Genomic DNA, 72,089 nt, shown 5'->3' on the forward strand with positions numbered 1-72,089 from the left:
CTTTGAAACTTGTAAAGGGAATTCCCCGAAATTTACGCGAGAAATCCTTCAGAATATTCACTGGTGAAGTCCCTGATTTCGGAAATTCTTTATAGTTTTCGCGAGGAAATCTTTGCAAATATAAGAAAAATTATTTTAAATGCCCGTGGAAAATTCTCCTTCGTAAATTTCTTCGGCAGTTCTAATGCAAATTCTTTGGAATTATCGATGGAAAATTTTGGGAATTTCTAAATAAATTGTTGAAAACTTCCACGAGAAATTATTTGAATTTCTCACCAAAAACAGATCGAGTTTCCACTAAAAAAATATTTGCAATTTTTGTAAAAAAGCCCTTCTAATTTTCATGAAAATTTATTCTAATTTTTACGAGCAGTTCACAAAAAGTTCAGCTAAAAATTCTCCATAATTTCCACCGAAAATTATTCAGAAAATATTTTTTGGAATGCCCATAAGATTTATTTAAATTTCCTCAAGAAATTGCTCCAATTTTGCAAGAGAAATCAAGAAATATCGTAGGAAACCATTCTAAATTTCCACGGGAAATATTTTAGAATGTCCGTTTAAACTAAAAATTACCTCGGGAAATAATTCAGGAAATTTACTAGGGTTTTTTAACGGGGAAACTTTTAGAATTTAGAAGAATAGTCTTGGTAATTCAACAGATGCTTATTCAGCGGGATATTGCATGGAATTTTCAAAAAAGCATCGGAATTATCACGGAGAGTTCTTGGAGTATTTCAAGGTTATCAATTGGGAAATTCTACGAAATTTCCACGCAAAATTTATTGGAATGTAGACTTGACATTCTCAAAATTTCAACTCGAATTTTTTCTAAATTCTGAAAATTCACGATTTTCACAATTATGAACCGACGTTGAGAATTATAGGTCAGATGCGTGACAGATTTTATCAGTGGCGCGCCGATGCAAAAATGTGGACGATGCTGCACACCTCTAGGAGGAATTGAATTCAACAGTATTTAAATTAATTGGCTTTGAGATTTGATTTCAGGAGTTATGGACAGAGGATTAAATTTGATTTCGTTTCAATTTGATGTTTGTTTTATTAGATTTTGTTCAGTGTTATTTTGTTAAGTTTGAAACTCGAATTTTGTTGTAATGTTTACATGGAAATGTAATTGAATAGCTTGCATGGAAATGGAATTAAAACGTGGTTGATTTCCATATTTTTCCAATCACATATGATGATTTGTAATATTTGGTAAAGTCTACGTAGACATCAGGGGGGGAGGGAGGGGTTTTGAAAAAGTCTACGAAAGTCCACTAGGGGGACAGGGGTTCGAAAAGTGAAATTTCGGTCTACGTGGTTTGTGGACAGCCCCTGTATTGAAAATTGGCCCAATCGGACTATGGGTTTCAAAGTTATGGCCAAAATACATTTTCAAAATCTCACTCATTTTAGTCACATATGTACCCTCAGCCGATTTGCTCGCAACAAATTGCATTCGATGCAGAATCCGGTCCCATTGTTTCCTGTTGAAAATTGGCCGGATCGGACTATAGGCTCAGAAGTTATGGTCAAAATACTTTTTTGTCACCAAAAGTGCGTAGAAATTACTCACTCGAAAGAAACGAGAAAGGCACCATCACCGCTAGGTGGATTAATCTGGGTTTTTCAATTTGTGGTAGCTTTGATCAATCATTTATCTATAAAGATAGCGTCTTTGAAAGCCTTGAGGTAGGCAATTATAGTTGGAATCTCTTACGCTGAGCCGATGTGCATCGAATTTTTCGAGAAAGGAAGATATCTACTAGTGGAATTATTTAGGTTTTCAGAAACAAAAATCAAAATTTTGTTGCAAAAAATATGGATCAGCCAAGAAAATAAGATTGCTTATTACACAATTATAGGTACAAGCTTAATTTTTACCTTTCTCGTACACCAAGGTGCAACGAAAAGGCTATATATTGACTTCAAAGACAATTTTGTGATAGAAGGCCCGCGGTGACCCATAGTGATATATACCAATCGACTCAGCTCGACGAATTGAGATGATATCTGTGTGTATGTATGTGCGTAAAATAAAACTCTTTCATCTTTTAGGCACTTACATTGATCTGTTTTTGTTTGCAATAAGTTGCATTCGACGAGGAATCCGGTCCCATTGTTTCCTATTGAAAATTGACAAGATCGGACTATGGGATCAAAAGTTATGGCCATAAAACGATTTCCATACGAAAAAAACACGCTAAGAAAATCTCACTCGAGTCTTTTTAGTACATATAATGCACGAGAAAGACACACACACCGCTAGGTGGATGAATCAGGGTTTGACGTGCTCAGAATAACTACGTTCACTATAAATAAGAAAAGAAGAAAATTATTATTAATAGACGGTAACGTCAGCTTCTTTACTCGGTGACAGATGTGATGACGATTATGGAAATAAATAGAAAAGAAGCACTAGCACTGCATTAGAAGATTGGATACTTTAGTGATACTCATATTATTTTTTTGAAATGCTTTTCCAGACTGCTATCAGAAATCTAGGGGGATTTATTCCTAGGCAATCCAGTCAACAGACAAATTCAAAGAAAAAAATCCTTTAATCTTTGATTATAATCTAAGAAAACTTAATTCACCGAGTAGTGATACTGCCTTTCTCGCATTTAGCCAAGACACCAACCTTATGTGGCGCTCATATGATTAGATGTATTATTTTCTTTATAACTTTTAAACGCAACGGTCGATCGTTAACAAATTCAATAGTGATCAACTAGGCTTTGCCCCCTGTCGAATGAAACTTGTTGCGAGAAATTGGTTGAGGATTACTATATGAAAAGTTGTCTTCTTAGCTTTTGTGCACACACATACGCACACACATACACACTTACACACACACACACATACACACGGACAGACAGACACTTGCTCAGCTCGTCAAGCTGAGTCGATTGGTATATATAACACTATGTGTCTCCGAGGCTTCTATAAAAAGTTCGTTTTCGTAGTGAAATGATAGCCTTTCGGTACAACTTTGTTGTACGAGAAAGGCAAAAACATTATAGGAGGATGAGTGTAGGCTTGGTGTAGTACTTAGTGACTAACCGACAACTGCATATGCACTATAGAATTGGAAATTGGGGAAGGTTTTCGTTTGGTCAGGATTTGCCTGTAGCTGGCAATGTGACCATGTTAGATCTTACCCCGTAACACACCACGCAAAGCATACCCACGTACCCAGCATTCTAGAATAGTATTGGATTGAGGCCCGCCGCGCCAGAAATTCTTATATCCAATGCAAATCAAAGATGAAAAGCTTGTTTCTCCATTATGCTCACATAGCTAAAAGAAATAAAAGTAATCTAGATACCTTGCTATAAAAGCCCTGGTCGGGTAAGTGCCTTCGCTTCAGCTTACGAGCTTTTGACGAAGAAGCTCGAAAGAGATGTAAAATGGCCCGAATCATTTGACGATAAGTTAGCTTTTGCGCAGTTGGTTGGTTGCTTTTTCAAACCACAAAAAGGAAGCTGATTGCGGGAGCTGGAACGATATGATGTGCATAGTGCAATTTTGGAACCGATGATCGGTTTTAGAATGCTCCTTTCCTTGCTCTAGAATCCAATGAAGCTAAGGAAGTTGAACTTGTTTCGCTACATGTTATGAAATATGTTTACCCGGCGAATCTGGGATCCTATTGGAATTTCCCGTCATCAATTTTGCACGGGAACTCAAAACTTTTTTGTGTGAAGGGCATTCCCAGAAATTTGATTTATGATTGCCCCCATAATTGGCACATTTAAATTATTGGAATCTTCTCTCACAGGACAGGCGTCCTTGGCGTGGGATGTTCCACCACAAATCATGCATTTAGCATCCATGTGACAATGTTTATTCCATGACCCCACTTTTTGGCACTTACGGCACTGAGTGGGGTTTTGGAATTTCCCCAGGCTCTGGAAATGTTCCCATGTAACACGGACATGGGACATAATACAGGCCTTTTCCAAACTTTTCATATTATTTAGTTCATTTTCGTTAAAGTGAACTAGATAAAATTCTTGAGAAATACCCTTCTGGGAAGTACCAGAGCGAGATTTCTTTTTCATCTTAATTACTTGGACTGGTGAAAATCCAAGGAATTCAGACATTTCAATTTTAATCTCATCCAGTGATTTGTCGTCACTAGGGAGACCTTTCAAAACGACTTTGAACAATCGCTCAGTTTTATCGTCGTATGTGAAGAATTTATGGTGCTTCTCAGTTAAATACTGAAGAATACGTTTGCGATCGTCAAAGGATCCCGGCACAACGCGGCAGTCACCCTTCCTAGCAATCTGAAATGAAACCTTGATCCCCTGAAGGTTACTTAAAATTTCATTCCTAAAGCCAGAAAACTCGGCAACAGATACCACAAATGGCGGAATCCTTTGCTTTTTCGCATGAATCGAATCACCTGGGCTTGAGGTATATTCGATTTGCTTAATATTAACAACAAATACAAGAACACACAGAGGACGCTCAATGTTCAGGGCGACTGGAAGCGATTGGCCCAGGATCGAGTCCAGTGGAGAACGATACTCCATTCGGCGTAGGTTCATCGAAGAGCTGTAGCCCATCAAGTATCAAGTACCTAAGTACAAGAATTACACTATTAGAAATTTCATTGAAATTTATTCGTTAAGGTACCAATTGAGAACAAACCGACTACAGATTTGAGCAAACTGAAGCAATCAAAGATATTATATATGTTTATATGTTCATCAAATCAAATAAGAGAAATTCTTATTTTTATTATAATTATTAGGTTTGACACCCACATTGTAAGATCGGTTAGATTCATTTTAGCCACTATTGCGTTACCAAGTGACTTGTGGAATAGCAGTACTGACAATTTACTCTCAAATCATCGGTTTGAAATAATTCAGCTTTTCCAGTGGATTATTTTAGGGAATACTTCCATCTAGAGGCCTTCATAAGAGAAACGCGGATTGGCATGTGCCGCCAATCGAACCGTCAAAAAATAGCAGCCAATCGAGCAAGAGACCTGTCAAGCAGCCAAAACATCGGCACAAATACTGAAAATGGCTCAATTCGAGTTAATACCGTTTATGAATGAACAAATTATGAATGCATTTTACATTTGTTATGCAAATCAATGATAGATTATGAAATGCAATTGCTTTGTTTATTCGACTGTATTGTCATGTGATATGGACACATTAAATAGTGACATGTAAAATTTTACCTAGATAAACCGTTTCTTCCTTTTCATGTATTGTTCTTTAATGAAGAAGATTGGCTGCAGTGTTGGCAGAGTTATATTTTCTATCCGCGTTTCTCTTATCGAGGTCTTTACTTCCATCCATCCATCCAAATGGTGCTATGGTTGAAGTGCAATTTCCGATTCCCGGAAATCAGTAGAACTGTGATTAAAGAACACAGTTCTGCTGTCCAAAATATGCTGAGTACAGAAACTATGTAGATTTTGCAATGACATTCAGCAAAAGATGTTCCGGACAGCGACAACAACGACAACCCTTTGCAATCTTTCTCTGTAGTTTATAATCTTTTGTAGCTATCTGACGATTTTGATAGACAGGAGCAAGTGCATAGTGGGATTTTGGCAACTAAATATTTAGTATCAGCCCAGAGTTTTATTTTCTTCTTGGTCCTCTTGCTTCCTATGGCAATTAGGAGGACCAATTTTAAAGTTAAAATATTTTGACCCAACTATGTGCAGGAGTGTCTGCAAACCACCGACCGAGCCATACTAGAGTAACATTTTTCTTGACCAGAATAGGTCTGATGGCGATTTCTGTCACCAACCAACCCACTATAGCATGTATAGTAGGGTGGCTCAAAAAACACTTTTTCAATTTTTCTGATGGGCCGCCCTCTTATTCGGTTCTATTTGATGCCCTGATGCTCTGGACAAAATTTCAGCCAAATCGGTCAACGTTTGGGCGGTGCTAAACTCGTTGGAAGTTTATATGCACAAATGTATGCAGAAACATCCAAAAACAGTGATTTGCAGTTGGACGGCACAATTTACAATCTAGAATCATGATACTCATTCAGTTCTTGTAGAATTGAATACAGAATGTTATGCTGAAAACCGCGAGAAGATTAGAGTTTATTAGACAAAGATATTAGCATTTTACTGGAGTGTTGTAGGGATGAATTTATTTCTTTTCAAAGGTAAAAGAAACGAAATTTGCTCAAACCCCACTGTAGGTATTGAATGTGCATAGAGTTAAAATTCGTAAGAGAGTAATAATTAAGTCAAATATACTCTTCTCCACTTAGTGTGGAAGGAATGATAGCAGCGGTGTAAACGTATAAAGAAACTTCTGCATTGGCTCGTATTCGAGAGGAGAGAGACTCTCCACTGAATAGTTGTATGGAGAGATTTCTCTGAGAAAACAGGATCCGAAGTACAGTTCCGGCAGAGTTGAAAAGAAAAATTCACCAGTGAAGTCAGTTTCGAGATAGATGTTGAAATGATAAGTGGTTTATAAGATTGTGTGTACCGTGAAAGAAAAATGGCTACATCCGACAATGACGCAGTAAAGGATGCGAAAAACGCTCCCACCAAAAAGTAAGTGAACATTTTTATCGGCATAGAAAGAAGCGCATATTTGTGGTTGAAAATGGTAATAAATATGATTGGAAGTTTCTGAGTTACGAAAATGGCGTCTCCAGCGAGTCCTTCAGTATATTTCAAGATGGCGACTTAAATATTCAAGCATATATAAAATTCGATTAATTTGGCAGAATACCCCAAAGCCTAATAAGCTTATAAATGGAGTATACTGTCAAATTATTATGAAAACAAGAGGAATATTAAACAAAATCTGGATTGGTGACAATTGACAACAAGTGCTAATTATTCCAAGTAACATTTACTTACAGAAGACAGTAAATTGTTTTAAATGAATTATTTAGCGTTAATTTTGAAACCAAAATTTAACTTTCCAAGTGGATCAACTTAAAACAAAGACAATCCCTGTGTGGGTTCTCGAGTGTCTGGATGTAGAAGGACACTTAGTTGAAGTGAATCAGTTTAAAACAAAGTCAACCTCCGAGTGGGTTGAAGTGTCTGGATGAAGAAGGACACTTAATCCGTGTGATCATTTAAGAGTTTAAATACAACCTCCGAGTGGGTTGCAGTGTCTGGATGCAGAAGGACACTTGATCAATGTAGATCGACTTAAAACAAAGCCAACCTATGAGTGGGTTGAAGTGTCTGGATGAAGAAGGACACTTGGTCCGTGTGACCATCTAAGAGTTTAACTACAACCTCTAAATGGGTTGGAATGTCGGGAAGCAGACCAAGTGGATCAGCTTAATACGAAACCAATTTCCTTGTTGGTTGATGTTCCTGGATGAATGAGCACTATTAATCCGTGTGATCATCCTAAAGTTCAAATACATCTTTCCAGTGGGTTGGAGTGTCTAGATGCAGAAGTACACTTGATCCGTGAAGCTCAACTTGAAAACATATTTATTCGAAGTATCCAGATGTAGGATGAGCATTGGCCCAAGTGTAATTTCTTAACGTACCTCCGATCAGCTACAAACACTTGATCTGATTGAGCATACTGGAATGTAGTAGCTTAGAACACATAATTGAAATCATCAGTGCATCCGGATTGAAAATTTCCAGTTTGCCATTTTAAAAACCATAGAAATCCTAAAAAAAAAAAAACAATTAATAAATATATATATTATTGGTCGATAATAGTACTCTGTTAACTAAAAAATTATATATACATATATAAATTGTATTGGTTCGACGTGTTTGGACAAAGGAAGACACTAGATCTATTTTTGTCCGCTTGAAATCATTGGATTGATTGATTTTGACAGAAGACTCTAGAGCCTGATAAGCTCAATAGACGTGTTCTGTCAAGAATTAATCTGTAAAAAAGGTCTGTTTATTAAAAAAGAGTGCAACCATTGCTAATTAAGATAAGTGCTAATTGAGATACTTGATCTCAAATGTAATAAGATTAAGCTTCAAACCTAACATTCATTATGAATTAAAAAATGCTTATGGACAGCATTGATTTGGATTAACAGAATAATCTAGAGCCTTATAAGCTCAATAAGCGTGCTCTGTCAAAGATTATTCTATAAAATATAAAATGTTATGTTTAACATGACAAGCGGTTTTGAAAATAATATTTATTTAATAATGGAAATCAAAAAATATATACAAATTAATTATTTATTTGCTCAAATAGCGTGTGCACGTGGATAAATGGGGGAATGAAAATCAACTTGAAATCTAACAGTGATTTTAAATAAACAAATATTGTTAAGAAAAGTATTGATGCCTTCATTCTATGAAGGAATCGAAATGTTTGAATATAAAGGACACTAGATTTAACTAAAATGCCAGCCGTAACTAGTTTGTGAATGTAAATAGTTCATGAAAAATAAGATATTTGATATTGTATCAGCCAGCGAATATTAAGTAACTAAAAGGTACTCTCCTCAAATTTATTTGGTAGGAAACTTACAAGACAAGCGACCAAGGATTCTACAATGCTGGAAAAGGAACTAGAGGAAGAGAGAAAACGGAATGCTTCGTTAATGATTAAATTGAAAAAAGCGAAGGCGAACAAACGAATTGAGAAGGCCATGGGAGATGACAGTTTGGTTGGCCTGCACTCAACAATGCGCGAAAACGATTCAGTCACTGCGCAAAATTCGATCCTCATGACATCTATGAGTAATTTGTCTTTCGCGTCTCTACAGGTCCCAGAGTGCAAACCTGTTGAGGGTGAAGAAGATGTTGACAAAAAATCGTACGAGCAGTGGAGGCAACTGTTAGAAGCATCGATGCAGCTAGCTGGAGTTGTCGACGAAGCGACAAAAATGAACATTTTTCGAATCAAGGCAGGACATAAATTATTGGATGTTCTCGATGGCACAGTATCAAGCGCAGACTCTCCTGATATCACAACATTTCCATACTCAAATGCTACACATCGTTTGGGTAGTTTCTTTAACTCTCGGGACTACGCATTCATGCAACGACAAAAGTTAAGATCATTGATCCAACAATCTGGTGAAACGGATATGAAATATGTGAAACGAGTAATTGCAGTTGCCAAACTCTGCGATTACGCTGATGCAAATTTAGCAGAACAAGTCGCAGATACGATTCAGACTCATGCCATGAATCGTAAAGTTCGTGAAATCGGAAGGAAAATTTTAAGAAAGGGCGGTTCTCTCTCCGATCTTCTGGAAAAAGTTCGCGCCGCCGAAATGGAACAACTAAATGAGGACATGTTTGCTGCAACTCATGGAACTCCGAGAGCGGAGATCGCTGCTGTTACACATGGTCAACCAAGAGGCCAATCACCAAACCAGAACACAAACGCACTGAAATATCATTTCAATACGCAGCCAAGGTACTTCGGAAACTTCAGAAGCAGCCGAGGAGGTAGAGGGTTTGACCGACGCGAGTTCACCAAGAACATTGTTCAATGTTGGCGGTGTTTGAGCAAGCAGCATCATCCATCACAGTGCCACGCTATGGACAAAATCTGCCACAATTGTGGACAAAAGGGCCATCTTGTGAGAGTCTGCCGCCTGTGTCGCGCCCAATGAAGCGTCGTACCAGTAATGATGACAGGAACGTTGCCCACGCGAAGAAGGTTGCACTTGTTGCTAAGGAGGAGGAAGTTTCAACAGAAGAACCTGTAAGTGCATCTTCTTCGGTATAACTCGTTAATCTGCAACGCAATATAGAATTGCGATCTATATATTTCATCTGATTTTAATCTTTACTTTTGAACTTGTAACATTTTCTACTAACCCATGCTACATAGGAGATACTTCAATCCAACTCGATTATAAGGGTTCTTGCGAATGAAAATGTACCATCATTTGATGATAGTCGAGAAAGGCAGCCTCTATTGATAGATGAAACTGAAATAAACGAGAATAATAACATTAAACCTGAAATAGCTTTGGTTGGTCAATTTATTTTAAACAGCATTATGGAATTTTTATTATATTTTAAATGTTTTAGGCAACGGCCAAGTTTGTTCGAAGATTTCGAGAGAGCTCTAGTAACGAAAAAGGCAAAGGACTTATTGTTGGTAAAATAGCAGGTGTAGACGTCACGTTTCTGATTGATTCCGGAGCAGATGTTAATACCATCGGGGCAGATACATTTGACATTCTAATGAACAACAACGAATCTAGACAAAAGTTATGCTGCATTAGAGAAGGAAGTGACATTCCTCTGAAGGCCTACGCTACATCAGAAGAAATTAACGTAGTAGCAACTTTTGAGACTGAACTTGCCATTAGTGAAGATCGTCCCCAATTTATGGAGAAGTTTTACGCAATTCAAAACGCGCGTGCGCTTCTCGGCAGAAATACCGCGATTCGATACAGTGTACTGCAACTAGGACTGGATGTTCCGATACGTTATGAAGCGGACTGCTTTTTTCCAGGAGAAATCTTCGCATTGAGTACGAACAAAGAGTTTCCAAAATTCAATATCACTCCGGTTGTCCTTCGTTACGATGAAAGCATGGCGCCATCAAGAAAAATTTTCACTAACATTCCACCAGCATTTCGCTCTGAAGCTGAACGTCGTTTGAATGATCTGTTGGAAACCGGAATCATTGAACGTGTCGATGATAATATGGACAAATCATACTGTTCGTCGCTTTCAGTCGCTCCGAAAGGAAAACACGACATACGGCTGGTTGTGGATTTGAGAGGCCCAAACAAAGCAATTATCCGAAGTCCTTTCAAGATGCCAACATTGGAATCTATCATTGCTGATCTTCCTGGTTGTTCATGGTTTTCAACAATTGGTTTAACAAGCACGTTTTTCCATGTAGTACTGGACAAAAATTCTCGTCATTTGACATTTTTTTTCGCAGGAGACGGGATGTACCGTTTCAAGAGACTGCCTTTTGGACTCACAAACGCTCCCGATATTTTTCAAGAAATATTGCAGACCGTGGTTCTAGCCGGTTGCAAGGGAGTCCGGAATTATCTAGACGATATTTTTGTATTCGGTAAATCGAAGGCTGAACACGATGAGAATCTGGAGTCGGTAATGAAGAAACTACGCGAACACAATGTGTCTATAAACGAAAACAAATGCGTTTTGGCCAGAAATCCGTTAAATTCATCGGATTCATGATTGGTCATGATGGCTTGAGGGTGGAAGACGAAAAACTCATGGCTATTCGTGACTTCAGAAGGCCTGAAACACAGCAAGAAGTAAAAAGTTTTCTCGGTTTAATGAACTTCGCTGAAAGATTCATACTGTGCAGGGCCGAACGAACAGAGAAATTGAGAGAACTTGCTAGATCAGAACATTATTACTGGAACGCAGAGCTGGAAGAAGAGTTCTTGTATATGAAACAAGAGGCATTGAAGAGGATTTCAAAGCTTGGGTTCTTTGACATTCATGATGAAACAGAACTATTCGTTGACGCATCTCCGACAGGTCTGGGAGCAGTACTTGTCCAGTACAACAACCAAGCTGTGCCCAGAATAATTTCATGCGCATCGAAGGCTTTAACCGACACGGAACGGAGGTACCCCCAAACACAGAGGGAAGCCCTTGCGATTGTTTGGGGGGTAGAAAGGTTTACATTCTACCTAACGGCCAAAAAGTTTGTGATTCGTATGGATTCCGAGGCGAATGAATTTATTTTTGGAGAAGGGTTCAAGACGACAAAACGATCAGTTTCAAGAGCTCATGGGCGAATCATGGGCGTTGCAACTTCAGCAATACGACTTTTCAATAAAGAGGATCCCTGGATACCTTAACGTGGCGGATGCGTTGTCTCGGCTTATTTCCAAGTCCCAAATAGATTAACCGTTTGATGATCACGATGAAAAACATTTGCTGTACTCACTGGATATTGAAGGAATGAAAATAACATGGCAGGATATCCAGACAGAGTCTGAGATGGACGAAGAAATAATCAATGTTCGTAAATCCATGGAATCAGGAGTATGGGCAAAAGGGTACACAAGATACAAAGTGCAATCCAAAGATTTCCGTATATTGGACCCCATCGTGTTCAAAAATGATAAAGTCATACTTCCATTCAAGCTTCGGAATAAAGCGCTGCAAGAATCACACCAAGGGCATATAGGTGGTCCAGCTATGATTCGTATTATTGGTGACTACTTTTGGTGGCCGGGGCTTAGTCAAAAGATGTTGACAATTTTGTAAAGAGTTGCATTACTTGCCTAACTATTTCCAGGAGGAACCCCCCAGTTCCCCTATCTAGTCGTCAGATAGTCCAGACCGTGGGAAATCCTGCAAGTGGATTTTCTCTCAATCAAAGGTGTGGATATGAGGAATTCATGTTTTTAGTCGATACTTATTCCCGTTTTATCTCGGTGGTGGAAATGCGGTCGATCGATGCCAAAACCACGAACGATGCTTTACTAAAGATATTTTTTATTTGGGGACTCCCACTCGTCATCCAAAGTGACAACGGTCCACCCTTTCAAAGCGTCGAGTTTATTAATTGCTGGGAAATGCGAGGTGTGAAAATCAGGAAGTCTATACCACTTTGCCCCCAGACAAATGGAGCAGTTGAGCGCCAAAACCAGGGCATTATAAAAGCGATCTCGGCTGCCAAGGTCGATGGGATAAACTGGAGGAAGGCGTTGGATGAGTACGTGCATGTACATAACAAGATTAAACCCCATGCAAGGCTTGGCGTGACTCCCTTTGAGTTGCTTGTGGGGTGGAAATATAGAGGAAGCTTCCCCGCCTTGTGGGATTCTAAACTGGAAAAGATTGATCGAGAAACCATTCGAGAAAAGGATGCCGAAACTAAATTTCATAGCAAAATATATGCCGACTCTCGTCGAGGAGCAAAACCATCTAATATCGTTGTTGGAGATGTTGTATTGATGGCTGTTCCCCAGAACAGTAAAACAGACCCAGTTTTTTCAACGGAACACTACACTGTTTTATTCAGGGATGGACCTAAAGCAGTTGTGTTGAGCAGTCGAGGTGTCAAATACAGCCGCAACGTCAATGATCTAAAAAAGGTACCGATAACTGATAGTGATCCAGATCTGGAGGATGTACTAGTTGCATCTGGTACTGAGGAACTGGCAGATATGGAGGAAATAACTGTGCCTCCACTTTCTAGTCATTTACATCCCGGATCCGAAATAGCGAAGAAAGATGAAACATCTGAACCGCTAACTTCAAGACCTCAGCGATCGATCCGTAAACCAGAAAAGTTCAAGGACATGTTTATGTACCACATTTTTAGCGACAGTTTTATCGGGTACGTAAAATAGTCAAGTTTACTAATTTCTTGAACTCACCCATCATGTATAACTTGCTGATTAACTATATTGCAGGTAGTTCTACCGTTTCATTTAGACGTCAGCAAAGAACATCCGGAAGAGAGTATTCCACACATTAGTTTCAACATTGCCATCAGAAAACCAAGTGCGAGAGTAATTTTACTCTATTTATAGTCTATAAGCCCAATACGTATGCTAATTTGATTTCTGTAAAAAAAAAAAGGAAAAAAAAAGAAAAGGCGTTGAAATGAATTATTGGAACTAAAGGAAACCAGAGTAAATCATACCTACCAAACCAGCTATTTTAAAAAAAATGTTTAGCTTGTAAAAAAGACAAATACAACCGTGGCACAATGCTGTAAATAGTTTTTCAAATTTGACTTCTTCTACTTTTCATAGGCTTCAAGGCTTCTTCTGGTCACAAAATCTTGATTCGCCCCCTCTTTCCATTTTTTTCTGTACTGGAAGACTCGTTGGAAAAGAGGCCTCGAATAGTCGAATACCAAGAATTTTAAATAACAGACACATTATTTTCATGCTGCTGTCGTTCACGGCTACGGAAATGACACTGTGCGGTGAACAGAGATTTTTTTCTGGTGGCCAACAGGGACTCTGTGACAACCATGAGGGTAATGTTTTTACAGCTACATAAAAACCCACGTTTAGAAACGGATTTCGTTAGGGCAATGTTTATTTTGTTTTCTCTCGTCGCGGTTTACTGTCATTTGAAAATAAATTGATAACGTTGACAATGTTTTAGGGATGCACACGATATTGTCATTATCGACAAGTTATTTGCTCGAAAAGGCCTTTTGTATTTTGAGATGCTCGACATGTAAATACGAGAATTGATTTTCAATTAAACGTTATTTACATGAACTGAAACAGTAATGCATTTGTCTGAAATAATAGTTAATTTTATTGAAAACTCATATACTATAGTAGTGTTATAAACAGGATGTAGTCTGCAAAACAGTATTTTTTTTGTGTGTGGGTATATTTGTTTTGAACTTATATATAATGCAATTAGATTGATCACAACTGAGATTGGCAAAAATGAGTAAATTATGTCTGTACCAAAACCATATTAGAATAAAAATTTAATAAATGTTCTAAGATTTCAGACAAACGAGTAGAGGTGAAGGAGAATGTAGGTATTGAATGTGCATAGAGTTAAAATTCGTAAGAGAGTAATAATTAAGTCAAATATACTCTTCTCCACTTAGTGTGGAAGGAATGATAGCAGCGGTGTAAACGTATAAAGAAACTTCTGCATTGGCTCGTATTCGAGAGGAGAGAGACTCTCCACTGAATAGTTGTATGGAGAGATTTCTCTGAGAAAACAGGATCCGAAGTACAGTTCCGGCAGAGTTGAAAAGAAAAATTCACCAGTGAAGTCAGTTTCGAGATAGATGTTGAAATGATAAGTGGTTTATAAGATTGTGTGTACCGTGAAAGAAAAATGGCTACATCCGACACCCACTTCAGATAAATGCTAATAACTTAGCCGGGCAAACTCTAATCTTCTCGCGGTTTTCTGCATAACATTCTGTATTAAATTCTACAAGAACTGAATGAGTATCATGGTTCTTGATCGTAAATTGTGCCGTCCAACTGCAAATCACTGTTTTTGGATGTTTCTGCATACATTTGTGCATATAAACTTCCAACGAGTTTAGCACCGCCCAAACGTTGATCGATTTGGCTGAAATTTTGTCCAGAGCATCAGGGCATCAAATAGAATCGAATAAGAGGGCGGCCCATCAGAAAAATTGAAAAAAGTTTTTCCCATACTAATTTGAGCCACCCTAATGTATAGTGATTCCGACCATCAACAGACTCATTCCACAGTTGGATTTTATCAACCGAATAAGTCGAATAGCGATTCCGAACATCGATCACACCACACGGTAATATCGAAATACTCATTTTAGGAGTACTTTTTAATCACTTTTGAGAATATTGCTTATACGTCAAATAATGCTTACTTTTAGGGAGTACTTTTTACGCTTTTCTGGGTATGCAGATGAAAGTAAAAAAATGCGTGAAAAAAAGGCTACGGCTAGAAAAGAAAATTTTCACGCTCGCAACTCCATAGTTGCAGTCAGTGCTTGAAAAACAAAATTGATACAGATGGTTTGGCAGGTATGTAATATTGTTTTAAATGTTTCCAAAAATCATATTAAATAATCATTGTTGTCCTCAGGCCCATGAAAAGTCCTTGGGATCGTTCCAGCCGTTCAGAGCGTCCAATCTGAGGCGAAGGCCACCGTTAAGATAACGCTTGGCCGCACCCAACCAGAAGAAGCTCATGAACATCGATAACCACTACCGCCGCGATCTCCGATATGTCAGCCGAGGTGTCAGCGCAGGTCAGCGGCCCGGCCCGACGGAGAAAGGTCAAGATGCCACCTTTACTGGAAGCTGCCGTGGCTCCCATGAAAGCAGGGTAAAGGTTAAGGTCAGAATCGAAGGTTTAATGTTACTAACCATTATGTAATCCTGAAATTACGGAAATAAATATGCTTTTAAATTTATGACTTCTTTGATTTCTATTAAAAATAATCTAAGTTGAGAGAACTTCAATTTTTAAAATCAGGCACTGTAGGGGTAAAAAGTACACATTATCCTTCTATTTTCGGAGTAAAAATGACACAATTTATACTTGTAGAAAAAGAGTAAAAAGTATGCCTAATTTGACGTATGATCTCATAAATGAGTAAACGAAATATACTCCTTTTAGGCGTAGTTCCACTTTTCCAAGATTATGCGTACTTTATAGTTCTTAAAGAGTATAATCTGCTTACCGTGCACTTCAATGCTGATTTTCAATGACACTGCAGAGTAAGATGGCGTTTCCTGCCTTCAACCAATCTACTACAAAAAAGAGGTTTTCTTGATTCCACTAAGCTTGATGGCGATTCAATACATCGACCATCTTATTGGAGTTAGATTTTATTCACCAAATTGATCCAGTACTATGGTACAAGCCCGTCGACGCATCGAAGATTTTTTTATGTACAGGTTATCCGACTTCGTCAGTAGATGGGAATAACCAGCGCGGGGGGGAAACATACATTTTCAGTGCAAAACGTAAACAAACGAGCATAAATTCCATACAAAAATCCAAGATGGCTGAGTTGGGGATATTGACAAGTCAGATAACCTGTACATAAAAAAATCTTGGACACATCCACATAAAAGCTAGTTTTTTTTGATCCGAATACGTCCAATAGCAATTCCAACTTTTAACTGACGCACTTTAGAGTTAGTTTTCACGCATTTTTTTTATTTTTTGCCTTTCTCGTACACTAAGTGTACGTAAAGGCTATAATATTGCTACAAAAACAAAATTTTGATAGGAGGACCGGAGGGCCGATTTTCATATACCGATCGACTCAGCTCGACGAATTGAGGTGATGTCTGTATGTGTGTATGTATGTATGTGTGTGTGTATGTGTGTATGTATACAAATTTTGTAGACACACTTTTTGGAATTTAGCATTATCCGATTTACTCGCAACAAGTTGCATTCGACGGGGAATGCGGTCCCATTGTTTGCTATTAAAAATTGGCTCGATCGGACATTGCATTTCGGAATTATTGAAAAATCATTGTTTTTTCCCAAGGGTCCCCTCTTGGAAAAAAAAATTCAAAACCGAAAAAGTTTTTTTTTCCGAAAATGGTGGCAATACATTTTAACTAATGCAAAAACATGCAAAATGATCGAAAAAATGTGATCTATTCTTTTGAGCTTTTTTGACCTTTCTAATGTGATTCTTTCAATATATTTTATAATACACGAGAAAGGCATCATCACTGCTAGGTAGATTAATCTGTTTTTTTTTATATATTTAGCAATCTGCTTCAATCATATTCGAGCATAAGTTTGACCCGTACTATCGCGTAAAAATTGGTGATGTTGAACATTTGAAAATTTTATTTGATGTATGTATATGTATGTTTCTTAGGCCCCGTCTTTCCACTTTGTAAATTTCTGTTAAGAACTTTGAACAAATTTTATTATCTTCCATTTAGGGAAATTTACTCTAATCCCCGTAGACTTTCAGGTATAAGTGCAGCTGAATATTGAATGGTATAAGTGCAGCTGAATAATGAATCTGAACTTTTAATCGCACTCACTCTCAAGGGGCGCCCAATGAACTTTCGCCAAGGGCGCTGGGAGTTCACGCTACGGCTCTGCCTTTTGGTACATTTTTGCCTTTCTCGTATACTAAGTATACGTAAAGGCTATATGATCGCTCCAAAAACAAACTTTTTATAGAAGGCTCGGAGACCCATAGTGTTATATACCAATCGACTCAGCTCGACGAATTGAGGTGATGTCTGTTTGTGTGTACGTATGTGTGTGTGTGTATGTGTGTATGTGTACAAAACTTTGTAGACACACTTTTTGGAACTTAGCATTGGCCGAATAACTCGCAACAAGTTCCATTCGACTGAGAATCCTGTCCCATTGTTTGCTATTGAAAATTGGCCAGATTGGACTATGGGATCAGAAGCAGGGCCGGATTTAGACGGAAGGGGGCCCCGGGGCCAACAGCTTGTGGGGGCCCCAAAATGTACAAAAAAGGTTGGCCGCTAAATCCGGCCTTGATCAGAAGTTATGACCAAATACTATTTTATATGCGCAAAACACGCTAAAAAGCACTCACTCATATTTTTTTGGTATTTTTTTTTGCACGAGAAAGGCACCAACACCGCTAGGTGGATTAATCAGGGTTTTTTGTTTGAGAAACGAAAAATTATATTTTCATACCTGGTTAACTGATATAAAATTGATATAAAATTGAACAGATTCGGGAGCACACACTCCACGATGAAGCGGCATAAATGCTGGGGAATTGACTTATCGCCAATGGTATATAAACGAGAACGCACCGATTTATATTGATCGCAAAGCAGTTTTTTTGAATTTGGAAAAATTAAATCAGAATTGCGTACATATGTAATGTTGAATTGAATAAAAATTCCGCTAAAAAAAAACAAATTTCATTTCGTTTCGAAAAATTTCGAAACCTTGATTTCGTATCGTTCCGAAGTCTCGAAAATAAATCTATATTTCGTTTCGTCTCATTTCGAATCAACATTATTTTATTTATTCAGACTAAGGCCGGAGTGGCCTGTGCTGCACATAAAAGACTTCTCCATTCAGCTCGGTTCATGGCTGCACTTCGCCAACCACGCAGTCTGCGGAGGGTCCGCAAGTCGTCCTCCACCTGATCGATCCACCTTGCCCGCTGTGCACCTCGCCTTCTTGTTCCCGTCGGATCGTTGTCGAGAACCATTTTCACCGGATTACTGTCCGACATTCTGGCTACGTGCCCGGCCCACCGCAGTCTCCCGATTTTCGCGGTGTGAACGATGGATGGATCCCAACAGCTGATGCAACTCGTGGTTCATTCGCCTCCTCCACGTACCGTCCGCCATCTGCACCCCACCATAGATGGTACGCAACACTTTCCTTTCGAAAACTCCCAGTGCGCGTTGGTCCTCCACGAGCATCGTCCAGGTCTCGTGTCCGTAGAGAACTACCGGTCTTATAAGCGTTTTGTAGATAGTCAGTTTGGTACGGCGGCGAACTCTATTCGATCGGAGCGTCTTGCGGAGTCCAAAGTACGTACGATTTCCAGCCACTATGCGTCTCCGAATTTCTCTGCTGGTATCGTTATCGGCGGTCACCAGTGAGCCCAAGTACACGAATTCTTCAACCACCTCGATTTCGTCACAACCGATAGAAACTCGTGGTGGGTGGAAACATTGGCCTCTCTTGAGCCTCTTCCTATCATGTACTTCATCTTCAACGTGTTGATGACTAGTCCAATCCGTTTAGCTTCGCTTTTCAGTCTGATGTAGGCTTCCTCCATCCTCTCAAAGTTACGTGCCATGATATCAATGTCGTCGGCGAAACCAAATAACTGGACGGACTTCGTGAAAATCGTACCACTCGTGTCAATCCCTGCCCTTCGTATTACTCCCTCCAAAGCGATGTTGAATAGCAGACACGAAAGACCATCACCTTGCCGTAACCCTCTACGGGTTTCGAAGGACTCGAGAATTCCCCTGAAACTCGAACTACGCACATCACCCGATCCATCGTCGCCTTGATCAACCGTATCAGTTTATCCGGAAATCCGTTTTCGTGCATTAGCTGCCATAGCTGGTCCCGATCGATTGTATCATATGCGGCTTTGAAGTCGATAAATAGATGATGTGTGGGCACGTTGTATTCGCGGCATTTCTGCAATACCTGACGTATGGCGAACACCTGGTCTGTGGTAGAGCGTTCACCCATAAATCCCGCCTGGTACTGCCCCACGAACTCTCTTGCAATTGGTGTTAGTCGATGGCATAAAATTTGGGAGAGTACCTTGTAGGCGGCGTTCAGCAATGTGATTGCGCAGTAATTGCTACAATCCAGCTTATCGCCCTTTTTGTAGATGGGGCACACGACACCTTTCATCCACTCTTGCGCCAGATCCTCATCCTCCCAAAACCTTGGTAATTACCCAGTGCAGCGCTCTAGCCAGTGCTTCACCACCGTGTTTAAACAGCTCTCCTGGTAGTTGGTCAACTACCAGGTAGTTGTTTTTCAGCCGGCCGATCTCTCCTGGATTTCCTGGAGATTCAGAGCCGGGAGTCGCATGTCCTGCGCGCGTACTCCTAGGTTCATTGCCATACCACCACCGTTGTCTGCCATATCGCCATTCAGGTGCTCTTCGTAGTGCTGCCGCCACCTTTGGATCACCTCACGCTCTTTCGTAAGAAGGTTCCCGTTTATGTCCTTACACATATCGGGCTGTGGCACGTGGCCCTTACGTGAACGGTTCAACTTCTCATAGAACTTTCGTGCGTTATTAGCGCGGTACATTTCCTCCGTCTCTTCACGGTCTCGATCTTCCTGCTGGAAGAGAACTTTCGTGTGTTATTAGCGCGGTACAGTTGCTCCGTCTCTTCACGGTCTCGATCTTCCTGCTGACGCTTTTTCCTCCGGAAAATCGAGTTTTGCCTGTTCCGCGCCTGTTTATATCGTGCCTCGTTTGCCCTCGTGCGGTGTTGCAGCAATCTCGCCCATGCTGCATTCTTCTCTTCTACTAACTGCTCACATTCGCCGTCATACCAGTCGTTTCTCTGATCCGGGGGCACCGTGCCAAGTGCAGCGGTTGCGGTGCTACCAATGGCGGATCGGATATCTCTCCAGCCATCTTCAAGAGTCGCTGCGCCTAGCTGCTCTTCCGTTGGGAGTGCCACTTCCAGCTGCTGCGCGTATTCTTGGGCTAGTCTACCGTCTTGCAGCCGCCCAATATTAAGCCGCGGCGTCCGACTTCGACGTGTTGTACTCCGTCGAGAGTTTTGAGCGCAGGCATACTGCAACGAGGTAGTGGTCGGATTCAATATTCGCACTGCGGTAAGTGCGGACGTTCGTGATGTCGGAGAAGAATTTACCGTCGATTAGAACGTGGTCGATTCGGTTTTCCGTTTCTTGGTTAGGTGATCTCCATGTGGCCTTGTGGATATTTTTGCGGAGAAAGAAGGTGCTTCGGACTACCATTCCGCGGGAGGCTGCGAAGTTTATGCATCGTTGGCCATTGTCATTCGATACGGTGTGCAGACTATCCGGTCCGATGACCGGTCTTTACATTTCCTCCCTTCCTACCTGTGCGTTCATGTCGCCGATGACGATTTTGACGTCCCGCAGTGGGCATCCATCGTATGTCTACTCCAGCTGTGCGTAGAACGCTTCTTTCTCGTCGTCGGGTCTCCCATCGTGTGGGCAGTGCACGTTGATGATGCTATAGTTGAAGAAACGGCCTTTAATCCTCAACTTGCACATCCTTGCGTTGATTGGCTGCCACCCAATCACGCGTTGGCGCATCTTACCCAGCACTATGAAGCCGGTTCCCAGCTCGTTGGTGGTGCCACAGCTTTGGTAGAAGGTAGCCGCTCGATGCCCGCTTTTCCACACTTTCAAATCTCCTGCAGCGCCACGACGTCGAAGTTGCGGGGATGTAATTCATCGTAGATTATCCTGTCGCAACCTGCGAAACCTAGCGACTTGCAGTTCCATGTTCCAAGCTTCCAATCGTGATCCTTTATTCGTCGCCTAGGTCTTTGCCGATTATATCGAGTCGCATTATCTCTTATATTGTTCGTAATGATTGGTTTTCCAGGCGGCTTATTGGGCCTGCGCAAACCTCCTGTCTCGCCGGAGGGCCGTCGTGTCAGGGCTGTTTAGCGTCCCACCTAACACCAGGACTTGGGCTTGTGCGCTTTGAGCGGCACACGGTCGCTTTGGTGGGGCCTACTTGCGGATACATGCAGCTTTTTATAGGAGTTTAACAGGGCCCACTGTCAAACCCCACCATATCCTAGGCAAGCCCCACAACTCGCAGATGGCCTGGGGAGGGATCGTCAAGCCCTTGGACATAGTCCCTGCTGCCCGCAAGGAAATATAAAACCACAAATTAAACCAAGGAAATATAAAACCTAGCTTAATGTAGACTCGTTTATTCGTCATAAGGAACAAAGGTTTGGGCACGCAAGCCTTGCTTATTATATTTATAGGTATTTTATAATTTTGCCCGGAAGCACCGACTTCAAAAATAGTTTACATTAGGGAACCGAAGGAATTTCCGCAGAAAAATCAGAAAGAATCTTTTCAGTAAATTTCGAAAAAATGTTCCAGGGATTTTTTAGAAGAAATTCCGATTCCCAAAAGCAACTTCCGAAGGAATTTCTTTGAGCTAATTTCTGAAGAGATTCCCAAAAAAAAATCAAAAGAAATGGAGAATATTGTGACGGAATGATTGAGGGAAATGTCCAAGAACTTCTTCCTAAAGTTACCAAAGAATTTTCAAATATAAATAAGAGGAATTTCTATAAAATTTCCAACGTTTTTTTTTGTCTTAAAAAAAATCCGAAGCAATTCTTAAAATAATCCTCCGTATTAATTTCCGAAGAAATTCCTAAGCAAACTTTCAATAACTAAACATATTTCCGAAAGAATCTGTAAATGAATTTCTGAAGAAATTTTTGGAGGAATTGATTTTCGGAAGGAATATCCGAAAGAATTTCTATGGGAATTACGAAAGAATTCCTGAAGGATTTTATGAAGCAATTCCTTAAGCAATTTCCTAAGAAATTTTCAAAGGAATTTCCAAAAGAACGAACTTTAACGAATTTCCTAAGGTTTTCTTAAACAAAGGAATACGTGGAGGAAATTCTGACGTAATCCCTGAGGTAAATTTTAAGAAATATCCGAAAGAATTTCCGAAGATCTTTCTGGAATTCGTTTACGGAGGCGTTTTGTAGAACTTTTAAAGGCAATTTTCTAAGGAATTTCTGGACAAATTTTCAAAGGAATCACTGGAGGAAATTGCGAATAAATTACTGAGAAAAATTCCAAAGGAATTCTTGAAGAAACCAAGGAATTACATCAGAAAAACCAGTAGGCATTTTCTTTGAAACTCTATTAGGATTTTCTTCGTAATTTCCTTTGAAAATTCTTCCGGAAATCCCATCACAGCATCCTTCAAAATACCTTTATCGATTCCCCTTTAAATTCCTTTAAGAATTCTTTATGGAATTTTTTTACTTTCAAAAAATCTTTTAGACGTTCCTTTAGGAATTATTTCCGAAAATCCATTCAGGTTCTCTTTTGGGATTCCTTTCACAAGTTTATTTGGAAATTCCTGCACTAAACCCAACACATTTTTTTTTGAAAACGCCTCCAAAAATTCATTTGGGAATTCCTCCAGAATTTTATTTCTCAAATAGCAAAAAAAAACCGCCTGGAATTCATTCGGATATTCCTCCAGGGACTTCTTTAAAAGATTATTCGTAAAACCTCTGAGATTTTCTTCGGAGATTTCTCCAGATTTTTTTTCGGAAGATCTTCCAGGAAATCCTTTGAAATTTATTGAAAATGAAGTTGTTTGCGATGTAGTTACTTATTGAATTTTCGAAATAAAAAATCCAAAAATAAACAACAAACAAACAAAGACTTTAGGAAAGATGAAGGCATTTTCGAAGAAATTCCTGCAGAAAGTTCCGGAAGAATTCTCGAAGAATGTTTTAAAGGGGTTGCTGGAAGAAGTTCTGAAGAAATTTCTTAGACCAAATTTGAATGAATTCCTTATGAATATCTAGAAAAATCTTTTCCAGCGATTCATGAAATAAATGCCGAAACAATTTCGAAAGGAAACATTTCCGAAGAAATTCTCAAAAGAACAAATGGATTTTTTAAGGAATTCCTTAAGGAATTTTCACAGCAATTGCTAAAGAAACTGTGTTACCTGCTACTGCGCCAGGAAATCACCCATTACGCACTATTGCACTCGGCGGAGGGTTCGCCTTGCTCGGGTTACTGTTGACATCTGACTGAGGGATAACAGTGCTTGGCTGCTTGCTCATCATCAACACCAAGGCGGCATAAACAGTATATAATATAGAGCGGTATACAACAGGGCTGTCTCGCCCCACACATCCCCCTTTCTCTCCGGATTGTTTTTAGTGTAAGTGTTTTTGTTCGGTGTTCTGCAATAATAACTTCTCTATTTTATTTAAATTCACTTCCATCGTCTTCGACGTGTTCAGGTTTCCTCTATAGCGTTCATGTCTAATTTACGTATCGATATGCTTGCCATTACTCTCTGCCTTGAGTGTCGATCGTCGCCTTGAGTTATCTTGTAGTTTATCTTAGAATTCAGTTAAAAAAACAGAAACCTTGAAATCCTCAAATCAAGCGTGAGTCGAGATATGCCGGACTTCTACTTTTTCAATGGCACTACACTCTAACTGGGACTTGGTCCCAACTCCCTTGTTATACCCGACATTCCATGTATATGTATCTTGTCTGGCAAGAACAATGGATACACTATGCTCAGGAAGCCGAAAATGCTTCCCACCCGATAACACCTTAGTCCGGACCGAGAAACAAACTCGCCATTTCCGGATTGGCAATCCTAAGCCTTTGCTTACAAGACTACTAGAGACCCGGTCTTATTAACAAAAACTATTAGTGAATGACTCATACCTTTAAATCATTGCATAATTTTCTATATTCTACATTGTTGAATGCAATGCTCTTCTCATAAACAAGAGACAATATTGAACACCTGGAAAGCTTTCATACGATATGCATGATCATAGAGCATGTGTTAGAATTGACTCAACATTTTCTGCACCTTTTTCGGTACACTCCGCAGTTCCTCAGTGTAGCCATATAGGGTCACTACTGTTCGTGCTCTTCATCAACGATCTGCCCTCCGTAATGTAAGCAGATGACTTGAAATTTTATCGAGTAGTGTAATCTCTACTGGACTGCTGTGCTCTTCAGATGGACATGGATGCTTTGCTTATCTGGTGCATAACACACAAAATGGAAGTAAACGCCAAAAAAATGCAGCGTAATTACCTTTTCTCGCTTACCCTATTCAACTAATGTTTAATACACGATAGGGAATATCGTAACGAGTTGCATTCGTCAAGGACTTGGGTATGACACTTGATAGTATGCTCAGTTTTCCTAAGAACTTCGCATTTGTTATTGCCAAAGCTACTTTGGGAATGATAAGGCGTAACACTAGGACTTTCACTGACGCTTATTGTCTTAATTCGTTATACGTTTCGATTGCTCAAAATATTTTGGAATATGGTATTACTATCTGGGATCCGTATCATGCCGTACAAAATGCCCGCCTGGAACGATTACAGAAAGCTTTTATACGATATGCACTTCGTTACCTTCCATGGCGCAGACGTGAGTTTCTTCCACCGTACCAACAAAGATTCTCACTCACTCCCTCATGTGTCCTGATTACCCCTAGGGGTGTATAGGTTCAACGCAAAAGATCTCAACGGCTGCTCGCTTATGCCTTGACATAAGCCCAGGTTAGATTCGTATCGACTTCCTTTATTTCTTTATTGAGGCTACGTCGTCGCGAGCCCCTGGGTCTGCCTTTGCTAGAATGTCCTGTAGGATTCCAGTCCAGCACTTGCTTGCTTGTAGATCTCGTCTCCGGTATTTCGTAATGTGTGGCAGACCCACCTGCATTTACACTCTCGAATTTCAGTTGATATCGGTTTTTTTTATGGCAACATCGATGGAGCTCAGCATTCGAGATCCAGTTATGAGGCCACCAGGCCCGAATTAAGAAACGTAGGCATCGGTTGATGAATAGTTGCAGTTTCTGCGTGATCTCTGCTGATACACACCAAGTCTCACTGGCGTATAGCAACACAGATTTCACGTTGAAATTGAATATTCAAAATTTGATGCGTTGACTAATCTGATTGAATCTCCACACATTTCGCAGAAGCAGCCCTTGCCTTCTTGATCCGTGCTCGTATATCAATCTTGGTTCCGCCGTGCGGCGCTAACTGGCTGCTAAGTTATTGAAAGTTTTCGACCTTTTCCACTGCTTGCCCGGCTACTGTAAAGTTGGAGCGTTTGTTCATGTTAATATCCAATGAGTTGGCCATGTTGATGGTGAGACCCGCCGTAGATGAGCGTTCGGCCATGTCGTTCAGCTGACTCTGCATGTCAGAGCGCCGTTGCGCTAGTAGAGCAAAATCATCAGCCAAATCGAAGTCGTAAGATGCTCCATAGTAATAGGCTGCCAAAGCATCCCACGGTTTGGTACACGATCTGTGATCTCGTCGATTACAGCAGCGAAGATAGAATATATCTTTGCCTCACTCCAGCGACTACCCGGGTGGAATCAGAAAAAGATCCGTTATGCAGGACTCTGCACGTAAAAGCTTCGTACTTCGATTCGATGAGCCCGACGATTTTGTCTGAAACACCATTGCGTCTAAAGGCGTGGGTTTTCGTGGTTCAGCTTTTTCGTAGTCAATGAATACCAAATGACTCTTGGAATTCGTTGTTCTGCTCCAGGATAATACGGAGCGAGACAATATGGTCCACACATGATCCTGCGGGGCGGAATCCTGCCTGCTGTCGTCGGAGAGTCGTGTCTTTCTTCTCGTGTATCCGATTTAGGATAACTTTCCTCAGAACTTTGAGAACAATGCACAGTAACATGATGCCAAATGTCGCAAAGTCAAATCCCCTTTTTTAGGAACCTTCACTTAGTTAAGGTCTGCATCTAGTCGGCCGGAAAAGCCGCGGTGTCCCAGATATTTCAGAATAGTTTATGCAACATTTGCACGGATAGTGGGGTCAGCTTTGAGCATCTCTGCTGAAATGCGATCAACCCTGGGAGCCTTGTTGGAATTTATGCTTCGGATGGTCGCTTCACTCTCCTGCAATGATGGAGCTTCGGAGTTGATGCGAGTAATGCGTCGCACCCTTAACAGCTCATGATGGGATGTTGATGCTTGATCTGGCGTCGAAACTTGAAGAAGTTGTTCGAAGTGCACCGGTATCCCGGATTCATGCTTGCTCCACTCAGGCGTCGTGATTAATCGTAGAGTAAGCGCATATCACCAGTTGTTATAGCTTTCTCCCCTTCGTCGGCCAGGGAGATCACCCACGCTTGCATGTCTTGTCTGCAGCAACGTTTAACATTATTCTCTAAAGCCGAATACCGTTGACGGGACTCGTACTTGGCTGCTCTGGTTCTTGCCCGCTCTATCGCGACTTTTTCTTCTCTGCGCTCCTCAATCTTCCGGCATGTTTCGATAAAGGCATTCTTTACTGCCCTCCACTCCTCTTATATGCTGCCACCTTCCGGAACATCCGCTGCTCGAGTTCCTAGTTCTTCAAAGAATGATCTCTTCATAACTAAATCTTCTAGTCGGCGTGTGGGAATCGCCGTCCACCCTAGCAGCACACATGTTACACATAGATCACAATAACTTATATATGACTAAATTCAGTCACAATTAAGTTGCTGCAATCACGTGAGCTTCTCCAACGTTTGCTGATTTATGACCTGCTTCAAAGCCATCTCAACTGTTTGGAGCAAGTCGTTTGACTTGTAGTTGAATTTAACGTTTAAACTCCGTCTTTCAACTCATTTGAACGAAAAGAACGTTACAGGTTGGACCTCTGGCAAGTCAAATTAATTCAACTTAATTGATCAATTCACTCGCCCTATTAAAACGTAGCAACGTCATCATCATTTGCATAAGCTGGCAATGCATTCAACATGGCATTGTTGCTCCCCCTATTTTCAAAAACTTGTTTCGAGCTTCCTTTAGATTATTTTAACGCATAATTGAGATTTTCATGATTTGTAAACCATTTCAACTATGTACGATTGCTCTTTCAACACGTTCACGCCATGACGTGCACTGCATTCCAACTCGCAAACCTTTTTTCCAATATTTCTAGCGGATTATCAGAACCCGCATATCTTTATAACCTTACCTGGCAGTCTTCCAAATACGCCCCTGCGGTCCTCAAAACACGCAAATCATTCCAACTTGGTGGTCCTCTAAACACGCCACTGCGGTCCTTTAAAACACACAAATCATTTCAACTTGGCGGTCCTCCAAACACGCCACTGCGGACCTCAAAATACGCAAATCATTCCAGGTTGACAGTTTTCCAAACACGCCACTGCGGTCCTCAATACACGCAATCATTCCAACTTGGCGGTCCTCAAAACACGCCACTGCGGTCCTCAAAACACGCAAATCATTCCAGCTTGGCGTTCCTCCAAACACGCCACTGCGGTCCTCAAAACACGCAAATCATTCCAACTTGGCAGTCTTCCAAATACGCCCCTGCGGTCCTCAAAACACGCAAATCATTCCAACTTGGCGGTCCTCCAAACACGCCACTGCGGTCCTCAAAACACGCAAATCATTCCAACTTGGCGGTCCTCCAAACACGCCACTGCGGTCCTCAAAACACGCAAATCATTCCAACTTGGCGGTCCTCAAAACACGCAAAGCATCATTTCAATTTCGAATATTGGTTTTTTTTTGCACCTGTCTTCAACGGCTGTTTCCGCAATATATGATTTGTGCACATTTATTACTCATACATATATAATACTTGCATTTGACAATACAAATTTTCAGCTAAAAGCTCTATTTTTTTACATCGGTGCACTCACATAACTAATCGACATCAGTTGCCAAAAAATCAGGGATACCAATTCGACAACTATCCCCATGTCTCCGAATCTGACGCTGAGTGCTTTTCGCGAGAGCCCAAAGGTGGGAATATGATTTTGGAATAACGATGCACAATATACTCCGTGTTTACTTACCAACACACTAAATTGCGATTCTGCCAATTCGTGAAATCTTTTCCTGCGTAAACACGGCAGAAAGTAAACAACTTTCCTGGTCTAGAAACTTAAATTCTTTCCTATGGCTGCGTAGTGGGTGATTTCCATGACACAGTATTGTTAGTAAACAATTTTATACTAAAATAATGAGCAGTAAAACCTGCCACTGTCGCCAAATGTGTTACCTGCTACTGCGCCAGGAAATCACCCATTACGCACTATTGCACTCGGCGGAGGGTTCGCCTTGCTCGGGTTACTGTTGACATCTGACTGAGGGATAACAGTGCTTGGCTGCTTGCTCATCATCAACACCAAGGCGGCATAAACAGTATATAATATAGAGCGGTATACAACAGGGCTGTCTCGCCCCACACAGAAACATCCAAAGGAATTCCTCAAGAAGTCTCCGAAGGAGATTGTAGGAATTCATGGAACAAAATTCGAAAGCATTCCTTAAGCAATTTCCGAAAGAAATTTGTAAAGGATTTTCTGAAGAAATCCGTAATGAAAATTCTTAAGGAATCTCCAAAACAACTTTTTTGAACTTCCATAAGACTAGTTTAGTACTATTCCAATTAACTCTACCACGCTGTATTTCTTCACGGATACGTATTTCGACCTCAATAATTAGTCCGTTTTCAGTGTCTCGTGGTTGGCTCGACTCGACTTAAGTTAATTGATTTTTTTATTGCAATTAGTCACCGGCGTGCCAAAATTATGATCGGCGGCGCGCCGAACCAAAATCGCCGGGGGCGGCGGCGCGAGTAAAACCACCGGCGGCGGCGGCGCACAGGTCTATCGGTTGTGGGCACCCTTTTTTGTTTTGTCCATAACTTTGGCCCTGGTTGATTTTATGTCGACATTTGCATAGCAATGGATAACTAAACGTATAACCTTACTACTAGCAAAGAAATTAGTATGATTTCATCTATTTGGAAAAAAATATTGACAATTTAGAAAATTTGACATTTTGTGGTTCGGTTGTGGGCACCCTTGAAAACTTAGTTAAAAATAAAGAAGCATGAATAAAAACCACCCAGATTTAAAGACAAGGAATAGTTTATTCATTCTAAAAGCCAGGAGACAATAAAAAACTCAAATCAATTCACCTAGCAGTGATGACGGTGCATTAAGGAGGATGTTGAATAAAATCACATAAGAAAGGTCTAAAATAGCACTTTCGGTGAATGGGTTTCAATTGTTTTACGTTTTATTGGTTTGCATCACAGTCAAAAAAGTTCTGAATAATCACCCTAGCGGCAATAGTGCCTTTCTCGTTCATTTAAAAAAATAATATTTTGGCCATAAATTTTGATCCCATAGTCCGATCTGACCAATTTTCAATAGGAAACAATGGGAAAGCATTCTTCGTCGAATGCAACTTGTTGCAAGCAAATCGGTCAATGCTTTGTTCTGAAAAGTGTGTGTATAATAACTAGACATGCCCAAAGAGCAAAAATATCAAATAAACTCATTATTTCGAACAATTATGTCCAAATAATTATAAAAACTGCATAAAAACGTTCTTAAAAATATGTTAAGGGACAACTAAAACGATATTGAATGATTTCTCAATAAAATGAGGGTGCCAAGGGTTGTCAGAATGGCAGCATCTTTTATCTGTCAAAAGATACATAGGGGTGCCCATAACCGAACGGTGCCCACAACCGAACCTCCTCCCCTACACATTAAACATCTCACATAATTATGCATGTTACTACAAAAGTGTCGATAGGGGATGATTGATAGATCACTACATTTTTACGTGACATATTTTATGGATTTTTCCGATAGATTTATGTGAATGAAAAGCTTCTATGACAATCCTCACGAAATCCAAAACAGAAAGCCGAGCAGAAAGCACTCGCGTTCTCAAAGGCACCCCATGCAAAACGGAATCATCACTTGGTCATTTTCGTTACGCGACGCACGCACAAGCTTTCGAATTGAGTGTTGTGCCCTGGAAAACATTCAGTTTTGGAATCCGTGAGAATTATCCTTACGGTTACCCTGAATTGTCACTGTCGTTGCGGATCTATTGGCTCCATTGACGCTGTCGATAATTTTCGATAAGTTATTTTTTTTCTCGTCTTAAGAATCGTGTTTACCTTTCTCGTACACCAAGGTGTAACGAAAAGGCAATATACTCACTCCAAAAATGAGATTTCGATAGGAGACCGACTTTCATATACCGATCAACTTAGCTCGACGAATTGAGGTGATGTCTGTCTGGACTGAGATGAACCATCTGAGGACCAAAAATATCTTAAATAAGACATAAAAAAAACATCATTGGATGACGATCTATGCGCAATGCGCCTACTAGAATTTCTTTTGTATTTCAGTCTGAAATTATTTCATAACTTTGATTAAGTTTGCAAAATCAAAAATATTTCCTCTGAAAATTCCTTATGAATTTCTTTGAAAAAAAAACTCCTTGTTTTAGAATTTCTCTTAGATTTATCTCAGATTCTTTTCTAGGAATTCCTCCGAGAATTTCTCCAGGATATCCATCGGAAAATCTATTAAGAATTCATCCAAAAAATCCTCCTGGGACTCTAGACAGGAACTCCATCTCGAATTTCTTCAAGAAATACTTTTGGAAATTCTCCAGAAAATCCCTTGAGAACTCCTTCGGATACTCCCACAAAAAATCATTCGGAAATTCTTCCTGGAAAAGGAACTTCATGGAGCAGTTCTTGGAGGAATTTTCTGCAGAATAGCTTGAGAAATTTACGTGGGAATTTCAAAACGAATAAACGTGGAATTCTTGAAGAAATTTTCGGGGGAACGTATGAAGAGATTTCAGAAGGAGCTCTTGAAGGAATTTCCGGGGAAATTCTTGAGGGATTTTTTGGGAGAATCCATGGGAGCATTTCTTAAAGAAACAGTAGGAATGTTTCTAGAAGAATTCTCGGGGTCATTGTTGCAAGACATTGCAGTGAGCTCCTGGAAAAAAATCTCGGAAAATCCTGTAGGGATTTTTGGATGATTTTTTGTAGAAATTTCTGGAGAAGTACTCGCAGACATTTTAAGAATTCCGGCAAAATCTTCCGGGAGAATTTTCTCAATAATTTCTAGAGGAATTTCAGGGAGAATTTTTGGAAATTCCGAAAAAGTTTTGACGAAATTTTCGGAAGAATATCTGGAGAAATAGCCAGATGAATTTGTAGACGAATTTCTCAAGGAAATTCCGAGAGAATTCCCGAAGAAAATATCCCTGAACAATTTTCCGGGAGGGAGGAGAGAGAGAGAGAGATGAATTTTCGAATGAAATTTCGGGACTATGAAGAGCTTTCACGTAAGTTTTTGAAGAAATTCAGGGGAATTTCTAGAAAGGCCTCGTAGTAAATAATGAAGAGATCTTGATGGAGTTTCTGGAGTAATTCCATAGAGAATGTCACACGCAAAAAAAGTGTTTATGAATTCGTGGACTATAAAGTTCACGGTGTATTTTTCCATGAACAACAGCCACGGATTCGGAAACACAGTCACGTTTTCTGGAACGTTCTGGAAAACGTGACTGGTGTTCCCGAATCCATGAATTAAACCACGGTGTACTTTTGTTGGTTCACGAATTCGGGAACGTTTTTTTTGCGTACAGGAGGAGTTTACATTAGAATTTCTGACTGATTTTCTCGTGGAAGCTCTGGAAAAGAAGACGTGGCAAATTCTTAGGGAAATTTCTAAGTAAATTGCTAAAGAAATCATATATTTGTTATATTTGAAAGAATTGACAGAGAGTTGCTTGGCAATAATTAAAGTGGATACTCGGAACAATTTTTGAAAGAATTCACGAAGAAATGTCTGGAATAACTCCTATGATGCCTAGTCGAACTTATGGAGGAACTTCCGGAGAAATTCCTGGAGAAATTTCTCGAGAATCTTGCGAGGGTATCCTGGAGGAACATCCGAATACATTCCGGAAATTTTCTAATGTACGAAATTAAATCACGCCACCGCCGATAAAATTTCAATCGGCATACAGGTCTAGATTGAATATCAAGTGAAATTCTGTGTGGAGCGAAAACCTCCTTTTAGTAACGCTGCTTTTTTTCTTATGAAAATTTTTGTCATCGACAAGTGGGTAGATTGGAACTAATTATTAAACTGAATTAAACGATCAAACATCTTGTCGCAAATTGAATTTTAAGAAACACTATAACCACGATGGAATTAATTTACTCCTCGGGGAAATATGCACTGGTCTATTACGCGAGTTAATGCATGGGAACGGGTTCTAGACTATCTTCCTTGATGGATAAAATAATTCATAAACATTTTATTTGTTCAATTAAGTGGATAGTTACTCTTCTTTCGAAGAAAATCACCCATCCCAAACAATTTCAATAATTGCTGAGAACGGCGGACAGTTTTTCCCTTGAAAGAGACCCAATAAACGGGCCGAAACGTCGGGCAATGCGAATATAAACCCGTTTGAATATATTAGACTGAAAAAGCCAAAATATATCAATAATAGTATAATTACCAAAAATTAAGACAGTCAAACGTTTATGACACGTTGCTTTTCTAACACGTTGCTACTAAATTCGTTAAAGCTCACAATAGTGTTTAAATCATATGTGAAATTATTACGTAGCATACGAAGGACCCCACGTATGTGCAATTATCAAAACATATCCAAATTAATAAAATCGTACAAAGAATGAAACGAAGAAAAATTGTTTTGGTGTACGTACTATCGAGGTAAAATATACGTACAATCGACAGTACGTACTATCGAGGGTACGTACTATCGAGGGTACGTACTATCGAGGTATGCCTGTATATATAACACTATGGGTCTTCGAGTTTTCTATTAAAAGTTTGGTTTTGAAGCGATCCTATAGCCTTTACGTATACTTAGTATACGAGAAAGGCAAAAAAACATAATTCCATCTTAATAATACTCCTATTGTGGAGAATACGTTAGTGCGAAAAGCAGTTTTAAACTCCTAAATCAATTTAATTTGCAACATTTGGATTTGCATCCGTGTAACATTTGATCCATACACCTGTCAATCAAAACAGCCACAAAATCAATACAAAAGCTTTCAATCGATACTCAAAAAATGTTACTCACTACAACGAACTTTTTATTAATTCATCGAACAAAAACGTTTATGTTAGCTTAAATTAGCGCAAATCCTGTGATATCGCAGGAGCAATTAACGACGCCGCGCAGACACAATTCACATTCCCACCCAGTAGAACCGCGAAATGTGTTTGTGTCTAGTGCTGGAGAGAGGGTACCGAATTCGCTCGGGTTATTTACCACCCATCCGCCCATCGGCCCAGTCTCACACCATGGACTGGGGCCAAGTTTCGTGGCTCCGCCCAGACACCCACGCTAGTCGACGGTAACAGTGGCAACTTTGCTTCAATGCGATAGTAGAGCGGTATTTACACATTCTACTGTGTGTAAGCGATTCCGATGTTCCACATCGTGCGGGCCATGTTCTCATTTATCGCAACTGGGGGATGATGGGAGCCCCATTTCTGGTGGAGCAACTATCGGAGTGGTTGTAAAGAGTTGTGTAAGAAGCGATGTGAAAATTTATCAGGAAACAGGAACGGACTAGTGGGAAACGATTGAAATATGTTAATAAATAGGATTTTTGAAGAATGAAAATGTCTTCATAAGATTTACAGAACGACTTGTTCAATTGCCGCTATGACATTTTATTTCCAATTCTGTTGGCCCTACAATGCGACACTGTCTAAACCATATCATGCCATATCAACAAGAGCTTCCGACATAATACTATATTCTCATGTTGAAACTGATGCCACCATTTTTGGCACGCTCTGTTGGTGAACCAAGAGCTTTATTGATTTTTCATTTTGTGTTCTACGCCGATGACGGCGAGGTGCATCCATTTGGTTACCATTGATATTACATAATATGTAGTCGTGGGAGACTTTTTTTCCGTAGTCTTCAATGCGAGGATTCTATTTTTAAAAGGCTTTATGGTATTTTGAGCATTGGGTTTTGCTGGGATGTCGCGAAGCACAAAATCAATACTTTTATCGTGGGACAAAAATCTCATTTAAACATAGCTGGGTTGGGATGGTTATTTCTGTTATAGTGTTGCTGAGCTGACTGAAGGTCGCAGTGGACTTTTTAACAAAGCTTCACACTTCTAGCTTAGTTTTTGCACATAATTAACGAGTAGATTGGTTTTGAGTTTTTGAAATCAAGTTAATCTACTTTCTGATGATGTCTCTCGGCTGCATACGTGCTACGTAGTCTGATCTTTTGTCGTCTTCATTAATCACGTTGCTCTGAAAATATATTTCAGTAGATCTGATTCTGACAATGCACAGTGTTGTTTAATTGTCGATCTCGCGCGCTTTTTTAATAGCATCGTTCCTGTTGATTTTTTTTTGCTATAATTTGTTTGAAGATATCATTGTTTGTTAGATATCAAATACGTCTTCTTTTGAGAAAATCTGTGAAACGATAAATCCATTTTAAAGTGTGATCAAAATTTTACTAATTCATCAAAGTCAAACTACAATAATCCAATACATATGCGCCTAGTGTATATTAGAGTGGGACGTATGGAAAAACGCAAACTTCGTCCGATCAAGTGAGATCAAGGTTTTTCTGCATAGTTTTGGGACCCCAATCAACTGTGCAAAATATGGGCTCGATTGGTTGCTACCTCGCATGCCGCATCGCGTTTTAAATGTATATGGAGATTAGTATGGGAAAACGTACTTTTTTACATATTTGCTCTTAGCGGCTTCAATTTATCATCAATCACGTGACTCAATACGTTAGCATATAGTCTGGAAGATGCCGAAAGACTTTGCCGAAGAAGGTACGTAGCTGGAAGGTCTACAAAAAATGTTATTACGTTTTGAAAATTGATTGTTTAAACCATATGCAAGAAATCAATGTTTCTGCCAGCACTACCGGACAACCTATGGTTATCGAAAGGGAAAACCCATCTTCCTTCTTATCGGATTTTTTTCTTTGTGAAATAATTCCGGATAGCTCCCATTAGCTCTAAAGCCCTATAAGATAAATTATTTTGAAATAACACTCAGTTAAATTATTGGTCTACTTAGTACGGCAGTGCTGGCAGAATAAACGATTTTTTGCATATGGTTTGAACACTCAATGTTCGAAGCGTTATAACTTTTTTCGTGGACGTTCCAGCAACGTGCCTTCTTCAGCAAAGTTTTTCGGCATCCTTTGGGTTATACTTTAACGCAATGTGCCACTTAGTTTACGATTAACTGAAACTTCTAGTAGTAGAAATGCAAAAATATGCGTTCTCCCATACTAATTTCCATACAAACTTCAAACGCGATGCGGAAAGCGAGGAAACAACCAATCAGTCCCAAATTCTGCACAGTTGTTCAGGACCCAGAATGGCTTCGAAAAACCATTAATTTGAAAAAATGACCATGACGCCCCACTCTAGTGTATATAGGAAAGTTAAAGCGGATGGTATTTTAAGCCTCTTTGCCAACACCCCATACATATGCCTTATAAAATACGATATATGCATCGTTTTCAGTTAAAGATTAAAGTTTTCTAACATATTTTTTTATGTTTTAGGCAGTTGTTTGGTTGACCAAAAATACACAGTTTTGTGGAACATTGGAAAGCTCCATCTTTATAAGTTGAAAAGTTATTTGAAAAAATCTGTTTTTCTATGGGTACTTTAGAATTTAACAACTTCAGTTCAATCGAAGTTTGCCTATTACCAAAAATTGCCTATTTGCGGTGATTAAACCACCTGACTTGGACATTAATTTACAATGTTGTGAAAACTCATATGGGGAAAGACGGCTTTGGCAGGTTTTGTTCTATTATTAGGGGGGGGGGGGTTTGTCGACCAAATTTTATGAAATTTGGCCACAATATTCTTTGATATGCAAAGAATGTTTAGGCCAAATTTGAGCCTAGTCAGTCATAAAAAAACCCCTGCCAATAATAGAACAAAACCTGCCAAAGCCGTCATTCCCCCTATGTGAATATGTACGTTATGTGGAAGATATTGATTTGAAAAATGTATTGGAGGTAACCACTTTCCCTTCGATGGGACTCGAACCCATGACCCTACAGTACGCTAGACTGGTGCTTTAACCAACTAAGCTACGAAGGACCTCCGTCGGCCTTCGCAACCTAGCGGCTACTGAACGAACTCGAGATTCCCAAATTGGACGCATAGTCAAATCACTCGCAATCCATTTCTCAAGCCAACACTTCCACATGTGTATAGTATACGTTCACATTACAGGAGCATGAGTATTTAGAATGTCTGGCGGCTGTACATATTCTTCATCAGCAACTGTATTGATCAAGTGAGGTTGTGTTGTGTAAGCTATTTGCCAGTCGGTCGTCAAGCTCAGACCCGACCGCATTGCGTAGGCAAGAGCACGCAACTCAGGTTCAGTTCAATCAAAGTTAATTGCCTATTTCCGGGGATTAAACCACCAGACTTGGACATTAATTTACAATATTGTGAAAACTCATATGTGAATAGGAAGGGAAGGGAAAGTGGTTACCACCAATATTGTAGATTCGCTCTACACTCAGGCAAATTATCTATCGAAAATCATAACTCTGCCTTTTGGATATTTGCCACAAGCTATAAGATTGAAATTCAAAAGGATACATTATGGAATAAATTTTCATAGTCAATACAAACCATAACATTTTCTTAAGGCACATTTATGAAATCACAATGATGCATTATGAATGTTGTATGCTGGACATTAATAAATCCATAACTCCACCTTATGATTTGCAGAAGTAGTATTTGGCAGCCATAATCCCGCATTATGAAATTCTTAATTCGTATAAAGCATCTTAATTAATTCATAATGCATGTTTATGATATTATTATTGCAACTTTTCATATATAATCAGTTCATAATATGGCCTTATAATTTTTGAATTTGAGTATAATGAAAATTTTCTTCAACTATATGTGAACATGTGCTTTATTTGAAAAGGTAATTACTCAAAATTTTGTTTCATTCATATGCATAATTCATGTACTTCAAATTCGCTTATCGGTTGTATCGAGAACATCGAGGGGAAATCAATAAATAAGCGGTGCCAAACGTGTTTCAAAATATTTATCTTCAAATCGTTGATTGCATGTTTATAAGTTCGTCGAATTAAAACTGATTCCATGCACGAATTGGTACAAATATCATTTTTCCGTTGAACACTTATTAATTCACTTGACTCTTGAAAACACTTCAACTTTGCTTGAGATCCCCTCGATGTTAAAGTCAACCGAACGATTCGAAAAGATTCACAAAATGAGCGAACATGATTCTCCTAAACTAAAACGCGTCCCTTCCGAACAGAGTAACATTAAAATAATCATAGTCTTTGAAATGTTTTTCATAAAATGCATTATGATTTTCTTCAAATTGGCTTTGCACGAAATACCAAAAGGTGTCTTATGAAATTCTATGTGCAACGAATGAACGACATACGTCCCAATAATGGAATCTGAAGAGCTCAAGATAAAAATCATGAGGGACTTATGATTCAACCATTTTTGCCAATCTTGTAGATTCATAATTTTTGCCTTATGTATTTCGTATGTTCATTTGCCTGAGTGTACGAAACTCAAGAGTTGTCAATTTTGTATTTCAAGGCATTTTCGACAACCTTTTCATGGATTACCTTTGTGGTGATCTACCACTACATTGTCTCAAAGCATCTACCCGTCAAGGTAGATCAGGACAATGAAAACCAGGCAGCTCATCGATAGGTAAATAATTATGCATATTTACCTCTCGATAGTTACCTGATCATGTATATATATAGTATGTAAGTAGATAATAAAATTAGAGTTAAGGTAGAGCCAAAGGCGTTTGGTAACTCTCCCAGATATCACATTCCCAGAGGACGACGGCTCACTTCACCTTGATTGTCAAGCACGTGGTCGTTTGAGAACAATGGGACTGAATGTAAACAATAACTTGTTTCGGCGCAAAATGGTGAAACTAGCAACCCTATAACCAGAGACCGGCGGAGTGAAAAACGGTCGAAATGGCAACGTATGAAAATGCATGAAATCGTGAAAACCATACTGGCATCACTTGAACTTTTTGCTTGGTTCTTACCGCTTTTGACGGTTCGATTGGAAACAAGATGGCGTCTTCGCCGATCTCTTATTGTAGCATTTCTAGTGCAAACAACTTTTTAGTGCTCTGAAACCGCTAGATTTTTTACTCTTGTCCTGGGTGGTGCGGATAGAATTGATTTGGTTGTCAAACTGAAGCCAAAATTGTCTATTGTGCCGGAGCCAAACATTGAAGATTGTGGTTATGTTCGTTTTAGATCTTATATTGAGAAGTATTGTTATTATTTGGGGAAAATAAACTTAGTTTGAGTTTTGCATTCTATGTAACAAATATATTTACATTATATGTCGAGTGGATAATTAGTAGGAATGCAACTAAAAAGCACTCGTTACGAGATTTCACGAGATTCAGCAGCTGATTGGAGCAGGAATGTATGTAAACCATCGTAAAGTCATGTAGAGTCTCGCGCATTCGTGCGCCTTCATGCAGCATGGAAAGAGAAATTCAAAGAGCGGGAAATGTTTGACAGCCGGAGAACTGCAAAATAATTCTGTTTATAGGATTGATTTCAAAATATCCCGCTACTCGCTTGAGAGCAGAAAAGCGGCTCTATCCGCAGCACCCAGCTCTTGTCTAGTGATCCAAACTTCACACGTGAGTTCTATAGGGGAACCGTTCGGCATTTCATCTCGTAGCTCCCACTGCCATCCCATCACAAAACAAAGCAATGAAAAGGAATTTGATTCGTTTTTACGTGATTTCGTGATTTTTTCAGCAGTGAGAACGCATGTTGGCAAAAAGAAACGTCGAGATTGGTGCCGTATTTCTTTGTTTTGCGATGAGATGAATATATGTTCAGTGAGATGGATATCAGAACAGTTCCCCTACATATTAAAATTTTCACTTTTTTCCTTATTCGTATCTCGAGCAGGAGAAAATAATCCAATAATACCTAATTCTTATTGATACTTTACTCTGTTATAAAATTACACTCTGTTACTCTGTTTTGTTTATCCATCACACATTACACATCAACATTGGCTTTATAAACAGACCGCATCGTGCTTTCGTGCTGTGCGGTTCTTTCTCTCGTTGCGGAAGGAAGTTTTTTATACTACCCGAAGCTATTTTAATTTCAACGGTGCTTCTTAGCGCTATTTGTACCCACTGATCCCGTTACGATCTTTGCAAGGACCCGTGCCTTCGTTTTACATTGGACCCGTTTGCGGAAGTAAAATTCCGACAAGCGGTGGTAATCCTGCAGGGACACCGTTCTGGGAAAAAACCTCTTAGAAGGTCACGTCTCCACGCTCAGCCATGAGCATTAATAAAAACAAGAGGAAGGGGAGTCTCTGATTTCTCCACTTCCTTCAAAGAAACAAGGTTTCAAGACCGTCCTGCCAAAGCGCGGAAAAAATAGAAGGAAGCTGGAGAATTCAGTTATTCCTTCTAACTCTAATATCGGAAACAATTCTTCTCCAATCGAACTGAGCAATCAGTTCGATTTGATTAATGATGAAATTGAGCAAATCGAATATACCTCTAGCCCAGGTGATTCGATTCATGCGAAAAAGCAAAGGATTCCGCCAATTGTGGTATCTGTTGCCGAGTTTTCTGGCTTCCGGAGTGAGATTTTGAGTAACCTTCAGGGGATCAAGGTTTCATTTCAGATTGCTAGGAAGGGTGACTGCCGCGTTTTGCCGGGATCCTTTGACGATCGCAAACGTCTTCTTCAGTATTTAACTGAGAAGCGCCATAAATTCTTCACATACGACGACAAAACTGAGCGATTGTTCAAAGTCGTCTTGAAAGGTCTCCCCAGTGATGATAAATCACTGGATGAGATTAAATTGAAATTTCTCAATTACTTGGATTTTCACCAGTCCAAGTAATTAAGATGAAAAAGAAATCCCACTCTGGTACTTCCCAGAGGGGCATTTCTCAAGAATTTTATTTAGTTCATTTTAACAAAAGTGAACTAAATAATATGAAAAGTTTGAAAAGGCCTGTATTATGTCTCATGTCCGTGTTACATGGGAACATTTCCGCAGGCCTGGGGAAATTTCCAAACCCCACCCAGTGCCGTAAGTGCCAAAAGTGGGGTCATGGAACCAAACATTGTCACATGGATGCTAAATGCATGATTTGTGGTGGAACCTCTCACGCCAAGGACGCATGTCCTGTGAGAGAAGATTCCAATAAATTTAAATGTGCAAATTGTGGGGCAATCATAAATCCAATTTCTGGGAATGCCCTTCACGCAAAAAGTTTTGAATTCCCGTGCAAAATTGATGACGGAAATTCCAATCGGATCCCAGATTCGACGGGTAGAAATTTTTCAAACGCTCAAATTTCGAAACCAGTTACCGGTCGAGCAATTCATACCCACCACAATTCACAAACAAATTTTGCCGCTCGTCAACGGGTAGCAAGCACTTCAGTAAATTCCAATTTTCGAATGTACCTACGTATGCAAACATCGCTCCTGGTAGACAAAATTTCTCTTCTCAAAATGAGGTTTATACCCATGTCCCAACGGAAATTAATGGTCATGTTGTTGATTCAGGTAGCATGACTGCTTCCGATTTTGATTTTAACTGAACAATTGCATCACATGATTGATGCAATGTTCAAAGCAAATACCATACCAGAAGCTGTTCAGGTTGGTATAAAGTACACACAAAAATTGTTATTGGACTCCGTTTCAATGGATCTAAATAATTGTGTGAAAGTTCTAAATTGGAATGCTCGCTCTCTAAAGGGTAAAGAAGATGAATTATTCAACTTCCTTTCAGTTCATAATGTGCATATTGCCATTATAACTGAAACCTATTTAAAACCAGGACTCTCCATTAAACGAGATCCAAATTATTTTATCTACAGAAATGATCGTCTTGACAGCGCCTGTGGTGGGGTCGCCATTGTCATCAATAGACGTATCAAACATACATTATTTTCTTCGTTTGAAACCAAAGTTTTTGAAACCTTGGAAGTTTCTGTTGAAACAAATTTTGGTCAATTTTCCTTCATTGCAGCCTATTTGCCTTTTCAATGCAATGGGCAGCAAAAGAATTTGTTGAAAGCTGATCTTCAAATTCTGACTCGCAACAAATCAAAATTCTTCGTAATTGGTGACTTCAATGCCAAACACCGTTCATGAAATAATGCTCAAAGCAATTCCAACGGCAACATTTTATTTGAAGATTGTTCTGCGGGATATTATACTATTCAATATCCCAATGGCCCAACTTGTTTTTCATCCACTCGAAATCCTTCGACAATTGATTTGGTTTTAACGGATTCAAGTCAGCTGTGTGGCCAATTGGTAACTCATGCTGACTTTGACTCTGATCACCTTCCTGTGACATTTGAAATCTCACAAGAAGCCATTTATAATCCAATCAGCTCTACTTTCAATTATCATAGGGCTGATTGGGATTTATATAAAACGTATATCGATAGGAATTTTGATGTTGATATTCCTCTCGATATCAAAAGTGATATTGATAATGCTCTCGTATCTTTGACAAATTTAATTGTCGAAGCCAGAGGCATTGCAATTCCTAAATGTGAAATTAAATTCAACTCCATTATTATTGACGACGATCTTCAGCTACTGATCCGTCTTAAAAATGTGAGGCGAAGGCAATACCAAAGAACTCGCGATCCCGCGTTGAAAGTTATTTGGCGAGATTTGCAAAATGAAATTAAAAAACGTTTTGCTATTCTGAGAAAAACCAACTTTGAGAATAATGTCTCGAAGTTGGATCCCAGTTCGAAACCCTTTGGAAATTAACGAAAATTCTTAAAAACCTCAAAAGCCAATTCCAGCGCTTAAAGAGGGAAATAAAATTTTATTAACAAATGGCGAAAAGGCTCAAAACTTGCTCAGCAGTTCGAGAGTGCCCATAATTTTAGTCTAGGTCTCACTAGTCCAATTGAGGATCAGGTTACACGAAGCTTCGAAGACATTCTCGATCAAGATAACGTTTTGACCCTTTGTTGGGAGCTAATTTGGACGAATATAGATCTATTACTAGAAAATTTAAAAATATGAAAGCCCCGGGTGATGATGGTATTTTTTACATACTTATCGAAAACTTCCTGAGAGCTCTTTATCCTTTTTGGTTAATTTATTTAACAAATGTTTTCAATTGGCATACTTCCCAGATAAATGGAAAAACGCCAAAGTTGTTCCTATTTTGAAGCCGGACAAAAATCCAGCTGAGGCTTCTAGTTATCGCCCAATCAGTTTGCTTTCTTCAATAAGCAAACTGTTTGAAAAGATTATTTTAAATAGAATGATGGTTCATATTAATGACAATTCTATTTTTGCTGATGAGCAATTTGGTTTTCGCCATGGGCATTCAACCACTCATCAGTTATTAAGAGTTACGAACTTAATTCGGCTCAACAAATCTGAAGGATATTCGACTGGAGTTGCTCTTCTTGATATAGAGAAAGTATTTGACAGTGTTTGGCATGAAGGTTTGATTGTAAAATTGATGAATTTTAATTTTCCTCTGTACATTATTAAACTGATCCAAAATTATTTATCAGATCGCTCACTGCAGGTAAACTATCAGAATTCTAAAACTGATAGATTACCTGTAAGGGCTGGTGTCCCCCAAGGCAGCATACTGGGGCCCATTTTGTATAACATTTTTACTTCTGACTTACCTGATTTACCACCAGGGTGTCAAAAATCTTTGTTTGCAGATGACACGGGCCTTTCAGCCAAAGGGCGAAGCCTTCGTGTCATTTGTAGTAGATTGCAAAAAAGTTTGGATATTTTCTCCACTTACTTGCAAAAATGGAAAATTTCTCCGAATGCTTCCAAAACTCAGCTTATAATTTTCCCACATAAGCCGAGAGCTTCTTATTTGAAACCTTCTAGCAGACATATTGTCACTATGAATGGGGTTCAAGCGAAGCTAAATATTTAGGACTTCTGCTAGATTAAAAATTAACTTTTAAAAATCACATTGAAGGCCTTCAAGCCAAATGTAACAAATATATTAAGTGTCTATATCCACTTATAAACAGAAAATCAAAACTTTGTCTTAAGAACAAACTTTTGATTTACAAACAAATTTTTAGACCTGCCATGTTGTATGCTGTGCCAATATGGACTAGTTGCTACAATACCAGAAAGAAGACACTTCAGAGGATTCAAAATAAAATTCTGAAAATGATTCTGAAGTTGCCTCCGTGGTATAGTACCAATGAACTTCATAGAATTTCTAATATTGAGACATTGCAACAAATGTCCAACAAAATAATTTCCAATTTTAGACAAAAATCGTTGCAATCTTCTATTGCAACGATTAGCTCCTTGTACCCTTAGTATAAATTAGGTTAAGTTTAGTTTAAGTAGAAAACATTGTAATTCCTACATAGTTTAATTCAACCAGAGGAAAAATTCTAACTGCCAGAGGCAATTGAAATGTATTAATAATAACTAAAAATATAACATAGCAAATAAGGATGATAGTGTTAAGAAAACACGGAACACCTAGTCTAAGAGATGAATGCATGTATTAGATAATTAGCAAATAAAATTAGTTAAAAAAAAAAAAAAAAAAAAAAACAAATTGGCTTTATAAACAACACAACACAATTCTAGGATGGCGCAGTCGATGCGCAAAAATTTCTCCTTGGAGATGGGTGGTCACGCGCACCACCCAGTCACATGTTTTACCGAGGGGTGCATCAATAATGTGGGCAAGCTTATACCCCAGCATTTCCGCCCGCTCTGAAATAATTGGGATTTCTGAAAATAAACAAAAGAAAATACTCTCGTGCGCAAGTGGACTGGTTCATCTAACAGCTTACGTTCATAGTTTGCAACTGCAGATTGACTATGCGCTGCGACCTGCGCTAGCTCCATTTCATCTTGGGTTAACAACTCATTTGCCATCCGATCTCCCCTCTGTGCCAATTGGACAAATTACCCTTGGGATATCGCTTCATTCCTTGATAATTTGTTGGTGGGGCCTATTTACTCTTCTGAAAAAACATCTTTTCCAGTCCGAGTGTCACATTGCTTGTGACGCGGTAGTTTTCTTGTGATCTGTTCACTCCTCCGGACACATTGGATGACACCGACGCTAGTGTTCCTCTTGGAGCTCTTGACCTTCGCGAATTGGTACTGCTACTCGCTGCAGGTTGACGAATTGGTTGAATGACGGTTGAAAGCAGACCAACCTGTGGTGCTTCCCATTGCAGTTCCGACACGTATATCGGGAAGGACAATCCTGATGTCCACGCTTGGAACAATTTCGGCAAAGTATTTGGTTTCGTAACAACTTGTCACGATCGGTAATGGACATCCTTTAAAATTTTGGACATTGGTATAGGAGATGACCTTCTTGTCATGCTACACAACGCCCACGTTCTCTCTGAAAAAAGGTGTAGTTTGTCTGAAGATAAGACAGTTTCCTTTTCGGCTGGGGAAATTGTACCTGGGTACTGGAGGACTTATGAGGTAGGGCTGCAAGTACCTTCACTCTACGCTGTAGGAATTCTGTCAGATCCTTGAAATGAAATAAGAAATACTATTGTCAGTTCGAAACGAAAAGAAACGAAATTCAGATTTACTTCCGAGATTTCGAAACGAAACGAAATCGAGATCCATTTGAATGGAAATTTTACAGAACGAAACAAAATTAATTTTTTTTCCGCGCAATTTTTATCGAATAGTTTTTTTGTTACGTTATATACATAATGCAAAAAAAATCGCGGAGAAAATTAATTTTGTTTAATATTTTTAGAGTCAAATAAGGCCGATACAAATATTTAAAACGAATTATATATCCCCCTCGAATATTTTTGCCCTAACATAGTATTTTGAGGTGACAGCAAAAAAATCAGAAAATTAGAATGATTTCCAAAACATTCTTTAACAAATCCGAATAGTTTTTCGATTTCTTTTATTTTAATATTCATTTTTTATCTTTCCGAGATCAGTAGGACATAATTTTTAGTAAATATTTGTAACGGTCCAATTATTACCCCAATTTTCATAGGGAGAATAAAGCTTAATTTTACAAAAGGACATAAATAACAGACCAGTATTGAACCTGTTCACCATTTTCAAAAGAATGCCTCTCACCATACACAACGTAAAAATATTTATTGCTTAATATTTAGTTTCAACGGACGTCAGTAAAATAAAAAAAAAACAATTTTCTAACTGCAATCAACAGATTTCATATTGATTAGATCTGTTCACCATTTTAAAAAGTATTACAGATTCAAAGTGTCACCCCCCCATATAAATAACATCTTGAATAAAGTCTCCAGGCAAATTTTCAACCAAATTCATGAAGATTTATTGAATCTGTAAAACTTTCCAAAATAGTCTTTTCAACAGATCTAAGCAGTATGAAAGCTGTTGATTGCAGTACAAAACTCGACTTTTTCTAAATTTTTACTAAGGTGAGTTGGAAACATTAGGCAAACTATTTTTTACGTTGTTTATGGCGAGGGTCATTTTTCATACAACACTTGCCATGGAAAAGAAACGAAAATCGTGACTGCTAGATGAAAACTCTTTTTTCGTCTCATCACTTCACCTCTCACTCACTTTTTGCGAGAACCGTGGGATGCGCTTGCTCTCGGACACCATCACGCTATATGCATGCAGGCATTAGGTTACAGTGGCCAAACGTCCCGGATTATGCGGGACAGTCCCGGGTTCAGCCTACTTCCCTCACATTGCCTGGCGCCCTGGCAAATGTTCCGCATTCCGAGAAGAATCTGTAAAACCTGGAGATTCAATCCATTGGAAATGGAATGTAAAGAAATATGTAGCAGATCAGAAAATTAAGAGAAAATACGGAACATGAGCCCACTAAAGTTGAGGGTCTTCAGGGCCTACTGAAGTTATAGGATGAAGATAATTTTAAGTAGGTATCTAAACAATTTTCGCAATAATCAAAAATTTACAGTCAGATTTTATTTCTGCAGCTCATCAAAATAAAGAACAGACTTCCGTAAAATATACGGTTATTGCTGATCTCCACTAAACTGTTTGCTGTGTTTTAGCAACAAAACGTCACAATTCTTGGCAAAATACGTGTTTTCTAGGGCATGATATGATAATTCAATCGAGACAACCTTGTTAATATTCAGTCGGTAGTTTTGACGAGGTGGTCGCCGGTGTAACCAGATTAATTTGATTTGGTATAGAATCTTCTAAACAATATGTTTCAAAACTCGTTGTTCCTATCCATTATTTATGTAAGAGGAGCGAACACAATAGTTTTCACATAAAAAATATGACTGTTAGATAACAACAAGAAATAAATATAATGCTTAAAATCAACAGTTATAAATCTTTGCAGACCTTGAGAATAATGTTTGAGCCTTTGTATATTAAATATAAACAAATTTTATGCCAACAAACTCGAAGGCAAACATTTACGTTTATTGCTGAAATATTGACTTTTAAAAGCAGCATCACGTTCAAACTAACAACAAACTGCCTTACGGAAAACGCGCCACACCGGCATGATTGTGACAGAGGATCGGTACGATTTTGAAGCGTTTGAATAATCTGGATCTGCAGGATCTAGAAAATGCGAGAAAATTATAGATTTCCATGATATACGGAATCAAAAATATCTGAAGTTAAAAGTTTAGGTCATGACAATGATCTCAATCGGAAGGATCTGAATCCATTCCAGAATCAGCAATAAATGAGATATCGGAGAATGCCCCAAGACTGGAGCATTCTAATATCTGCAAAAATCTAAAAATCTACTATATCAGGAAAACTGAAACATCACCATCTGCATTTCCATTTTTTTTCCAACGGAAAAAGGCAAATATTCAATAGACCAGTGAGGAATATTTCGCTTATCGAAGAGTTTTCACAACTAGAGCACAAATCGAACAATCGTCTCATAATACATTAAACCCAAAAATCAGCGGCGCAGACCAGTTTTTTTATGATACAAAAATTGGCATTATTAGAAATTCATTTCGAAATTCCGTTTAATTTCGTTAAAGGTATGATTTTTCTGTCGATCTTTTTTAAATTTAACTATACGAAACGAAATTAGAAAATCTGATTTCACCATACTCAAATTCCGCGGAATTCTGCGAATTTCTGTTTCGAATGCGCTGGTGGTGGGCTTCGTGGCCGTGCGGTTAGCGATGTCAATCGTCTAGACGCATGTGCTATGGAGTGTGGGTTCGATTCCCGCCCCGGTAAGGAGGAAACTTTTCGTGATCGAAAAGTTCTCCACTGGTCCACTGGGTGTTATGTGTCCTATCCGTTGTCTCATGCTAGGTGTTTAAGTGTTCAGTTTGTGCGACCTGCCGTTTCTTTTTCTCTTTTTAAAACGATTTTTTTCAAAATACCGCATATCAAAGTGTCCCAAGCAATATGGTAATTGGCTTTTGTTATTACCAATGGATCCACAAGGGCCTTGGCTTCGCCTGCAAAGCACCCTCTTAGGTAGTAACACTTTTCTACCTCCGGTAATTCCACTTTTCTATTCACTAGTGACATATAGAGGTCACGGAAACTTAAACAATCATCAATGTTGCCGTCGAAATGCAACAAGATTCGCGACAGTCGCACATGCTCCTCAGTTGGTTGGTGCGACGCGTCCAAACTCCGTGTTGATTGGTTGAGAACTACTCGTTCCTCGAATTCCTTGATCTTGTCCAGTAGCAAGGACTTCAAGTCATAATACTTCCTGCCGAACGCTGACCGTTGCTTGGCACAGTTGTCCTCCTCCTCGTCGTAGTTGTCGTGGATTTCGATGTCCAGGATCACATCGTTCATCTTTACCCATAGCACATCAAGCTTCTCCAGACGAACCGCCACCTGACTCACACTTTTTACTTAGCTAAACTTGTCGACAAACCCACATATGTCCTGGAACATGTTGAGGAGTGACCGCAGTGTTGTCTTCAGTATCTTCATCGCTGGAAGCTTCCTGGTCGATGTTGTCGGTGGCATCTCTACGATTGGCGCTTGGACAACGGATTTCAAACGGAAAAACCACGAGTGTAATATTCTGTTGGTCCTAGCTTCGGCAAGACATATACTGTAGAGCTGTTCTATATTTACCTGAACAACCAGGAATGTTCACCTTCTCCATAGGTGCGGTCCTCTTAAAGTAACTTTTGGTTACTTGGGTGGTTACGATGGTATCGGAGCTGAGTTCATCAAGATGGGCCCGAAAAAGCTGGCCACTTGTCTGCACCAATTGATTGTCAGAATCTGGGAAACTGAACAGCTACTGGAGGAGTGGAAGGGGTTATATGCCTCATCTACAAGAAAGGCGACAAGGTAGAGCGTGAGAACCTTTGAGCGATCGCCATCCTCAATACCGCCTGCAAAGTGATATCCCAGGTCATCTTCCGTCGTCTGTCACCATTAGTGAATGAGTTCGTGAGAAGTTATCAAGCCGGCTTCATTGACGGCCTTTCGTTAGCGGACCAGATCTTTACTGTACGGCAAATCCTTCAAAATTGCTGTGAATATCAGGTCCCAATAAAGACCACATAGAGCTAGGAAAATTATGGACGAGCACTGAATCTCTGGGAATCTTACCAGACTGAACAAAGCAACGGTGGACGGTGTGCAAAACTGTGTGAAGATTTTGGGCGAACACTCCAGTTCGTTTCAACCGCGCCGTGGACTAAGATAATGTGATGGACTTTCATGCCTGTTATTCAACATTGCGCTAGAAGGTGTCATGCGAAGAGCCTTGTTTCGCGGATGACATGGACATTGTCGGCCGAACCTTTGCAAAGGTGGCATCATTATCTTTCACTCGTGTACATCAGCCAATAATTTACAACTACGAGCTCAATGGAATTGTGATGCAACGTGTGAACTGTATAAATGATCTTGGTGTTATTCTAGATACGCAGCTAACATTCAAGCATCATGTCTCTTACGTGATTGAGAAGGCTTCTAGAACATTAGGATTCATCTTTCGCGTCGCCAAGGGCTTCACCGATGTTTATTGCTTGAAATCACTGTACTGTTCGCTGGTTCGATCTACGCTGGAATATTGTTCCGCTGTATGGCATCCTAATTACCAGAACGGATCAGTAAGAATTGAATCTGTTCAACGCCGCTTCATTCGTTTTGCTCTTCGGTTGCTTCCATGGCGAAACCCATTCCGGTTACCAAGTTATAGTAGCCGTTGTCAATTAATTAATCTTGAAAGCCTACAATTGCGGAGACACATTGTACGGGCCATGGTCGTTGCTGTTACGCTCCAAGGCAGAATCGACTGCCCTGAAATTCTGGAATCAGTAAACTTGAACGTTCGACCTAGGGCACTGCGAAATAACGGAATGCTGAGGATACCTTTTCGAAGAACAAATTACGTACAACGTGGAGTGTTGGTGGGTCTACAACGGTCATTCAACGAGGTTACCCCAGGTTTTGATGTTAATTTATTCCGACAGACGATTCATCGTAGTTTTACAAGGGCTTATTCTGCCATGTTTCTTAATTAACGATGATTTTATTATAATTACTATTATTAGTATTAATTAGGATAAGCATCATTAGGACCTAAGTTGTCTGTTGATGAATCAAACAATAAAGAATAAAGAATAAAGAATAAAGAATAAAGAATAAAGAATAAAGAATAAAGAATAAAGAATAAAGAATAAAGAATAAAGAATAAAGAATAAAGAATAAAGAATAAAGAATAAAGAATAAAGAATAAAGAATAAAGAATAAAGAATAAAGAATAAAGAATAAAGAATAAAGAATAAAGAATAAAGAATAAAGAATAAAGAATAAAGAATAAAGAATATAGAATAAAAGAATAAAGAATAAAAGAATAAAGAATAAAGAATAAAGAATAAAGAATAAAGAATAAAGAATAAGAATAAAGAATAAAGAATAAAGAATAAAGAATAAAGAATAAAGAATAAAGAATAAAGAATAAAGAATAAAGAATAAAGAATAAAGAATAAAAGAATAAAGAATAAAGAATAAAGAATAAAGAATAAAAGAATAAAGAATAAAGAATAAAGAATAAAGAATAAAGAATAAAAGAATAAAGAATAAAGAATAAAGAATAAAGAATAAAAGAATAAAGAATAAAAGAATAAAGAATAAAGAATAAAGAATAAAGAATAAAGAATAAAGAATAAAAGAATAAAGAATAAAGAATAAAGAATAAAGAATAAAGAATAAAGAATAAAAGAATAAAGAATAAAGAATAAAGAATAAAAGAATAAAGAATAAAGAATAAAGAATAAAGAATAAAGAATAAAGAATAAAGAATAAAAGAATAAAGAATAAAGAATAAAGAATAAAAGAATAAAAGAATAAAGAATAAAAGAATAAAGAATAAAGAATAAAGAATAAAAAGAATAAAGAATAAAGAATAAAGAATAAAGAATAAAGAATAAAAGAATAAAGAATAAAGAATAAAGAATAAAGAATAAAGAATAAAGAATAAAGAATAAAGAATAAAAGAATAAAGAATAAAGAATAAAAGAATAAAGAATAAAGAATAAAGAATAAAAGAATAAAGAATAAAGAATAAAGAATAAAAGAATAAAGAATAAGAATAAAGAATAAAGAATAAAGAATAAAGAATAAAGAATAAAGAATAAAGAATAAAGAATAAAGAATAAAAGAATAAAGAATAAAGAATAAAGAATAAAGAATAAAGAATAAAGAATAAAGAATAAAGAATAAAGAATAAAGAATAAAGAATAAAAGAATAAAGAATAAAGAATAAAGAATAAAAGAATAAAGAATAAAGAATAAAGAATAAAGAATAAAGAATAAAGAATAAAGAATAAAAGAATAAAGAATAAAGAATAAAGAATAAAGAATAAAGAATAAAGAATAAAAGAATAAAGAATAAAGAATAAAGAATAAAGAAAGAATAAAGAATAAAGAATAAAAGAATAAAGAATAAAGAATAAAAGAATAAAGAATAAAGAATAAAGAATAAAGAATAAAGAATAAAGAATAAAGAATAAAGAATAAAGAATAAAGAATAAAAGAATAAAGAATAAAGAATAAAGAATAAAGAATAAAGAATAAAGAATAAAGAATAAAGAATAAAGAATAAAGAATAAAGAATAAAGAATAAAAGAATAAAGAATAAAGAAAAGAATAAAGAATAAAGAATAAAGAATAAAGAATAAAAGAATAAAGAATAAAGAATAAAGAATAAAGAATAAAAGAATAAAGAATAAAAGAATAAAGAATAAAAGAATAAAGAATAAAGAATAAAAGAATAAAGAATAAAGAATAAAAGAATAAAAGAATAAAGAATAAAAAGAATAAAGAATAAAGAATAAAAGAATAAAAGAATAAAGAATAAAGAATAAAGAATAAAGAATAAAGAATAAAGAATAAAAGAATAAAGAATAAAGAATAAAGAATAAAGAATAAAGAATAAAGAATAAAGAATAAAGAATAAAGAATAAAAGAATAAAGAATAAAGAATAAAGAATAAAGAATAAAGAATAAAGAATAAAGAATAAAGAATAAAGAATAAAGAATAAAGAATAAAAGAATAAAGAATAAAGAATAAAGAATAAAGAATAAAGAATAAAGAATAAAGAATAAAAGAATAAAGAATAAAGAATAAAAGAATAAAGAATAAAGAATAAAGAATAAAGAATAAAGAATAAAAGAATAAAGAATAAAGAATAAAAGAATAAAGAATAAAGAATAAAGAATAAAGAATAAAGAATAAAGAATAAAAGAATAAAGAATAAAGAATAAAAGAATAAAGAATAAAGAATAAAAGAATAAAGAATAAAAGAATAAAGAATAAAAGAATAAAGAATAAAGAATAAAGAATAAAGAATAAAGAATAAAAGAATAAAGAATAAAGAATAAAGAATAAAGAATAAAGAATAAAAGAATAAAGAATAAAGAATAAAGAATAAAGAATAAAGAATAAAGAATAAAGAATAAAGAATAAAGAATAAAGAATAAAAGAATAAAGAATAAAAGAATAAAGAATAAAGAATAAAGAATAAAAGAATAAAGAATAAAGAATAAAGAATAAAGAATAAAGAATAAAAGAATAAAGAATAAAGAATAAAGAATAAAGAATAAAGAATAAAGAATAAAGAATAAAGAATAAAGAATAAAAGAATAAAGAATAAAGAATAAAAGAATAAAGAATAAAGAATAAAGAATAAAGAATAAAAGAATAAAGAATAAAGAATAAAGAATAAAAGAATAAAGAATAAAGAATAAAGAATAAAAGAATAAAAGAATAAAGAATAAAGAATAAAGAATAAAAGAATAAAGAATAAAGAATAAAGAATAAAGAATAAAGAATAAAAGAATAAAAGAATAAAGAATAAAGAATAAAGAATAAAAGAATAAAGAATAAAAGAATAAAGAATAAAGAATAAAGAATAAAGAATAAAAGAATAAAGAATAAAGAATAAAGAATAAAGAATAAAGAATAAAGAATAAAGACAAAAGAATAAAGAATAAAGAATAAGGAATAAAGTATAAAGAATAAATAATAAAGAATGAAGAATAAAGAATAAAGAATAAAGAATAAAGAATAAAGAATAAAGAATAAAAGAATAAAGAATAAAGAATAAAAGAATAAAGAATAAAAGAATAAAGAATAAAGAATAAAGAATAAAAGAATAAAGAATAAAGAATAAAAGAATAAAGAATAAAGAATAAAGAATAAAAGAATAAAGAATAAAGAATAAAAGAATAAAAGAATAAAAGAATAAAGAATAAAGAATAAAAGAATAAAGAATAAAGAATAAAGAATAAAAGAATAAAGAATAAAGAATAAAGAATAAAGAATAAAGAATAAAGAATAAAAGAATAAAGAATAAAGAATAAAGAATAAAGAATAAAGAATAAAGAATAAAGAATAAAAGAATAAAAGAATAAAGAATAAAGAATAAAGAATAAAGAATAAAAGAATAAAGAATAAAGAATAAAAGAATAAAGAATAAAGAATAAAGAATAAAAGAATAAAGAATAAAGAATAAAAGAATAAAGAATAAAGAATAAAGAATAAAGAATAAAGAATAAAGAATAAAGAATAAAGAATAAAGAATAAAGAATAAAGAATAAAAGAATAAAGAATAAAGAATAAAGAATAAAGAATAAAGAATAAAGAATAAAGAATAAAGAATAAAGAATAAAAGAATAAAAGAATAAAGAATAAAGAATAAAAGAATAAAGAATAAAGAATAAAGAATAAAGAATAAAGAATAAAGAATAAAGAATAAAGAATAAAAGAATAAAGAATAAAGAATAAAGAATAAAGAATAAAAGAATAAAGAATAAAGAATAAAGAATAAAGAATAAAGAATAAAGAATAAAGAATAAAGAATAAAGAATAAAGAATAAAGAATAAAGAATAAAGAATAAAGAATAAAGAATAAAGAATAAAGAATAAAGAATAAAGAATAAAGAATAAAGAATAAAGAATAAAGAATAAAGAATAAAGAATAAAGAATAAGGAATAAAGAATAAAGAATAAAGAATAAAGAATAAAGAATAAAGAATAAAGAATAAAGAATAAAGAATAAAGAATAAAGAATAAAGAATAAAGAATAAAGAATAAAGAATAAAGAATAAAGAATAAAGAATAAAGAATAAAGAATAAAGAATAAAGAATAAAGAATAAAGAATAAAGAATAAATAATAAATAATAAAGAATAAAGAATAAAGAATAAAGAATAAAGAATAAAGAATAAAGAATAAAGAATAAAGAATAAAGAATAAAGAATAAAGAATAAAGAATAAAGAATTATACACTCGCCTGAAACGTGAAGCAACAAAAGTTGGATTAGTGGTGAATGCATCGAAGACAAAGAACATGCTTGTGAGAGGAACCGAGCGAGATAGGGCCCGCCTGGGAAGCAGTGTTACGATATCTGTACGTGTGATGAATTCGTCTACCTTGGATCCTTGCAAACGGCTGAGAATAATGTTTGTCGTGAAATACGTAGACGCATCATCTATGAAAGTTGGGCCTACTACGGGGTCCAGAAGAAGCTGCGGTCAAAAAAGATTCACCGCACCGAAAACAAAACGCTGATAAGACCGGTCGTCTTCTACGGATATGAAACGTGGACAATGCTCGAGGAGGACTTGCAAGCACTCGGAGTATTTGAGAGACGAGTGCTTGGGACCATCTTTGGGGGTGCCATGAAGACGGTGTGTGGCGGCGCAAGATGAACCACGAGCTCGCCCAGCTCTAAGGGCGAACCCAGTATCCAGAAGGTAGCTAAAGCTGGAAGGGTACGATGAGCAGGGAATGTTGCAAGAATGTCAACCAACAACCCTGCAAAGATTCTGTTCGCTTCTGATCCGGCAGGTACAAAACGGCGTGGAGCGCAGCGAGCGTGGTGGGTTGACCTGATACAGAACGACTAGACGAGCGTGGAGGGCATTCGAGGAGGAGAGATGCGGCCTCGAATCGTGTATTGTGGCGTTAAATTGTTGATTCAGTTTTATCTGTTTAGATGTAAGCTAAATAAATAATTAAAATACTGGGTACCAAAAGTGACATTGACAATCCTCTTGTATCTTTGACATATTTAATTGCTGAAGCCAGAGGCATTGCAAAGAACTGGTGATTCTGCTTTGGAAAAACGTTTCACTATTATGATTTATTTTTAAACTAGGCGAACCTGTACGGTATCACTCGGGTTTTATTATCAACCGGGTTCAATTATCAATCTGTCAATCATTTCGTTGACTCTAGATCGATTTCAGTTCGAGCTTGATGGCTTTCTTCAGAACTCTTGAAACCGCTGCATTTTGACAATTTTCCTAGTTTCCTCGTCAAATTAATCAACTTTTAGTTGGGACAATTGAAATCTACATAACTCACGTGTAATTTCGTGTAAACACAAGCTTCAACCGCGAAATAAGATTAAACATACAGCAGTTTCAGTGTACTAAAAAGTTGTGTGCGCCATTTTGCGAACAAGTTACACGACTCTAAAACATCCATAGAAAAACAAATATATTATATATTTCTCAAATAACTTTTAAATTTTTGCTTTGCAATGTTCTACAAAAACGTGTATTTTTGTTAACCAAACAACTTCGTAGAAGTTAGTAAAAATGGCTGAAACATAGAATAAAATGAAAACTCATAGGGGAAATGTACCGGTTTTGGCCACCTTAGTGCCTAATTTGGCCAACCCTAAAAAATGCATATTTTCCAAAAACTATCGGTCGTAAGGGATATATCTCCTGTTACAGCTGATAAAACCCTCGGAAAATGCTTTATTTTCGGAGTTATGCGAGAAATTGGCCAAATTAGGAACATGTGTAGCGACCCTAAACGCCATGCAATAATCATAATTTTTCTTCTATTTTTAAAGTATGTCATATAAACGAACAAAAGGAAAGATTGGACAGGTTGGAACCTGTCCATTTATGTTTATCAAATAGCAACCGCTGTTGAAAATAAACAACGGATATTTAAGTATAAGCAAAACTTGGCGAATAAGCTGGCCTAGAAATAGTAGCTGACTCAATTATTAAATAATTGTTTATTTAGAGAGTACGAATGCTCTCGGAGCAGAATGTCACATGAGAGTAAATGTAGGTAGCATGCAACATTCTGCAACATTATTGAAAATGAGAGAAAAATTGTAAACAATAGCCGGTAGTTATAAATAACGTTTTTGTAAATAAAGAAGGCAGTCGGATTTTGGACTTGGAGTTAGCAAGTCACATCAGAATTGTTCAAGTATTTTATTTTTCAAATTGTGATGACTGTTTTCCCGAAAACTAACCGCTCGAGCTCGCGCACATGGCCAAAACCGGTACTGTTACCCTATGTGAATATGTACGTGATGTGGAAGATATTGATTTGTAAAATGTATTGGAGGTAACCACTTTCCCTTCGATGGGGCTCGAACCCATGACCTACAGTACGCTAGACTGGTGCTTTAATCAACTAAGCTACGAAGGACCAGGTCTGTAACATCTTGTAATATAAGTCATATGTATGGGGTGTCTTTGGCAAAGTGGCTTGAAATACCATCCGCTCCAACTTTCTTGAAGACACTAGGCTCATATCTGGTTCCGATGGTTAGGCAAAATTTTTATCTCACTTTTAGGTGGATTCATCATTTTACAGATTTTCTCAAAAAAGGCCCTTTTTATATCTAACGTAAACGAAAAAATCAACAGAAACGATGCTATTAAAAATGCGAACGAAATCGGACAAAAGCAACACTGTGCAGCGCTTAACAAACGTGTTTAACAATTCTCCTGGTAATTGGTCAACTTCTGTGGCTTTGTTGTTTTTCAGCCGGTCCAATCTTCCCCTGGATTTCTGGGAGATTCGGAGCTGGAAGTCGTATGTCCTTCGTGCGTGCTCTCAGGTTCATTACCATACCGCCACCGTTGTCTGTCACATCACCATTCAGGTGCTCTTCATAGTGCTGCCGCCACCTTTGGATCACCTCACGCTCGTTTGTAAAAAGGTTCCCATTTATGTCCTTGCACATATCGGGCTGTGGCACGTGGCCCTTACGTTAATGGTTTCACTTCTCATGGAACTTTCATGCGTTATGAGCGCGGTACAGTTGCTCGGTCTCTTCACGGTCTCGATCTTCCTGCTGGCGCTTTTTCCTCCGGAAAATCGAGTTTTTTCTGTTCCGCACCCGATTGTATCGTGCCTCGTTCGCCCTCGTGCGGTGTTGCAGCAATCTCACCCATGATGCATTCTTATCCTCAATTAACTGCTCACATTCGCCGTCATACCAGTCGTTTCTCTGATCCGGGAGCAATAGCGGACCGAATATCTCTCCAGCCATCTTCAAGAGACGCTGCGCCTAACTGCTCTCTTTTGGAAGTGGCTCTTCTAGTTGCTGCGCGTAGTCTTGGGCTACGCGACCGTCTTGTAGCCGCCCAATGTTTTGCCGCGGCGGAAGACTCCGACGCGTGTTGTGCACCGTCGAGAGTTTTGAGCGCAGACATACTGCAACGAGGTAGTGGTCAGATTCAATATGCGGTAAGTGCGGACGTTAGTAATATCTATGGAGATGAGTGTTCGACTGTAATATTCTGTAATTATGTTGTTATATTCGGCTTTGCAGTCCAAGAACTCGGTCAAAACGATAATTTTATGTTTGTCCCTACGTTTCGGCACTGATTAGTACCATCTTCAGGGAACAATTCATGAGTTCCGTTCGTCGTTAAGTGTCCTTTCTAAGATAATTGTCTGTAGTGTTTTTTGGTAGTTGTCAACATGTATCAACTACCAAAAAAACACTACAGACAATTATCTTAGAAAGGACACTTAACGACGAACGAAACTCATGAATTCTCCCATGAAGATGGTACTAATCAGTGCCGAAACGTAGGGACAAACATAAAATTATCGTTTTGACCGAGTTCTTGGACTGCAAAGCCGAATATAACAACATAATTATAGTTAGTTATATCGGAGTAGAACTTACCGTCGATTAGAACGTGGTTGATTTGGTTTTCCGTTTCTTGATTAGGTGATTTCCATGTGGCCTTGTGGATATTCTTGCGGGGGAAAAAAGTGCTTCGGAATACCATTCCGCGGGAGGCTGCAAAGTGTATGCATCGTTGGCCGTTGTCGTTCGCTACGGTATGCAGACTATCCGGTCCGTAGACCGGTCTATACATTTTCTCCCTTCCTGCCTGAGCGTTTATGCCGCCGATGAAGATTTTGACGTCCCGCAGGTATCCATCGTATGTCTGCTGTAGCTGTGCATAGAACGCTTCTCTCTCGTCGTCGGGTCTCCCTTCGTGTGGGCAGTGCACGTTGATGATGCTAAAGTTGCCACCTAATCACGCATTGGCGCATCTTGACCAAAACTATGAAGCTGGTCCCCAGCTTGTTGGTGGTGCCACAGCTTTGGTAGAAGGTAGCCGCTCGATGCCCGTTTTTCCACACTTTCTGTCCTGTCCAGTCCTGACCAAGATGAATACACAACTAGGTGTTCCAATCTGCCAAATTCACGATTCAGCCATCTTGGATTTTAGTATGGGAAAGCCTGCCGGTTTGTTTATGTTTTGCACCGAAAATTATTTTTTCACCCCCGCCTTCTTCCCGTCCGTAAATTGGTCAGATTGAAACACCTAGCTGTGTATTCATCTTGGTCCTGACCGTCCGACTTCCACTATAATCGTCTGCTTATAGAGGGGATATGGTGAGGTGAAAAGGCGTATTGCAGCTGCAAATAGGGCTTATTACGGACTTAGTAACCAGCTTATGTCCCTTAGTCTGCAAACGGAAACAAAATTCGCGCTGTATACTACTCTGATTCTTCCGGTGGCTCTATACGGACATGAAACATGGACGTTAAAGGAGGCTGATCGGAGAGCTTTCAGAGTGCTTGAGCGTAAGGTGCTGCGGAAAATACTCGGCGGAAAACAGGATAACGGTATCTGGCGGCGTCGCATGAATCACGAGTTGTACCAGGTGTATAAAGGGCTGGATATTGTTAAGCCTATACAACACGGCAGACTACGGTGGGCTGGGCACGTTGTTCGTATGCCGGAAGAACATCAAGCGAAGATAATATTTAGTAGAGAATCCGGAAGAGGTCGCAGGCTTCATGGAAGGCCGCGTTACGATGGCCTTTTGCAGTTGAAGAGGACCTAAAGGGGCTCAATGTTCAGGGCGACTGGAGGCGATTGGCCAAGGATCGAGTCCAGTGGAGAAGGATACTCAATTCGGCGTAGGTTCATGATTGATGATATGAAGCGGTCAAGCGGTTTAGAAATTATTCTAAATTGGTCGACAACAATAGTCGTTCCCCCACACCTCTCCCCCTTTTCTAATTACCCTTCCAACCTCAGTATAATTGACGCCACAGCACAGAGAATATGTGTTCCAAATTTGGTTGAAATTGGTTAACAGGTTCAGGTTACACCAAGTTGATCGATAACACACAAAACTCCTCCCCCATATCCACCCCCTTTTCTAATGAATCCCATACCCACTGTATATCCCCTTAGGGTGAAGCCAGAGTAACCGCGACGAGCGATTAGACGCGACACACGTAAAAGAATAACAATCATTATCAACAGGCTGTCCCTCAATGACGAAGAATATGTGTTCCGAATTTGGTGGAAATCGGACAAGGGTTCAAAATTTAAACTGAATTGTTCGTTTTCTTTTCAATACCCCTCCCCCTAACTGCACCCCTTTCCATAAATCACCCCACCCTTCTAATCGTCATTAAAATATGATTGCCACATCGTACAAACCTTTAACTACTTTGAATTTCAATTAATTGATTATTCGGCAACTGAAATATGCGAAAACGAATCCACGTGTCTTGGAGGGACTCGAACCCTCAACCTCCTACTCTCTAGATAGGCGTGATAACCCCTACACAACAAGACCACTTAAAGGTCGCGTTTGCGGAAAAGCCATCAGAATCAGAGTGTAAAATAATCGAAATTATTTGGGGAAGCTCACCTTTCTTCACTTGTCAGCTCAATACCAGACACATTCATAGTCGGCTCGGGGCTGTCAATATTCGGTTGAATATGTATCAGTGATACAGTATCACACAGAAAAGAGTCCGATTTGCGTCCGTGAGGCAAGTTCCTGAGGTAAACGTCAACAGAAACAATTTTAATTATGTTTTTTCTGCACATAGTAAGCATTTTTTTGTGACAGTCAAATGAATCAGTCGATGGAGTAGTCATCTAACTTTGTCATTCTATGTTTTGAATAATCATGCGATGTTTGTCAAAAATCGGACTGAAGTAGCTTCATGAAGTTGAATATCGCTCTGATCAGAATTCTAGTACCAACTCCACCGCGGTTAGTTTTTTTTGCAAACTAAATATTTTTCGGATGCTTGATTTGTCCAACCTTCACATGTGCTTTACTGTTGTATATCCACAGTCAAGCGAGTGCACATTGTTTATTAATCGAGAGCATCTTTGAATTTATTTTGCAAAGTATTAAAAATGTGTTCGCCTATCTGCATGTATGACCCAAAGAAAAGGCCACATGTATAAACATGTATGAGAAGGCCACAACTTAAATGTTTATCTTGAGCCTGATTTTCTGTTAAAAAAATAAATTATTTCAGATGAGCGTAGATTCTTCGCTCCTTCTCCTTTACAACTATGGGGAATATTTTCTAAGTAATCATTCGCGACGGCCTAAAAGGGTTTTTAATTTATTTCTAATGAATGTAATGTTTACCTTTTTGGAATTACACACATTTTGGATATACGAGTGCGCTTTATTATTGATGTTTGAAGTTGGGACAGACAAAATATTTTAACTATAGCGCGATTAGCCGCACGCGCTACAAATGAAGTTGAACAACAACTGCTACAAAGTCATTCCGCCTAATTCCTTTCCGCAAACAAAGCCATACTTCCTCTATGTCACGTAAAATTGAACTTTTATCGTCTGTCTTAATTATTATTAAAACCCTGCTAAACAAGAAACACGGTTTAGTCTAAATTATTTCTTTTCTGTATACTTTCCATACGATGGATGTTTTTCCGAACATGAAAATACTTTCTGCAATATTTTTTCTTCAGTTCACGTCAAATTGGTTCGTGTATTGTAATGATGCTTTCGAATCCGATTCGTTCTTCAATTTTGATGATCAACTCGGTACCACGGACCCTCCTGCTGGAACAAATGTAGAAACCACTCTTCCATCGTCCAACACGACAACTAGACCGCCGTTACAAGCAATAGTGGAGCCCAATTTCATCCAGAGCCAACCCGCCCTACCAAGGCAGCCGGAACCGTCTACGGTATGCACTCCATTGCAAGTGCTCTGCCAGCGAATTCAAGAAACTCTGGACGCAATCTCCTACGAAATTCGTCAGTTTCAAGTCAAAGCCATGCAGGAGATCGTCGAAAGTGAGCGAAATCAAACGGCCCAGGGTTGCGGGCTGGTTCAGCTGATGCACACGATTGAAAAACTGCAACGCCAGCAGAACGCTGCCACCAACCAGACTGCAACCGTCGTCGTCGATGACACGAAAGTGAAGGAAACAGGAAATGTTGGGTTAGGCGGGGTGGTGTAGTGTTGGATGTTATTAAAGTCATGAATCGTGAATAAAATTGAAATGTTACGCAATGTTGGGATTATGGGAAGTGGATGCAAGAACAATCAAGCTGCAGATGAAAAATGTAAATGGTAGGAGTGAAGCACTGCGAATACATGGCCAACGTGTCGTTCCGGGAGAAATGTGATAAGCTCGCTGCTGGGAATTTTTAATGCTTTCGCTCTATCAGGCTGGGCGGGATAGGTACCAGCGTATGCGTTGGACAAGCACTTACAGCAAGAAAATAACGCAGTATATTTCATTTTTATTTGTTCTTGGTTTTTGTTTATAGTCGTGAATCAATGCACTTCTGTTCTAAAAAACGCATTGTTTTCTAACGGATTCTACATCAAAAATATATAAATATGTTGAATTAATTTGGCCATAAATGAGAAACGAAAACTAACTAACAAACGTTGCAAAGAAAATGACCGTGGAAATTTTTATTTAATTTTTAACAGAAATCGGCTTACCTGACAAACACGACGTCGACTGAATCCATGCCAATGTGTGGATCTATATGGCTCTTTGTGTCTATCGGAAAATGGCTTATCATTGATTTACTTGTTTACTCTACATCAACTCAATGGTAGGCGTTGTATTGGGAAAAAAAAGTATCGTTTTCTATTAAACTGGTGTCTATTTGATAACACCCTGCAAGCAGCCAATCCGAAAACAGTCCCAATGGTTTTGTAAATTTGTCTTCAGTGATCCGGGCGCTAAATAGACGAATCCAATTGAAAATAAGAAGAGGACAACTAACGGTGTTAACTTTGACAGATTCTACAGCTCAGCATAGGAAGATAATTCCAAACTGCTTATAATAAATTCTGAAAAAATGTTATTAAAAATCTGATTGATATAGGTACGACACGGAAAAAAAAACTTTTATGGATTTTCATTTCATACTAGTCGACCCGGCAGACGTTGTTCTGCAAAGTAGGCGAAAATGCGCGTTATGACCTGTCCTTGCGAAATTTACATACGATTCTTAATTTTATTTTTCACGATTCACTCAACGTTTCTCGTAATTTTCGCATGAGGAAATATCATATAAACCCGTCGGAAACGACAACTAACATGTTTGCTAAAGGAATGAAGAAAATCCATCCAGCCGCTTTCGAGTTTTGCGGATACGAACACAGACCATTTCATTTTTATTATACAGAAGAAGATAGATAGTACCTACTTACATTTTGTCTAGAATTTATTTTAAGGATTTTAAAATTACTTTGTAGGTGCTGTGCTGCCATAGGCGTAACAAGAGTCCCGGTCTATTATTGGGGTCATGGCCCCAGCTGGTGAGAGATATTTTTCAAGGCGATATAGAGCACTGCACACATGGGCTTTCAAGATTCACTTAATAAACTAATTTCTGGGTAGCCCAGAAAAATCCCTCACTTAATAAACGTAGAAACGGAGCTGATTTGTTGATATTATGGGGTCTATAATCAAATCGCATCGTGCTTTCGTGCGGTGAGGTTCTTTTCTCTCTTTGCTGAAGGAAGTTTTTTATACTAATTTTTAATTTCAACAGTACTTCTCAGCGCTATTTGTACATACTGATCCAGTTACGATCTTTGCAAGGACCCGTGCCTTCGTTTTACGTCGGACTCGTTTGCGGAAGCAACATTCCGACAAGCGGTGGTAATCCTGCAGGGACACCGTTCTGCGAAAAACCTCTTAGAAGGTCACGTCTCCACGCTCAGCAATGAGCATTAATAAAAACAAGAGGAAGGGGGAGTGGCTGAATTCTCCACTTCTTTCTAAGAAACAAGGTTTCAAGATCGTCCTGCCAAAGCACGGAAAAAATAGAAGAAAGCTGGAGATTTCAGACATGCCTTCTAACTCTAACATTCAAAATAATTCTTCTCCTATCGAACTGAGCAATCAGTTCGATTTGATTAATGATGAAATTGAGCAAATCGAATCTATCTCTAGCCCAAGTGATTCGATCCATGCGGAAAAGCAAAGGATTCCGCCAATTGTGGTATTTCATTTCAGGTTGCCAGGAAGGGTGACTGCCGCGTTTTGTCGGGATCCTTTGACGATCGCAAACGCCTTCTTCAGTATTTAACTGAGAAGTGCCATAAATTCTTCACATATGACGACAAAACTGAGCGATTGTTCAAAGTCGTCTTGAAAGGTCTTCCCAGTGATGATAAATCACTGGATTAGATCAAAATTGAAATTTCTCAATTACTTGGATTTTCACCAGTCCAAGTAATTAAGATAAAAAAGAAATCTCGCTCTGGTACTTCCCAGAGGGGTATTTCTCAAAAATTTTAATTAGTTCAATTCCTATCAGTTCATAATGTGCACATTGCCATTATAACTGAAACATATTTAAAACCTGGTCTTCTCATCAGAAGTGATCCAAATTATTTTATTTACCGAAATGGTCGTCTTGACAGCGCCTGTGGTGTGGTCGCCATTGTCATTAATAGACGTATCAAACAAAACTATATTCTTCGTTTGAAACCAAAGTTTTCGAAACCTTGGGAGTTTCTGTTGAAACGAATTTTGGACAGTTCTCTTTTATTGCTGCCTACTTGCCTTTCCAGTGCAATGGGCAGCAAAGGAATATGTTGAGAGCTGATCTTCAAATTCTAACTCGCAACAAATCCAAATTTTTCATAATTGGTGACTTCAATGCCAAACACCGTTCATGGAAAAATGCTAAAAGCAATTCCAATGGTAAAATTTTATTTGAAGATTGTTCTGCGGAATATTATACTATTCAATATCCCAATGGACCAACTTGTTTTTCTTCCAGTCGAAATCCTTCTACAATTGATTTAGTTTTAACGGATTCAAGTCAGCTGTGTGTCCAATTGGTAACTCATGCTGACTTTGACTCTGATCACCTTCCTGTGACGTTCGAAATCTCTCAAGAAGCTATTATCAATCCAATCAGCTCTACTTTTAATTATCATAGAGCTGATTGCGATTTATATAAAACGTATATCGATAGGAATTTTGATGTTGATATTCCTCTCCATACCAAAAGTGATATTGAAAATGCTCTCGTATATTTGACAAATTCAATTGTCGAAGCCAGAGGCATTGCAATTTCGACGATCTTCATCCGTCTTAGAAATGTGAGGTAAAGTGGCAAAGGCAATACCAAAGAACTCGCGATCTCACGTTGAAAGTTATTATTAAAAACCGTTTCGCTATTTTAAGAAATACCAACTTTGAGAATAATGACTCGAAGTTGGATAGCTCAAAACCCTTTTGGAAATTTACGAAAATTCTTAAAAAGTCTAGTTATCGCCCAATCAGTTTGCTTTCTTCAATAAGCAAACTGTTTGAAAAGATTGTTTTAAACAGAATGATGGTTCATATTAATGACAATTCTATTATTGCTGATGAGCAATTTGGTTTTCGCCATGGGCATTCAACCACCCATCAGTTATTTAATTCGGCTCAACAAATCTGAAGGATGTTCGACTGGAGTTGCTCTTCTTGATATAGAGAAAGCATATGACAGTGTTTGGCATGAAGGTTTGATTGTAAAATTGATGAATCTTAATTTTCCTCTGTACATTATTAACCGATTCAATACGGATGGGTCATATATGACCCAAGACGAAAATCAGCTGTCAAAAATCAGCTTTAAGAGATAGAGCCTCGATTTCTTTAGCAAAAATGTTTAAAATTACCTGTTCCATCCAGGAAAAATGTTGCCCAGGTCAGGTTACGGGCACTAGGATGATCTAGAGCATCCAAACTATCCACTCCAAACTCTCATTGAATACAGATCTCAATATTCAAAGCGATCAACATGAAGATCTTCGATGTCCCCACTGTCGTAATTTGAAAAAGTGACGTATACGCAGAGATGCATCTGAACACGAGAACGCGTGTTCGTGTTCAAAACGTTTTGAACACAGCACACTGTTCAAGAGCACTGACCTAACTTAGCAACTTGTATCCTAGGAAAACAAATTCAAGCGACGGCATGCTACACATTTTTCGGCTGGTAATTAGACGCGTGTGCATCTAATGGATAGAAATCAAGCATGCTCGTATGTTTGTGCATAGTTCCAAATCTAAGGTATCTTAGTTACCATGATAGTTTTGCTTGCGTACCAACCCAGTGCACACTGAACAGTGTTCAGAGTTCAAACTAAGAACACCAAGGCACGCTCTGGACTCATGTTCTGTTCAGGATGCATCTCTGCGTATACGCCATTTTCCAAAAATGGCGTTAACGAGTACTTCTTATCGAGCTCTTTAACAGAAAAAAGGAAAAAATGCATGTTGTAAAATGGCTGTTACGTCACTTTTCCAGATTACGGCAGCCCACTAGTTTTATGAGTTGCAATATCTCTAGGGTTCCTCATTACACTATTACAGACACACTAACGAATTCGTTCGACATCTACGACACTCTAAACTCTTCTTGCGCTCAGACCTAAATTTTCGAATCGATCAACATGAAAATCTTCGATGTCTCAACTAGTTTTATGAGTTGGAATAGCTCTACGATTCCTCGTAACACCATTTCAAACACACCACAGAATTCTTTCGACATCTACGACGATCCAAACTCTCCTTGAGCTCAGATCCTAATTTTCAAATCGATCAACATGAAGACCTTCGATGTCCCCACTAGTTTTATGAGTTGGAATAGCTTGGACAGTTGGAAATAGTTGGAAAAATCAATAAAAAAATTTCAGACACTCATTTTTCAGGCACTTATATTTAACCGATTTGCTTGCAACAAGTTGCATTCGACGCAAAATCCTGTTCCATTATTTCCTATTAAAAAAAAATGGCCAGATCGGACCATGGGCTCGGAAGTTATGGACAAAATACATTTTTTTATTTGCACGAGAAAGGCACCATCACCGCTAGGTGGATTAATCAGGGTTTTTTTTCGTACGTACGTACTGTGTGACCTCCAATATCTGAACTCAAAAATCGTTTGAAGTACCGTAGATATTCCGTGAATGTTTAAATTTTTACATACTGGTGTAATGATGTCTCATGAGGTTTTTAGTTTTTACAACTAACACATAAGCTGAGTAGCCTTTGAATCACTTTGTTGGTCTTATAGACCTCCAAGATCTGAATTCAAAAATGATGGAGTACCGTCGATATTCTGGGAATATTGTATTTTGTATATACTGGTGTTAAGGGCAGCAGGGGATATGTCCAAGGGCTTGACGATCCCTCCCCAGGCCATCTGCGAGTTGTGGGCTTGCCTAGGATGTGGTGGGGTTTGACAGTGGTCCCTGTTAAACCTCTATAAAAAGCTGCATGTATCCGCAAGTAGGACCCACCAATGCGACCGTGTGCCGCTCAAAGCGCACAAGCCCAAGTCCTGGTGTTAGGTGGGACGCTAAACAGCCCTGACACGACGGCCCTCCGACGAGACATGAGGTTTGCGCAGGCCCAATAAGCCGCCCGGAAAACCAATAATTACGAACAATATAAGAGATAATGCGACTCGAAATAATCGGCAAAGACCTAGGCGACGAATAAAGGATCACGATTGGAAGCTTGGAACATTGAACTGCTAGTAGCTAGGTTTCGCAGGTTGCGACAGGATGATCTACGATGAATTACATCCCCGCAACTTCGACGTCGTGGCGCTGCAGGAGATTTTCTGGACAGGACAGAAAGTGTGGAAAAGCGGCATCGAGCGGCTACCTTCTACCAAAGCTGTGGCACCACCAATGAGCTGGGAACCGGCTGCATTGTGCTGGGTAAGATGCGCCATCGTGTGATTGGGTGGCAGCCAATCAACGCAAGGATGTGCAAGCTGAGGATAAAAGGCCGTTTCTTCAACTATAGCATCATCAACGTGCACTGCCCACACGAAGGGAGACCCGACGACAAGAAAGAAGCGTTCTACGCACAGCTGGAGCAGACATATGATGGATGCCCACTGCGGGACGTCAAAATCGTCATCGGTGACATGAACGTACACCCGATTCTTTTTTTACACGGGTGGGTTTTAGTTGATTACGACCTTCAGCGTTTATGAAACTATGAGTTAACCCCATAAAAAAATTCACAAAAAATCAAAGAAAATTCAGGTGGTATTTAAAAAGCTGTATAAAATCAGGTTAACCGGGAAATTAAAGAATACCAACCGTGTAAAAAAAATATTGGGTGTACAGGTAGAAAGGGAGGAAATGTATAGACCGGTCATCGGACCGGATAGTCTGCATACCGTATCGAACGACAACGGCCAACGATGCATAAACTTTGCAGCCTCCCGCGGAATGGTAGTCCGAAGCACCTTCTTTCCCCGCAAAAATATCCACAAGGCCACATGGAGATCATCTAACCAAGAAACAGAAAACCAAATCGACCACGTTCCAATCGACGGTAAATTCTTCTCCTACATCACGAACGTCCGCACTTACCGCAGTGCGAATATTGAATCCGACCACTAGCTCGTTGCAGTATGCCTGCGCTCAAAACTCTCGACGGTGTACAACACGCGTCGAAGTCGGACGCCGCGGCTTAACATTGGGCGGCTACAAGACGGTAGACCAGCCCAAGACTACGCGCAGCAGCTGGAAGTGGCACTCCCAACGGAAGAGCAGCTAGGCGCAGCGTCTCTTGAAGATGGCTGGAGAGATATTCGATCCGCCATTTGTAGCACCGAAACCGTTGCACTTGGTACGGTGCCCCCGGGTCAGAGAAACGACTGGTATGACGGCGAATGTGAGCAGTTAGTGGAAGAGAAGAATGCAGCATGAGCGAGATTGCTGCAACACCGCACGAGGGCGAACGAGGTACGATATAAACAGGCGCGAAACAGGCAAAACTCGATTTTCCGGAGGAAAAAGCGCCAGCAGGAAGATCGAGACCGTGAAGAGACGGAGCAACTGTACCGCGCTAATAACACACGACAGTTCTATGAGAAATTAAACCGTTCACGTAAGGGCCACGTGCCACAGCCTGATATATGTAATTACATAAACGGGAACCTTCTTACGAACGAGCGTGAGTTGATCTAAAGGTGGCGGCAGCACTACGAAGAACACCTGAATGGCGATTTGGCAGACGAAGATGGCGGTATGGTGATAGACTTGAGAGAACGCGCGCAGGACATAATTTTACCGACCGGTTAATTTTACCACGCAATCACATTGCTGAACGCCGCCTACAAGGTACTCTCCCAAATTTTATGCCGTCGACTAGCACCAACTGCAAGGGAGTTCGTGGGGCAGTACCAGGCGGGATTTATGGGCGAACGCTCCACCACGGACCAGGTGTTCGCCATTCGCCAAGTACTGCAGAAATGCCGCGAATACAACGTGGCCACACATCATCTATTCATCGACTTCAAAGCCGCATATGATATAATCGATCGGGACCAGCTATGGCAGCTAATGCACGAACACGGATTTCCGGAATAACTGACACGGTTGATCAAGGCGACGCGACGATGGATCGGGTGATATGCGTAGTTCGAGTTTCAGGGGCATTCTGGAGTCCCTTTGAAATGCGCAGAGTTACGGTTACGGCAAGGTGATGGCCTTTCGTGTCTGCTATTCAACATCGTTTTGGAAGGGGTAATACGAAGAGCAGAAATTAACACGAGTGATACAATTTTTGATAAGTCCGTCCAGCTATTTGGCTTCACTGACGACATAGATATTATGGCACGTAACTTTGAGAAAATGGAGGAAGCCTACATCAGACTGAAGAGGGAAGCTAAGCGGATCGGACTAGTCATCAACACGTCGAAGACGAAGTACATGATAGGAAGAGGTTCAAGAGAAGACAATATGAGCCACCCACCGCGAGTTTGCATCGGTGGTGACGAAATCGAGGCGGTAGAAGAATTTGTGTACTTGGGCTCACTGGTGACTGCCGAAAATGATACCAGCAGAGAAATTCGGAGACGCATAGTGGCTGGAAATCGTACATACTTTAGACTCCGCAGGACGCTCCGATCGAATAGAGTTCGCCGCCGTACCAAACTGACAATCTAAAAAACGCTCATTAGACCGGTAGTTCTCTACGGACACGAGACCTGGACGATGCTCGTAAATGACCAACGCGCACTCGGAGTTTTCGAAAGGAAAGTGCTGCGTACCATCTATGGTGGGGTGCAGATGGCGGACGTTACGTGGAGGAGGCGAATGAATCACGAGTTGCATCAGCTGTTGGGAGAACCATCCATCGTTCACACCGCGGAAATCGGACGACTACGGTGGGCCGGGCACGTAGCCAGAATGTCGGTGAAAATGGTTCTCGACAATGATCCGACGAGAACAAGAAGGCGAGGTGCGCAGCGGGCAAGGTAGATCGATCAGGTGGAAGATGACTTGCGGACCCTCCGTAGACTGCGTGTTTGGCGACGTGTAGCCATGGACCGAGCCGGGAGAAGACTCTTGTATACCGCACAGGCCACTTCGCCCTTAGTCTGAATAAATAATAAATAATAATGTGCTGATTAGTAAAATATTGGATGTTTTAAAACAAATCACAAAGCGCGTCTGAAAGTCCGCTGGAAAACAGATTGTTGTTTAAAAAATCACAAAGTGCGTCTGGAAACGGAAAATCTCAAATCGCGTCTAGACCCGAGCAGGAGCGACTACCTCGATAACAGAAATTGGTATGAACAAGCCTTGCATAAGAGGTAAAATACCAAAAAATAATACCAAAAACTCATATGCAGAACAGCTTTCATAGTGATGGGCGATATGCAAAGGCGCGTGATCGGGTGGTGGCCGATCAATGAAAGAATGTGCAGGTTGAGGATCAAAGGCCGGTTCTTCAACTTCAGCATAATCAACGTCCATAGCCCACACTCCGGAAGCACTGATGATGATAAGGACGCATTCTACGCGCAGCTGGAACGTGAGTACGACAGCTGCCCAAGCCACGACGTCAAAATCATCATAGGAGATTTGAACGCTCAGGTTGGCCAAGAGGAGGAGTTTAGACCGACTATTGGAAAGTTCAGCGCTCACCGGCTGACGAACGAAAACGGCCTACGAATAATTGATTTCGCCGCCTCCAAGAATATGGCCATTCGTAGCACCTACTTCCAACACAGCCTCCCGTATCGGTACACCTGGAGATCACCACTGCAGACAGAATCACAAATCGACCATGTTCTGATTGATGGACGGCACTTCTCCGACATTATCGACGTCAGGACATATCGTGGCGCTAACATCGACTCGGACCACTATCTGGTGATGGTTAAACTGCGCCCAAAACTATCCGTCATCAACAATGTTCGGTACCGACGACCGCCGCGGTACGACCTAGAGCGACTGACGCAACCTGATGTCGCCACTGCATACGCGCAGCATCTCGAGGCAGCGTTGCCGGAAGAGGGTGAGCTCGATGGGGCCCCTCTTGAGGACTGCTGGAGTACAGTTAAAGCAGCCATTAACGACGCAGCGGAGAACAACGTCGGGTATATGGGTCGAAGTCGACGTAACGATTGGTTCGACGAAGAGTGCAGACAGATTCTGGAGGAGAAGGACGCAGCGCGGGCGGTCGCGCTGCAGCAAGGTACCCGGCAGAACGTGGAACGTTATAGACGGAAGCGGAGACATCAGACCCGCCTTTTTCAGGAGAAGAAACGCCGCCTGGAAGAAGCGGAGTGCGAGGAGATGGAACAGCTGTGCCGTTCTCAAGATACACGCAAGTTCTATCAGAAGCTCAACGCATCCCGCAAAGGCTTCGTGCCGCGAGCCGAAATGTGCCGGGATAAGGATGGGAGAACATCTTGACGGACGAACGTGTGGTGATCGAAAGGTGGAAGCAGCACTACGAGGAACATCTGAATGGCGCTGAGAGTACAGGCAGTGAAAGTCAAGGCAGCGGAGGAGATGACTACGTCAGTTCAGCGGACGATGGAAGCCAACCAGCCCCCACCTTGAGGGAAGTTAAGGATGCCATTCAACAGCTAAAGACCAATAAAGCAGCTGGTAAGGATGGTATCGGAGCTGAGCTCATCAAGATGGGCCCGGAAAAGCTGGCCACTTGCCTGCGCAAACTGATAGTCAGAATCTGGGAAAACGAACAGCTACCGGAGGAGTGGAAGGAAGGGGTTATATGCCCCATCTACAAGAAAGGCGACAAACTGGAGTGTGAGAACTTTCGAGCGATCACCATCCCTAATGCCGCCTACAAAGTGATATCCCAGATCATCTTCCGTCGTCTGTCACCATTAGTGAACGAGTTCGTGGGAAGTTATCAAGCCGGCTTCGTTGACGGCCGCTCGACAACGGACCAGATCTTTACTGTACGGCAAATCCTTCAAAATGCCGTGAATACCAGGTCCCAACGCACCATCTGTTCGTTGATTTCAAGGCGGCATACGACAGTATAGACCGCGTAGAGCTATGGAAAATTATGGACGAGAACAGCTTCCCTGCGAAGCTTACCAGACTGATCAAAGCAACGGTGGATGGTGTGCAAAACTGTGTGAAGATTTCGGGCGAACACTCCAGTTCGTTCGAATCGCGCCG

General features: G+C 39.0%; 1 protein-coding gene and 1 long non-coding RNA gene across 2 annotated transcripts; one reads left to right on the top strand and one right to left on the bottom strand.

Annotated features, from left to right (window-relative positions):
* The first annotated feature begins 6,458 nt into the window (after window positions 1–6,458).
* LOC134204938 (uncharacterized) lies at window positions 6,459–9,585 on the top strand. The gene is made up of 2 exons (XM_062679751.1): window positions 6,459–6,562; window positions 8,481–9,585. The coding sequence occupies exons 1-2, from the start codon at window positions 6,507–6,509 to the stop codon at window positions 9,583–9,585; spliced, it is 1,161 nt and encodes a 386-aa protein (XP_062535735.1). The 5' UTR covers window positions 6,459–6,506.
* A 136-nt stretch (window positions 9,586–9,721) lies between these two features.
* On the bottom strand, window positions 9,722–13,960 carry LOC134204937 (uncharacterized). Its single transcript, XR_009978018.1, has 3 exons — window positions 13,582–13,960; window positions 13,309–13,497; window positions 9,722–9,906 (listed from the first exon to the last, which is right to left on the bottom strand). It is a non-coding gene; the product is annotated as an uncharacterized LOC134204937 (long non-coding RNA).
* Window positions 13,961–72,089: the final 58,129 nt, after the last annotated feature.

Source organism: Armigeres subalbatus, unplaced genomic scaffold, assembly GCF_024139115.2.
Source record: "Armigeres subalbatus isolate Guangzhou_Male unplaced genomic scaffold, GZ_Asu_2 Contig983, whole genome shotgun sequence".
NCBI classification, from domain to species: Eukaryota; Metazoa; Arthropoda; class Insecta; order Diptera; family Culicidae; genus Armigeres; species Armigeres subalbatus.

Bases quoted from the DNA above. Each gene is read 5' to 3' on its own strand.
- LOC134204938 (XM_062679751.1), top strand. From the start codon at position 6,507: ATGGCTACATCCGACAATGACGCAGTAAAGGATGCGAAAAACGCTCCC. The intron at 6,563-8,480 runs GTAAGTGAACAT...TTTATTTGGTAG, and splicing joins AAAAACGCTCCCACCAAAAA to GAAACTTACAAGACAAGCGA.